Raw genomic sequence first — 72,089 nt, 5'->3', positions numbered from 1 at the left:
AGATATTGGTCATAATATAGACATGGAAGCATGGGAACGATTGTGGAATATGGATACAAAATTTACAGCATGTTATGGCTCAAGAGAAATTATATCGGTGGTATCTAACACAGAGTAAATTGGCAAAAATGTATAAATCTAAATCAAATAAGTGTTGGAAATGTAAAGAGAAAGAAGGTTCTTTTTAACATATGTGGTGGTCTTGTAGTAAGGTTAAAACTTACTGGGAAATGATATATAATGAATTGAAAAGGAAGTTTAAAATAACATTTGCAAAAAAATCCAGCAGCTTTTTTGGGGGGAATTATAAGGACAGAACTACCGAAGCTTTATAGAAACTTATCCATGTACGCTATTACAGCAGCAAGAATGTTATTCGCCCCAAAATGGAAAGAAGCAGAAGTCCCAGCAAAGGAAGAATGGATCATAGCTGCCAAGTTATCCCTTTTTTTAAGGGATTTTCCATTATGCTGAATAGGCTTCCTCGCGAGAAAAGGGAAAACTTGGCAGCTATGGAATGGATACAAAAACTTATGGAATATGCAGAAATGGCAAAACTTGCCGGAAGAATAAGAAATCAAGATAACAAACTTTTTATAAATTAATGGAAATGGTATTTACAGATGAATTGTAAACAGATAAGAACATTGGCAGGATTATTGTAATAACCTGTAGTTTCATAAGAGTATACAGAAGATTTAAAGGAGATGAATAAAAGAGCAAATTAAGTTAATTTGGATATGCATAAGATATTAAAAATAACTTTAAGGAACCACAGAAAGAGGGGGAAGGGAATTGAGTTTTGAAATGTCAAAATGATTGTAAATTTAGTGAAATGTATAAACCTGAAAAGTATAAATTAAATTTTAAAACAATGAGGTCAGAGGTTGCAGGGGCGTAGCCAGGATCAAAACTAGGGGGGGGGGCAAGCCAAGGTCGTTCAGGGGCGGGGCCACAAAGTGGGAACGTGGGCGGGGCTACAGGGCCAGCTGGCCTGACAACATTGTGGCGGCAGCGGCAGCGGCCACCTTGTGCTTCTGGGGCTGGCAGCGGCGGCAGCTACCCTGCTTGGCTGGAGAGGACGGGAGGGTCGGGCAGGTGAGAGGGGGTGACAGGGTGGGCGAGGGCAAGGCAAGGCACGGCCGCAGTCAGAACGGCTCTGAGGCGTTGCTGCATATCAGCATAATATTTCAAGCATCTCGTGGGTTCAAGCCCCACCTTAGGGTTGGACTAGATGACCCTTGTGGTCCCTTCCGAATACAATTCTATGATTCTATTGATATATTGCCATAGCATATGCATCTTTCTGCTTTCTTGAATTGTCCTACTCCTAGGCATAGCAGCCAACTCCTAGAGGCCTAGGTGCCTCTCCCCCCCCCAATTACTAGTTAATACCGTATTTAAAAGAGTCATCCCCCCCCCATGTTGATGGGCTTTCTATGTGGGGCTTATCTCCCCCCCCCCGTATTTTATTAAGAATGGAAGAGGGAGGGAAGGAAGGAAGAAATAGAGAGAGGAATAACTCATATTTGTGGGTGCCTCTGGGTGACGCTGTGATGCTGGAATTCTGCAGCAAGAGGACGGGAGGGTCGGGCAGGCGAGACGGGGTGGCAGGGTGGGCGAGGGCGAAGGAAGGCACGGCCGCAGTCACGACAGCTCCGAGGTGTTGCTGCATATCAGCATAATATTTCAATCATGCCGTGGGTTCAAGCCCCACCTTGGGGGGAAATTTCTGCATTGCAGGGGGTTGGACTAGATGACCCTTGTGGTCCCTTCCGACTACAATTCTATGATTCCATTGATATATTACCATAGCATATGCATCATTCTGCTTTCTTGAATTGTCCTAGGCATAGCAGCCAACTCCTAGAGGCCTAGGTGCCTCCCCCCCATTACTGGTAAATACTGTATTTTAAAGAGTCATCCCCCCCCATGTTGATGGGCTTTCTATGTGGGGCTTATCTGCCCCCCCCCCCAGTATTTTATTGAAGATGGAAGAGGGAGGGAAGGAAGGAAGAAATAGAGAGAGGGATAACTCATATTTGTGGGTGCCACTGGGTGATGCTGTGATGCTGGAACTCTGCAGCAAGAGGAAGATACCGGTACGCCTGTACAGGAGCCTTGTAAGCAGCTTTCTCTCTGCTTGATTTACAGCAGGCATGTCCAACAGGTAGATTGTGATCTACCCGTAGATCACTGGATGTCTGTGGTAGATCACTGGTAGGTCACTGGCACCCCTAAAAAAGCTCACCCAAAATTTTCCTCCTCCCTAAAAAAAGTTGAACTATGACCTGAAGCCCTAAACAAAAATGGGCCTCCCTCCCTCCTAAAAGAAGCTCAACAAGTTTGACCTAACCCCCCCCCCAAAAAACAGGGCTTCCCTTCCTTAAAAAAACTCAACAGCTTTGACCTGAACCCCCCAAAAGGGGGTAGATCACTCCCAGTTTTTAACTCTGTGAGTAGATCAGAGTCTCTTGGGAGGTGGCCACCCCTGATTTACAGTATACAGATGCAGGAGGAGGGGCAGACTGGAACACCACTGCTTTTTATAAACATCACTGTGTCTATCAAAGCTACAGCCCCCCCTTTCTTATTCACTTCCTTTTAGCCTTGCAGGGCCACCTTAGTCAAATTGAATCCTCTGCACCCTCATTAAATCGCCAATAGAACTGTTAATGCGATCCCTGAATGCTCATTAACAGCTCCCACTGAAGAACAATAGGGTGAATAGGGTGAACCTTGCCTGAAGGGATATTCTGCTCCATTGTCTTAACTGCTTAAGTACCGATAGCCACTTTGCTTTATTTATTTGATGTGTTTTTGTTACAGCTGTGTTCCTGCCCCCCCCCCGCCCCCAGCAAGTGGAGAGCTGCTCTTGCTAAAGCAAAGCCCTTTCCACTTCAGTTTTTGGAGGGGGGAAGTGCTGGTTATGGTCTATAAAATACAATATTTTTTTGCTTCCGGGGGGGCAGCTGCCCCCCTGCCCCCCCTGTCTACGCCCATGAGAGGTTGCAGTCCTTGCCTTGCCCCAGGTGCTGGTAGCATGTGCTACAGAGTTGCCCTTCCCAACAACATACCACAGCTCTATCTTTTTCTAAGCCTATGCGCTGCCGACTGAGCACTTAAAATACTCCTGAGTGTTCCACGACATCCTAACTACTGTGGAAACAGCTAATTTCTTGAAACTGGAGCTGGAGAAAGTTGGCTGTGAGGATTCAGAAGCTGCATTCTGTTTGATTGCTTGGCAAGACCAAAAAAAAGAGAGTTACAGTATTCTTCAACACTCTGCATTCATCTGTGTCATTTGATTTCCTAGTCTATGACCATGGTAATGTAGGGAGAGCAGGCTTTGTTTGTTTGTTTGTTTGTTTGTTTGCCTGCTTGCTTGTTTCGTTTAATATTTGTTTTGTGAAGTTTGCTACGGAGCGAGCTAGCAAGCAACAGAAGAAGTCGCTTTCTACAATAAATATATATTTCTCTTTTATGAAACTGGTCTGTGACCATTTTAATAAATTTGATTTGATCTGATTTGATATTTTTCTTTTGCATTTAATTTCTGAATGAGGAAATTTCCCTCCAATCGGTCATTAAAAACTGCAGCAGCAGCTGGACGGGAAAGGGCAGATCAAGCAGATCTGGGATCATGGGCATTTCCAGAGTATATTTTCCAGGAAAAGGTGTGTGGATCTGCTTCCAGCAAGCCCCTCTGTTAGCACAAGAATGCACAACAATGGAGGAAAAGTTGTCACTGTAATATCTACATTGCTCATTGTTGGTTTGTTACATAATTTCTAAAAATAAGAGTTTGGGTTCTGTGTCTGTCTGGATATGACTCCATGTCCTTCAACAAGCTTGGAAGACATTCTCCTAAATCCTAGACATAAGAGAGGCTGATTGTGATTTGTCTGGTATAATGAACTCTACACATGAGCAGAGATTATTACTTCACATTTTCAGGACTCGAACATCAATTGCAAATACGTTCTGATGTGCTCTGACTCAAACGAAACTTTTCTTTGTGTGTCTACTGATTGGGATATTTTGTTCTTTTAATGTAGAGAAAAAATGTGGTGGGTTTTTTTGGATATTGAAGAGCTTTTTTTGGAGGGGAGGAAAACTGCATAAAACAGGGCACATGTTTCCCTCACATTTTAAAAGTTTTTGTGTGTTTAGTTTTCTGGCAACAAATGTGTAGGATTTAACAATACATGTAGTCAAAATCTAACACATTTTACTATGTTTTTACATATGCTGTAAGCCACCCAGAGTGGCTGGGGAAACTCATCCAGAAGTGTGGGGTATAAATATTAAAACTACTATTAATATTATTATTACAGCATCATTTGATATGGCTTCATTTCTAAAGAAGAGGTGTGGAGTCAATTTTTTCTGAAAACCATAATTGGACCCTCTTTCCCTGTGCATAAATGTGCAGAGGATCATTGATGGAAGGTTGTTTTGTTTTGTTTTGTTTCAGAGGCAATGGCACTCTGCACATGGGCAACGGCACGCTTTATTAAATAAGTGCTGTATAAGTCCTATTGTGATTAAAACAGCAAATTGCAGCCCTACCCAAACCAAAACGTTACCAACTGCCAAACGCCATTATGCATGCATGCATGTTTAACTCCCATCTGTGCTTCTTAATCATTGCAAAATAGATGATTGCTGCATTAATGAATACAGTAGACACAGAAGAGACTTTAGCAATGTGTAACAGTTGGTGATGCTCAAGCAGTGATTGGCCGTGCTGGAAGCTGGAGTATTTAAAGAATGCCTCTATTTTCTTATGTGAAATATTGGGAAGAGCGGTGTTACGGGCTTCTTGTGGCTAACTCCAGCATATAAATGCCATTCCGTTTGACTAACATCTTCAAATAGTCACTAGAGGGCAGCATCAATATAACAGCATTGCATGAGTTTAAATTAACAGAGCTGCAGTTTCTTGCGAGAGCTCATGATGTTACAGTTATCATCTGCAGACTGTTTAATCCTGCTGTTTTCCCAGACAGGTAGTTTTAGCTCAACTCTGTAAAGTGCTGGTTGCAAATGTGCAATTTCGGACTGAATTTTCCTGACTTGTGATCTTCTGTGTATCAAAGATTTCTCTCCATGCAGCCTGGCGAACATTGCTACGTCATCAATTCTCTGTTATTGTGAATGATTATTTTTATTTTGGCCAAAATTTGATGGGAATGTTAGTGTAGGACTGGAACTGGGGTAAATGTCTGTCCCTGAAGACCTCAAAGGAATGATAAGATGGCACAGGGACCCTGAATCCATTCATTTAAAGTCCTGCTGGGCTGTGGGGATATGAGTGAGCTACATGCAGTGAGAATGAAGATTTCTTGGGACTGAAGCAAAATGGAAAGGGGAGCAATTGTTAAAGGAAACAGAAGCCTGGAGAGGGGAAAGAAAAAACTTGAGCCACGATCTCTGAACAAAGTCATGAAGTATCAAGTGCAGGCTCGATACTCACAAGTGGTGGAGTTGTGAATCAAAATCCTGACTTGAGTATCATGTTTGTCACAGCTGAAGTCACAGCAGAAGCCCCAAAGCAACTTGAAGACTGAACAGAAAAAAGGCCTAGCAGAGAGCTGGGTGAGAAAGAGCATTTTATCAGAGCCCGAAGCCACCTCCTCATGTGATCTGTGTAACATGAGCTCAGAGCCACAATGGAAAAGTCGAGAGAGCGGCAAGCTTGGGTCAGGAAGACTTGAGTCTTAAATCACTGCTTGGCCACAATGTGATGGCTTTCTCATTCTCTCTCTCTCTCTCTCTCTCTCTCTCTCTCTCTCTCTCTCTCTCTCTCCCTCCCTCCCTCTCTCTCCCCCCCAAAAAACCCCCACATGTAGAATGAGAGAAACTGTGGGTCAGTCTCCTGACATTTTTCCTTAGGTTGATAGTGTCCTCCAGGTGTCTATCAAAAAACCCAGAGAAAATCTCAAGAAATATTTCTTAAGAATATTTTTGGTGGTTATCTTGTCCATCCTAGGTGAGGAAATAATAGTTCATTGTCTAAATTCATTTCTATGATATTATTTTCTTTTTAAAATGTATTTTTAAGGTGTTTATGTGCCACCCAGTAAGAAGGGCTTGCTATTTATCGTACCCATTCCAAAGATGTAGTTTTTGGTTCTTTTATCTAGTTTGTGAGTGTTACGTTCGGGGTAATTCTAATAAAAATTGCCACCTCTTCCCCTCCTCCTCTCCTTTCAGAACAATCTGAAAAGTCTTAGCCTCGTTTCAAAGTATCAAAGAAAACTTCTTTATAACCATTTTTCGTAGTAAGATTTCCGGAGTATGATTTTCTGGGATCTTAACACTTTAACAAAGCAAATACTATGTTTCTGGTTAGTTACAAATTGACCTTTGCGAACTGATTTCTTTGGGATTGATTATCTCACATAATTAATAAATCAGATTAAATGCTTCTGTGTAGTCATAGATGTTTATATTTACATGCATGATATTTTTTTATGAAGAACTCTTTTTGAAATAATAAATTTATATGTATCAAGTGCTCTCCTGTGGCATAGTGGCTCAGTGGGTCTGGCTGTTAACCGGAAGAAAGAAGCCCACCCAGGGACAGCTGTGGGCAGGATTCCTATTGCAGGGGGTTGGATTAGATGGCTCTTGGGGTCCCTTCCAACTCTGCAATTCTATGATTCTATGAAGACATTCATGAGATATGATGCACTGTGATAGCTGGAATTAACAATTGCATCAGTATGTTCTGTGCCGATTTATTTTTTAATTTGTTTGAGAAAGCTTCTGGCGTTTTGCTTTTCCTAAAACCTCTGCAATGGCAGAGCAGTGAGCAATTTGGATTGCAGCAGTGGAGGGAGGGGGGAAATAATTTTCCCCATTTCAGTTCCTCAGTGACAATTGCACTTCCTTTCTGAGAGCTGCTCTTACTAGTTATGAGTCCTCTCCATCCTGCACCCCACCCCAGATTAATCCAATTTATAGGATTATTGTGTGGAGTCCAAAGTGCATTGCTCCTCGGAGGGAGTGTGGGATACAAATGTAATAAATAAATGCAGAAGGAAGGGATTTGTGCAAGATTGCGGCTCCTCTTCCAGAAACAGGAAAACCACAATCCTCTTTCACGAACAGGAACAAGGCACCAGCTCACTCTCGAGAATAGCTGTCATTTAAAAAAAAGCAGGAAACTTTATAGTGCAGCAAAACTGTGCTACCTTATGATGGGAAGCTCTTTTGAGTCTACTTTTGATAGTTTCATTTATAGTTTTCCAAATACACACAAACGAAAAGAAAGAAAATACAGTACATTTAATCAACCAATTTTAGTCAACTTCCCTTCCATCCTTCCATGGTTCCCTCAGATTATCTACTACTGGTGCATATTCTAATTTTTCTAATCATTCTTCCATCCAAATCTTTCTCATAACATTTTTAACTGCTGATCTTACATCAATCCGTTTTAGTTTCTTAACATACTTACAATGACTCTTTAAATAATCTACAAATAGTTTCCAATCCTCTTTAAAATGTGTCTTCCTGTTCTCTCATTTTACTTGTTAGACCTGCTAATTCTGCATACAGTGGTACCTCAGTTTACAAACACAATTGGTTCCGGAAGTCTGTACTTAACCTGAAGCAAACTTTCCCATTGAAAGTAATGGAAAGTGGATTAATCTGTTCCAGACAGGTCCGCGGAGTACTTAAATGGAAAATACTCAAACCGAGGCGTACTTAAACCGAGGTACTGTATGACTGTATTCTATTAATTTCATCTGCCACTCCTCCTTTGTAGGTTAAGTCTACTCCTGTCTCACATTAAAGTTTTACTTCTGGACACTGACAGAGTTGTATGCAAATTAGAGTATGTGTTAGATTTTGTTATTCCTGCTTTGCATTTTTCCTGTGTAGAGATCCACCTTTCTTCTTTCTTTGGCGATCCCTCGTAGCCAAGTAAGATTGTCTTCCATAAATACGAATACAACATGCAGTAGATGAGAAATGTGTGCTTCAAGGAGATCCATAGTAGAAGATCTGAGCAATAATCCATGGTATGAGAATCTTATTCTTCTTCTTTGGCAATCACTTGTAGCCAAGTAAGATTGTCTTCCATGAACACAGTTTTAACAGTGGGTCCATAAGTGACCGTGGAGGCCAATTCTTGATCCACACATCCTTCCACAGTAAGGACAGAGGTTTCCAGATGGGAGTTAATCACAGTGAGGGTTTGCCAAGTGTGCCTTCCTCTTAGCACATTTCATCCTGAGTTCGAGCATCTTCAAAGCCCATGGAACCTTTGGTAAAGGCTGTTCTCCAATTGCAGCGCTCGCAGATCAGTGTTTCCCAGTGAGAGCCAGTGTGGTGTAGTGCTTAAGAGCGGTAGACTCTTAATCTGGTGAACCTCCTCCACATGCAGATTCAGGGTGACCTTGGGCTAGTCACACTTCTTTGAAATCTCTCAGCCCCACTCACCTCACAGAGTGTTTGTTGTGGGGGAGGAGGGGAAAGGAGAATGTTAGTTGCTTTGAGACTCCTTTAGGTAGTGATAAAGTGGGATATCAAATCCAAACTCTTCTTCTTCTTCTTCCCAGTTTTCGATGTTTATAGTACTTTTTTATTTATTTGCCTAGTGGTGTGTTACACAAGTACACACAAGTGTCTCCCTGTTTTCACCTGTGCACTGTTAGAGGGTGTGTATTGCTGTTGTTGTTAGGAATTATTTTAAAGTGGGCAACTCCACAAATGTGTCAATGTGGTCCCAAGGGTATTTGTTTGAGTCACAAAATGTGAATATTGCTTTCCTTCCAATGCTTCAGTTATAGGACTGAGGTTTAGATAGTATAATTTGCTACTGATATTTTAAAATTAACAGAACTTGGTATTTCCTGCTCACACCACCTAGGAACCACATCCACATGCAACTTTCATGCTGGAAGAAATAGGCAGAGTATATATATATATTTAATAAATAAATACATTTAGGCTAGCTAGGGGAATAATCCTTATTTGACTCAACAGGACTTGTTTCTGAATAAACACAAAGAGCAGCAGTCAATGAAAGTACTGTTCTTGCACTGACTGATGATCTTTGTTTAGTGCCAATGGATTTTCAATTTTCGTCCAAGATATCAGACTAAAACACTAAGTTCCAATAAAAAACAAAATGCTCATTTTAGAGAAGATAAATTGAAATGTATGGTGCTTACAAAATACCACTCATCTTTTTGTATCCTAAAACAAAGCTGAGTAATTTCAGCTTCTAAAACGAGATGACAAATATGTAACTGATTGCATATTTGGGGAAACTGCCTTTCCACTTCACATTTAATCACAAAAAATAACATCAGATATCCTACAGCTTCCCAAACAGCCTCAAGATGGAATGTATTGTGATAAAAGACAGAATGTATTTTTCAAAAATAGTTTTCCTTGAAATTTGTTTGAATTTTATAGTGGATTAGGTTTAAAAGCATCCTGATAAGTGGTAGGCACTTATTGGCATTTGAACTTTAGCAACAATCTGCAGTAATGATACAAAGAATATTCAGTGAATATTCAGAGTTGGAAGGTACCCTGAGAGTCATTTAGTCCAACCCCCTGCAATGCAGGAATCTCGACTAAAGCATCAATGACAGATGGCCAACTAACCTCTACTTAAAAACATCCAAGGAAGGAGAGTCAATATGTTTTTTAAAAGATCAACTAATATACAGAGTACTGCAGAATAATTTGGCAATAAGAACATACAGTGCAATGGAAATATTTGTGATTGTATTGCATATTGTCTTCAATTCAACCCATGATTTCCTCATGTTTACTCTTTTTACCGATCTTTTTCTTCCTAGTTCCAGCAGCACAGTGAAGGTCTACGTTAACAGCAATGGAAGATAGGCTTCTACCAAAATCTTTGTTCACAAGGTCTTCTCTACCTGTTTCAAGGCTGCCTTACAGAAAGGGGGAATGTGCCACGTCTACATTAGTAGTTGCTTTCAGCCACGGCAAGAATGTTACTTGACCCAAAATGGAAAGAAGCAGAAGTCCCTGTGGGGTGTGAAACACAGAGCAGTCAAATACAACATTCCTAGAGTGGACATTTTTTAGACATGAAGAGGGATGTTTGTCCAGCCAGTAGATAAACTTCCTTTTTCCTCCTGTGCTGGGACAAACTTCCTCTACATGTGACCAGAGGTGGGTGTGGCCTTGCCTGTGCAGGTAGCAAAAGCACAGGACTGGCCACCACCCCTCTCTCTCCTCTCCATCTTGCTTTTGTCGAAGAAGCATCAGCTACTTAGCCTGAGATGCTCTCTTGGCTTCTAGGCAAGAGAGGACAGAGGAACTATCTCCTTATGGGATAGATTCCACATGTATATACTTTGTAACTCAAGTCTGCCTTCAGGGATCCTTTTGTAAACTGAATGAACCTATGAGTAAACTATTTTATACCTTTTATACAAGACTCTGTTGTGTCTATCCTTTTAGGAGGGAATAAAAGGAGAATTATCATAAAACCTATTTTAGAGGCTTAAACAAGCCTGGCAAAAATGTTACCCGCTGTGTAAATTTAAAAAGGGGAATGTTACTCTGCTAAATTATAGAACTTGTTAACACAAGTTGGGAAGGATATAATTAAACAATATATCTTCGCCTGCCTCCCTGAACATTCCCACAGTCCCAGTAAAGGAAGAATGGATACAAAAACTTATGGAATATGCCGAGATGGTGAAACTTAGCAGAAGAATAAGAAATCAAGATAACAATTTTTTAAAAAATAAGAGAATGGAAATGGTTTGTTGAATATTTACAGATAAATTGTAAACAGATAAAAACATTGGCAGGATTATTGTAACAACCCTCAGTTTTATAAGAGTATAGATTTAAAGAAGATGAATAAATGAGTAAATTAATTTGGATATGCAGAAGATGTTAAAAACTAAGGAATGGCAGAAAAAATGGAAGTCAAGTTTTGAAATGTCAAAATGAATGTAAAATTAATTGAAAAAGTAGTTGCTTTCAGCTGCTATAGGACACATCATCAGTTCACAGATATTGTAAAGTAAGTGTAAATGTGCATCTTATAAATAATGATAAATAATTGTTTTTTTATATGTGCACCCAGGACTGCACATGTATTTCAAGAATACATGTGTGACTGCAATCTGACACACACTAGATCAACATCATAACAAGGAAATTAGTATCTCAGGCACAGTGTGAAAATAAGTCTTTATAGTTTGTATTATTAAATATTTTATTATACTTTTAATACTAAAAGTGATTTCAAGAGTGGTTCGATAGATAGATTGATAAATACCACTTTTTAGGTGATTTATATAGTGTACAGTTGTACACGTGTTGTAGCTTCTAAACAGAGACATCTGGATATTTACATTTTGAAAAACCTGTTTCTAACTTACTGTACACAATTGGCTTTAGTTTTAATTTCTGAGATAAGGTCCAAGTAAATTATTGTGGGATGGGGTAATAACTGCAGAAAACAAATGTTGTGTAAACCTTAAACTTTTCTAGCACATATCAGCTTGCTGAAAGAGACTGATCAGTATCAGTCTGAATTCTATTAGACAAAAACCCCAAGCCCTCAAGAATAGTCAAGACATCTTAACTCAAATATTATTTTCCAAAACTGAACACTGTTTTCCCCACCAACATCTGTGCTGGAGAGAGATTGTGTAGAGCTAGCATTGAAGGATTACATAATCTATATTGATCAATTAATTTCATATATTAAAATTCTCACTTTTCAGTTTGTGCCTGCTTTAGTGCATTAAGAGCTCACTTTTCTTTTCTTTTCTTCTCATTGGCATCTCCCCAAACTAATTATTCGGTTGTAACATCAAAGTTATGAGCTTTGAGGTGTGATCCTACGAACACTGACCCGTGAAGACAGTGAGACCTACTTCTGAGAAAGAGTTCGCTACAAGGGTTTGGAAATGGACTTTAATGCAGCTGGGGAAGAAAAGACTCCAGCCCATCTTTTGCGATTTATAAATTAATTAAGTTAATTTTTTAACTTTCTATACTGCCCTTCATCTGAGAATCACAGAGCGGTTTACAATATAAAACACCAAAATACATACCATAGTAACAAATCAAACAATACCCCTCAGAGCACAACCTTTTTTATGAACTACCATTATCCTTCAATGCTTAAACTCCTTATAACGTCACATACTTTTTGACATGACTGTAAGATGAAAAATTATAAGTAGCGCTAATGGATAACTGACGGTTTGGGGAGAGGAAGCAGTGCTATGTAGTAAAACATTTCTAATAAGCGTTCTCAAGCTCTTAAATTTGCACTGAAGCTGAGAATATGCTCACCTTAAAATGTTCTGCAATTAAGTTTAATAGTCTACTGATAATAATTTACTTTTCATTATATCACCACCGGCTCTAATTATGGCATTCAGAGTGTGCAAGTTGAGAGAATAAGCAGGTGGCATTTATTATCTAATGTGTGTCATTTGTCACTGTCTGCGCACACTGAAGTTGCCCATATCACCCAGAAATCACTCCAACATCCATCACCTTTCTGGAGACAAATGATAGCATTGTCCTCCTGCCCATATATGGGGTTCCGCCCATCATGCACCTGGCTTCCATTTCCTGCAATGCATCACCAGAAAGGAATCAAATGGCTGAGAAAGACAGAAATTATTGATTTGGGGAGAAAGAGAAAGATGCAATATCACATACCTCAATTTAAGAAGGTTGAGTAATCTGTGTTATCAGTTATAATTGACACTGGTTATACACAATTTGGTTGTGCAAATTGGGTCACGGGTGGGGAGGAGCAGAATGCGAGTCGCGTTGCAAGCTTCATTTTGTGCTCCTCTTCTTGGCATACAAACAAAATACAATTTTAAAGATGCATTTTAAGGCTGCAGTTCTGTAAGCCCTTGCACAGTACACATGCTTAACAGCCATCAATTTCAACCCCTCACCTCTTTCTCCCTCCCCCCTTTTCTTCCTAATGTAACACTAATGTCTCAACAAATGATGAAGAAGAAGAGTTTGGATTTGATATCCCGCTTTATCACTACCCGAAGGAGTCTCAAAGCGGCTAACATTCTCCTTCCCCTTCCTCCCCCACAACAAACACTCTGTGAGGTGAGCGGGGCTGAGAGACTTCAGAGAAGTGTGACTAGCCCAAGGTCACCCAGCAGCTGCATGTGGAGGAGCGGAGACGCAAACCCGGTTCCCCAGATTACGAGTCTGCCGCTCTTAACCACTACACCACGCTGGCTGATATGTAGAAAATGAAACTGATCCGTAGAAAATGTAACTTGAAAAAAGAGACATTGCACATACTTTTGCAAACCAAGAAATTTTTAATAAACAAATTATTATTATTTTTAAAAAAGTAGTGTGTTGTAGAGTAAGGAAGATTGTAGATTTTGTTCCCTCCACAACACACTTCTGTACACTGACAGCATATGAAAATATACTCTGAAGGAAAAACTAGCTTGATAGATTTTGTTCCCATGTCCCAATCGCCATGTTGCGGTTGGTCATGAAACCTTTCCCCATCCCAATCAAACTAATATAAACTCCCGTTTAATACATGACAAGCATGTGTGCTTTAACCATCAGATTTTGTTTCAAGAGAGTCATTCCACTAGTTCCATAAGCACCTGTTCTTACGTTTACATTTTGTGCTTTCAGATAAAGGTAAAGGTAAAGGGGCCCCTGACCATCAGGTCCAGTCGTGTCCGACTCTGGGGTTGCGGTGCTCATCTCGCTCTATAGGCCGAGGGAGCCGGCGTTTGTCCGCAGACAGCTTCCGGGTCATGTGGCCAGCATGACAAAGCTGCTTCTGGCGAACCAGAGCAGCACACGGAAACGCCGTTTACCTTCCCGCCGGAGCGGTCCCTATTTATCTACTTGCACTTTGATGTGCTTTCAAACTGCTAGGTGGGCAGGAGCTGGGACCGAGCAACAGGAGCTCACCCCGTTGCAGGGATTCGAACCGCCGACCTTCTGATCAGCAAGCTCTAGACTCTGTGGTTTAACCCACAGAGCCACCTGGGTCCCTGTTCTTACGTTTACATTTTGTGCTTTCAGATACCTAAATACAAAATATACCTTGGGCACATCAACAGATGAAAGTTGTCACCATGTCGAAATAGCCGCTGGTGGCAACATGATTCCCGGATCACTATATTTTAAAACGAAAAGTGGGAGATTTCTTCCTGTGCACACCTATCAAAACTGACACATTGCAAATGTATTTTGTACTTGAGTACACAGCAAGAAGCGATCTTCAGGGAAGCGGGATTGGACTGGATGGCTTCTAGAGTTGTTCAGACAAGGGAGGGGAGGGAAATTCTGTTAAGTTTCCATTTAAAAATGAAGCTGCATTACTTTGTGCTTTCTGAAGCAACGCACGAATCAAAACACAGATATCCTTTGAAGTTCGTGCATCTCTGAATTTTGTGAAGCAGCCCCTAATAAAAAGAAAAAAGAAAATGCATGGTGAAGACGAGCATAAAAATAATATACAAAAATTCCTTATATTTGGGAGCATTGGTCTTTTAAAATGTGCGTTTTGAGCAAAATGGCAATCCCCGATCCCCCTCATGAATGGGGTTCAACGGGTTACCCGTACAATAGACACACACTGAGCCAGTCAATGTAACACACATTCAGCCCCAGACATGTAAGGGCATCACAGACCTGTTATTGCTCAATCTCAGGTGGCTGAATGCCACTTGTCCCTCTAAGAAGCTGGTTGTGTTGTGTGATTTCAGCCTTTTTCTTATCCCCTGCTATAGATTGTAAAGACCTTTGACTATATACAATAAATTGATTGATTGATTGATTGATTGATTGACTGAGCAAAATTGTCTACAGAACTGTGTACATTAGCATAGTAAAATGCTGAAGAATTTTCATGCAGACTTTTAAAAATAAATACAGTGGAATCTGTATGTAATCCTTTCCGGAAGACAGTTTGGCTTCCGAAACGTTCCAAAACTGAAAGCGGAAGCACTGGCGGAGGAAGAGGAGTGCAGGGGGAGCGCACTGACCCCGGCAGCGCAATCCTGGTGGGGTTCCATCATGGCTGCCCCCCGCGCTGTGCGCCCCGCCCCCAAGATGTGCGCCAGCCCCACCTGCTCTCCAACCCCCCCCCCATGCCGGAGCATGAAGCTACGCCACTGAGTGGAAGCCTCAATACAATAAAGAAACTCAATACAGAAGCCACATGGCACCTTCGGCTTCTGAAAATTGTTTTAAAACTGAATCATTTACTTCTGGGTTTTCAACGTTCGAAGGCCGAAACATGCGTCAACGGAGATGTCCAATAACCGAGGTTCCACTGTAACTGATGTGGAAAAGTGGAGAACCAAACGGAAGACTAGAAAAATTAGAAACTGAAACGAACATTCACAGAGCTGAATCCCTAGCCCATGCCTGCTTTCTGTGGGATTTAAATGCGTAATTCAGCACTTGAAAGGAATTCACTAGGATTTATTTCTTTGTTTTGGTTTGAGGGTGTGCATGTTTTTTTAAAGTACAGATGGCTTTACTTGTGAATGCTGTAAATGGGGGATAGGAAGGAGGAGAAGCTGTTTGTTTGTTTACTTGTTTTTAAATTGAGCCCCGCTGATTTATAGCCAATGCAGATAGATTTCATTAAAACTGCAGATGCGGGAAATGCAAAAACAGCAGCGTTCAAAATTGCTTTGCATCAGACCGTTCTAGTTTCCTTAGTTGCACTGTTACATGTAGATCCTATGAGCTGCAAGGCTAGCAAAAATAGCTACAGCTGGCTCCCACTGACTGACTAGCGGCCAGTAACATGACTGTACCATTGCTTTATCCGTGCACGAAATATATTCTACCAAGTATAAAATGCAGCACGTGACTGTTGGGATATAGGATTTCATAGGGATATAGGATTTTGTAGCCCAGCTACAGCAGCTACCAGATGCAGTTTAATGAGGCAGTGTGGTGTAATGGTTAGAGTGTCAGACTAGGATCCCCACTCAGCCATGCAGCTTGGGGGTGACCTTGGGCCAGTCACTGCCTCTCAGCCTAACCTACCTCAAAGGGTTGTTGTGAGGATGAAATGGGGGGGGCGCACAAAACTTGTTATGCCTCGTTGAGTGTGTCGGAGAGAAAGGTGGGAGATAAATGCGATAAAAAAATCAAGATAGATGTGCCTCCACACATGGCAGAACTCTAGCAGAGCATTCATTACGAATAGGCGAGAAGGACACATGCACCAAAACCTATATCGTTCCATCTGTGGCCTTGCCCACTTCAATAACACAACTTTATTCAGTGTGAACGCAATGAATCTTCCGCATGGCAGATGTGGCAGGGGAGAGATTCCATACAAAGCAGTAGAATATTGACAAAAGTCACATCCTTCACTCTAAAATAGTAGAATATCTCAGCGTAAGAACTACATGTTTATACACACACACACACGGTGAATCTTTTAAAAGAGGCCCCATGGAACACGTATACTCTGTATCCACGGGGCCTCTTTTAAAGGACTCACCCTGTATATATTTATACTTTTCAGGTTTATACATTTCATTAATTTTACAATCATTGTAACATTTCAAAACCTGACTTCCTTCCCCTCTTTCTGCAGTTCCTTAAAGTTATTTTTAGCATCTTCTGCATATCCAAATTCACTTAATTTACTCATTTATTCACCTTCTTTAAATCTATACTCTTATGAAACTGCAGGTCACTACAATGATCCTGCCAATGTTTTTATTTGTTTGCCATTTATCTGTAAATATTCAATAAACCATTTCCATTCTTTTATAAAAGGTTTGTTATCTTGATTTCTAACTATTACGGTAAGTTTTGCTATTTCTGCATATTCCATAAGTTTTTGTATCCATGTACTTCTACTTCTTTCCATTTGGGGGCGAGTAGCCTTCTTGCTGCTGCAGTAGCATACGTACAGTAAATAAATTTCTATACAATTTAGGTAGTTCTGTCGCAATAATTCCAAAAAGAAAAGTTTCTGGGGTTTTTTGTTTGTTTTTTTACAAAGGTTATTTTAAACATCCTTTTCATTTCATACTATATCATTTCCCAGTAAGCTTAACATTACAACAAGACCACCACATATGACCACATGCTTACGGTAATTGCTAACCAATTCACCAACTTAAACCAATGTAGTTGTGACTACATTGCCCACTTAAGCAACCAACTTTTTGAATGCTTTGATCAGTAGTTTGGCTATGAGCTTTTTCTCTCCAGTGAATATATGCTCAGGATGGAGCATATTGACTATTGCATTAATACAGTTTTTTCTCACCGTGATTTTACATTGGTGTTTCCGGTATGACTTCACCAAGAGGCACTCTGCTGCAGATAATTTTAGATCTGATTGCAGTAATGGAGTTAAAAAAGTAGTATTTATAAGTGCAAACTATTACTTGCTTTCCAATGAGAAAGAATAGTGTTAAACTAATCATTATAGATATTTTAAATCTATACTGCCAACCTTTAATCATACAGAAGAAAATTGCTGTCAGGTCTCATAATTTCTTGCCACGATATCTTCCTGCAGGCTAGTTGCAAAAGAGGCAATTTAATTAAAGTTACATTTTTATTGAGTTTAAGTGCTATTGTACTCAATGAAGTTAACTTCTGAGCAGACACAAATTTCACTAACAATATTCTCTTTGCACAAATAAAAACCAAGGTATTCTTGAGAACTGTGCTACCCAGTTTAAAGTATTTGTATTAAAACTGATTTTTAAATTAAGTATTCTGACAGATTAGCAGGATCTTTTTTGTCAATAAAAATGTTTTTACTCAAGAAATTCAATTAAACAAAACTAGAATCCTCTTCATATCTACTCAGCAATAGTTCAATGGGTCTTATTCCCAGATAACTGTGTCTAGGATTGCAGATAACCGTTTACATAATTTCAATGGGATTACTCCTGGATAGATGTAGAATTCACAACACTGAGGCTATAAATTTATACATGGATTCCAAGCCCTTCTAAAAGGGGCAGGTTGTTTTGCAGAAACATAATACATCGTGTGATTTTATCATCCCGCTCTAAAAACGAAAGTGCTATTCCTGACCTTTTCTGCAATACAGTATTTAGTCATTACAACTATGTCACTAGATACCCGGGATTAAAATGTGACCACAGTAAGCCCCTTGATGTTTTACGCATTTTGCTGAATTGATGCAGCAAATGGCAAAACAATCTACAAGGTTAAATGTATTAATTACATTCAAAAATATTGACACTTGACTGTGGCAACAAGACTGTGAACTCATTTCCCTCTTGCATTTCTGGACAAGACACCCTGAAGAACTGCAGTGGTCTTCAGGGCATTACTCTGTTCTACAGGGACAATTCTTCTTCTAAGAGATTCTTGAATCTTTTTAAATCATTATTTCTGGGCATCTTAAACAAGCAAAATAAATAAAACAAAAAAGAATCTGGCTACATCCCTTCATTTCTCCCTTATTCCTAACATGTGAGAGGCAGCAAGGGAAAAGGTGGTTAGATTGCCAGAAGCTGTTGACTTCATTTGCCCATATTTGTCCGCCCTGTCAAAAGGCGGCGAAGATAAGAGAAGTGGGATTTTCTTCTGCAGCTCAAAGATAAAGAATGCTGTGTCATGCAACTAGCTGAAGAAGACGGTGATTTCTAAACAGCACCGTGCCCTCATTTTAAGGTAGATTTTGAACAAGAAAATGGAGGGAAACTAGCAGAGGGTCAAAGGGACAAGTGTGAGGAAGGAAGACAGGAAGGAAACTCCCTTCAATGACCGGATGAAGATGAGATGGAAAGAGGGTTTCTACAGCTTACAACTTTCCTCCTATTGCCCAAATCATTCTTCAAGTTGCTTTATAGAAGCTCATGAGATTGTATTGGAGCAGAGAGACCATTTCCATCTTGGTGGTGGTGGTCTCTGGCTTTGCAGCCTTCACTCAGCTTCCTTCTTCAGGGATGCCTCAGCCCTCCTGCATTATGGGTAGAAATTTCCCCATAGAGAACTCTTGGAACTGATTGTTTTTCCAAGCAAATGGAGAATATCACTTTTTTTTTGTAAAATATGGGATAACCTCAGACCCTCTTGGTGTCCCAGCTTTCCAGAGACAATCCCCAAATTTACAGAAGCTGTCCTGGTTTCTAATTTGAACCTTTTCCTTAGGACATCCTTATTTTCATCGGAGAAAAGTTGTGGGGTATGGAGTTATGTGACCCCTGATCCAAGGAGATACAATGTTTAGAAGACACGTGAAGAGGGTTTTTAAATGTTCAATGTTTCGTTATGTTTTTATACATGTTGAACGCCATCGTGAGTGGCTGGGGCAACCCAGTCAGATGGTTGGGGTATAAATAATAAAATTATTACTATTATTATGGAATAGGACATCCCTATTTTCACTGGTGAAATGTTGGGTGGTATGTATCCTGTGTACCACTGTTGGCCATGGTCGTTAATTTTTGAAATGGTAATAATTTTGTTTACGAATCAGAAGCACTGTGGTAAGTTTGACTAATTGTGAGTTTTCCTGCAGCAGAAGGCAACATGTGCCCCTCCAGCGTTCTTGGACTCCCATCTTCCATTGTCCTAGCCAACATGGCTTTGTGGTGAGGGATGTTGGGCGTTGTAGTTAAACAGCTTCTAGGACAGGCACCCCCAAACTGCGACCTTCCAGATGTTTTAGCATACAACTCCCATGATCCCTAGCTAACAGAACCAGTGGTCAGGAATGATGGAAATTGTAGTCCAAAACATCTGGAGGGCCAAAGTTTGGGGATGCCTGTTCTAGGATAACATCTGGAGGGACACAGATTAGCCCAGCTCAAGAGGTACACAAGAGTATGTTTATAGCTGAAAAAATTGTTGACATGGTTCCCTTATTTCTTGAAAAAGAAATAAGCTTTCATTTTTCACACAGCTCTTTGCAATGGTTCTTCTCTTTGCCTGCATGTGCTGCATAGTGGGGTTGTATTGAATTTAAAATGAGAAATATTTGGGTCAAACACTCACTCAGCAGCAAAGGTGCTTGGATGTACTAGGCAAATCACTATTTCAGTTTAAGATGTGTGAGGATCGATCCCATGCACCTCACTCTGACTTTCTTGGAGATAGGCAGGATACAAAAGCAAGCAACTCTGACACATACCTGTATACAAAATAACTGTCACCCATACAGTAGTCTTTATTGTATTCTAACATTGCCCATGGAAAATATAGAAATAAGAATGTAAGGAGCATTTAAATATATTGATGACACATCATAATGGTTCCAGCAGAACCTTACAAGCATGCGTGCTTGGATTCACAGACAAACTTACATGTATTTAATTCCAGTGTTTCAGGTACAGTACTTTGGGTAGCTTTCTTCCGGAATAAACAAGTAAACATAATTACGCTACAGTTAGAACACCCCTCAGACTTCTACAAAGAAAAGCCCACGTAAGGAACCTATTTTTGTACAAACAGCAGCTGAGGTGGCAAACATGTTTTTACTGTACAGTACTACTTCAGACTGGTTCAGATATGGATCCTCCATATCATTTTTCAAAAAATCCACTTGAAGAGAATTGGGCTGTCTAGCATACTAGGCTAGGCTAGCTACATGTAACAGGACTTGTATTTTTTGAATGGGAAAGAATTTGTGCAGTTGGATATATACTGAGCAGCAAGTGAAGAGAGCTTTGTCAAAGTCCTTTTAAAGAAGGTATTAAAGAGCCCTTTGACTGGGACCAAACACGTGTGGAAGAAAAGAGCCATTTTTACTGACCTTTTATCACTTGTTTGTCCATTGAAAATAGGTCCTCTCTTAAAATTCAGTTGCCAACAATAGGTCTACCTCCTGTGTATTTGCAGTCACCACTTACTCAACTCTGCATCCACAAGTTAAAACCTTTACAATCCAATTACAGTGGTACCTCGGTTTATGAACACAATTGGTTCCGGAAGTCTGTTCATAAACTGAAGCGTTCATAAACTGAAGCGAACTTTCCCATTGAAAGTAATGGAAAGTGGATTAATCCGTTCCAGACGGGTCCGCGGAGTACTCAACCTGAGTACTCAACTTAACCCGAAGCATGGGTCCGCGGAGTACTCAACCTGAAGCGTACTTAACTCGTAGCATGGGTGTAATTGGTTCCGGAAGTCTGTTCATAAACTGAAGCGTTCATAAACTGAAGGGAACTTTCCCATTGAAAGTAATGGAAAGTGAATTAATCCGTTCCAGATGGGTCCGCGGCATTTGTAAACCGAAAATTCGTAAACTGGTGTTCATAAACCGAGGTTCCACTGTATTCCTATGTTTACTCTGAGGTTGAGCCAAGCTGAGTTCAGTAGCACTTATAGGAGAGTATCCTGAGATAACTCTCAGATAAATGTGTATAGAATTGTATCCTTACTTGAGAGTAGGATGTGTTGAAATCAGTTGGATTTACTTATGAGTAAACATGGCTAGCTTCGGTCCATATATATACTTAGGAGCAAAAACTAACAGCTGCATCATTTCAGGTTTCAATTGGACTTACTGCCTGGAAGATCTCAGCCTTGAGTAGATATGCTTTTGGACCAATGATTATTTTGAAAGTGAGCACATATTCTAGTGGTCAACCTAATTTTTTACTAGCTCACATGTAAAAAAAAATTGTTATACAGTACTGAGACACCATGGAAAGCAGTTTTAAAGTATTCCTCAACTTTCTTTCCCACTTAGGTAGAAGAAAATGTTTCAGTCTAGTAATATTATGGTGCAGTGTAATTTGATGCATGTTGACTTGGAGGTTTGTGCCTTCCCAGGAAAGTTTATCATGGTTGCATCTTAAACACTCACTGCTTTACATATCTTTACTACCAGAAAAATTAAAAATACCATTTAAAGTTATGGAAACTATTTTTAGAAACAATATTCCTCAGGAATTTCTTTGAACTGCATGAAGTCATGTTAACATATTTAGGATATAGAAAGTAGAAATGCTCACCAAGATACAAGGCAACATTTACATTTACTTTGCACATAAGCTTTTTGTTATCTGTAAAATGGTGTAAAATAAATTAAGTCATCTTATTTATTCATCGGATTTAAGTGACATCAGCACAAAAAAGAATGTTAAGCAAAAATACCTTAGCAATGTTTGGAATGCTAACGTTTTCTCCATTTTTCTCAAATGGTCAGCCTTTGCTAGCTATCATTATTTCCTTTTGGTGTTTTTTATTATTATTTTAAAGATGTTTTCTATACAGACTCAAAGGTAATCCTGGCACTTGAGCCCAGATCAACAGTTTGCTTTAGTGTGTATAATGTTGGTGGCCATCTTCCTCCCTGCTTTAGAGTCAGTGCTAAAAGTACAATGAAAAATGCGTGGCTAGTGATTATTTTGGTAACCATTTAAAAATCAAAATCAACTACAACATCGTGTTAATTTTTAAGAATCCGCTTTAGTTTGGGCACACGTTTCTAGCAGTTTATAATATTAAAAGAGATGTAAATGCTCGGTAAATAAAACCAGAGACTTGTTGTTAAATCGTAAAACTTCGGTGGGCTTTGAAACTTGTACACGAACAATCAAAATGGACCGTTTCAAGCCAGCGGGATGTTTTAAAACTCTTTAATGGTACAAAACACGAGACCGGCGTAATTCTTTCCAGCTCTCCGGCATGACATTGGAAGTTGGAAATGCGCGTCCACAGAATGAGGATTTCCCTGGATTAAGTGTTAATGTAAGGTTAACAGTTGACTCGAGTTTCCTGCAAGCTGCAAACTATGAAACGTTTCGGGGTGTGTGTTTTAAAGTGAGGATGGGAAGCTGATGCGATCGGGAAAACAATCACTTTGTTTTGGAGAGTGGTGGGGGATGGGGAAGAGAGACCGAGCCCCCCGCGCTCGCATCTGTTTGTGCGCTCCAGCTCCTCTTTGTAACGCTCGCGCAGAGTCACTTTCTGCGTGATCTAATGAAGGCACCGAATTGCTGCAGTCAGGGGAGGTAAGCAAAGCCTTACAATGAAACGCTAACCGTGCGTGTAAGCAGCCGAGGAGAGAGAGGGAGAGAGGGTGTGAGTTCGTAGCGAGGTGGGGGGAGGGCCGAGCCCCCCCCCCAAAAAACCAGGCTCCTCCTCGTCCTGGCCAATCTAACAAAAACAACCGTGAAAGAGTGAATGGGCCACTAACGGGAGTGAGCAAACACAACAGGAAGGGGGTGGGAGCTCAATGCTAAAGAGCCACCACCGCTCAGCATCCCCTCCCCCCGCTTCCCTGCCTTCCTCTTGCAGGAGCTTAGCGAGCCCCTCCGCCCCGCCCCCCATGCACCAAATAAAGAACCACCACCCGCCTCTTCTTCCCCCACCCCACCCCAGAAAGGAGCTTACTCCGGGGTAACCTCGTTTCTCCTCCTGGCCCTGCATTGTTACGTGCTGTAGCCACCCATGCTTTTGCAAGAAACGAGGCAAATTCGATGGGTGTGTGTTTTAAAAGAAACTTCGGACACAAAGCACACTCAAAAAGGAAACCATGCTATGCAGGCTGATTCCCAGCGCCATTGGGACAAATGGATTTAGCCACCTCTACCCCTCCCTCTAACCTCGTGGACTTTCCGGGGAGTTAAAAGTAGCGTTTGGCACCTTGTAGTTAGGGTCGTGCTTGCAAGGCCATTGTGCGCCGAAGGACCTTTATACTCAAGCAACTGGACAGCAGCCTTCGCAAGTTTTGCGGGCCACTGGCAAGCCTTTCTCAAGCCATTGCGAAGTTAACCCAGGAGGGCCTGCTTCGGGGCAAGAGGTGCAGCAGCAGCTCCCCTAAGTCACTTAGTTCTTGCAAAGATGCTGCAGCAAAGCCAGGAGTTCGCCCTTTCCCACGCTTTCAAGCTCGAGCATCGCTGGCAGTTGGGAGCACGAGCATCTTTATTATTAAATAAATAAAATATAGGGCGGAAACAAAACTGGAGGGGCTTGCGATTTCCAGATTCCAACTCTTGATCGGAATGTGCCTAGGCTTTATTCTTTTCTCTCTTTTTTGCATCTGTATTCATTCATGGAACCAGCACGTTTCTTGGGGAATGTTGCACTGGAGCAAAAAAAAAGAAAAGATGCTGCTGCTATTTGAGCGCAGTCAATAGCCTTCTTCTGCCTCTCCCGCCTTAGCGTGGGAAGGGCGGGCGCAGCGGCGATAATAGTAGCAAGTAGTAACAGGAGGGAGGGAGGGGCGTGGCTTCGCCGGGCGTGGGCGGGGCAGCCTCTCCCGATTGGCCGCCGCGGCGCTCGGAAGCACTTTGTTTTCTATGCTAATGAGGGCGGAGCGGAGGCTTGTGGATATTTACGTTGAGGCGGGAGCCGCCGCCCTTCATTTCCCCACCCCGCCTCCGCTTTTATCCACATGGTTCTCTCCTCCCTCCCTCTCCCCCCCTTCCCCCGCTCGCCTGATGCCGCCGCCCTCCTCCTCCTTCCCGCCACTTCTATGAGGGGAGGGGGGTGGGGCGGGGAGACGGGAGCGGCGGTTGGTTGGTCGCGAGGTGTTCCTCCCCCCCCCCACTCCACCCACCACCTTTTACGCGAGAGCCCCCTCATGCGCCACAGCCCGCGCGGCGGCTACTCCAGCGGCCGCTTCTTCGGCTTCGTGAGGGGAGAGAGAAAGCGCGCTCTCCGCCTCCTTGGCGCGCGTCGCTCGAGGTTGGCCGTGACTGGAAAGAGGTGGGTTTCTGCCCGGAGAAGCAGCCGTGAGGGAACGAACGAGCGTGGGGGGAGGCGGCGACGACGACGACGACGATGGGAGAAGCAGCAGCGCATGGCAAGGCGGCGCGCGCGCGCCCCTCTCTGCGTGCGTAACGGCGGCGCCTCCCGCGCGACGGCTTCTCGCTCGCGCGCACGGGGGCGGGCGGGGCCGGAATGAGGGAGATTTGAAAAGGCCGCGCGGCGGCCGCTCGCAACTGCCGCCGCCGCCGCCTCTCCTTCTCGCCGCTCGCATAGGGCGTCCGGCGGGCGAGGAAAGACCTCAAGCGGGAAAGGTGCGTATGGAGGTAGTGGCGGGTGAGGGGAGGAGGAGGCGGCCCGGCCGGCCGTCTCGGGCCGAGCAACTCCTCGGAACAAAAGCGGGCACATGGGGGAGAGAGGAGGGGGAGCGGCCGAGCTCACCACGCGGCCGTTAACCGCCTCAAGCGCGGTTCAAAAGTTTGGGGTGGGGTGGGGGGCCCTTCCCCGCGTGGGCTTTTGTTCTGTGGGAGGGGCGGGGACGGCACCGTTGCCTCAGCGGGGCCTTGGCCCGGGCTGCGTGCGAGGCGGCTTAATCCCCCTCCTCGCCGCTTTCCCTCTCGCGCTATTTATCACCACTCTCCCTTCTGTTCCCGCCGAAAAAGGTGGGAGAAGGGGCGCGCGTTTGAGGTGAGGGTTGCGGCGTGGGGGGGGGAAGCAAGCGAACGGCTTTCCTCCCCCGCTGCGAAGTCGCCCTGCGGTGGTGGCGGTTCTTGCGGGGCCGCGGCGGCGGCGGCGCCATGTTGCCGAGGGGGGCGGGGCCGGGACATGGCGGCGGCTGCGCGTGCTGAGGCCGATTGTTCCCAGTTAGGCCGCGGCCATGTGGGAGCCGCCGTTGCCGCCGCCGCCACCACCCGCGAGGGGGAAGAAGGAGAGACCAAGAGGCGGGACGGGGGGGGGGAGAAGCGGGGTAAGGGGGCGTGCTGGTTTCCCCTTCGGGAACAGGGGGCGGAGGAGAGCAGCGCGAGGGCGGCCCAGGCCTGGGGCATAAAGGAAGTAAAAGGACGGCGGGCCTGGCCGGCTCGCGAGGGGAGGAGGAGGAGGGGGCGCGCGAGAAAAGGGAAAATACGCCGCTCCAGTAGCCGAGCCCTGACCCGCCGCCACAGCGCCCCCTGGCGCCCCTGCTGGGCCCAGGCACCTCGCGGGCTCAGCACGTGCAAGCTCCGGAGAAGCCGCGGGCCCGGCTCGGGGGCGCCATTGTGCTCCCCATCTGCTTCCCGCCACCTTTACCCTCGCGGACCCCGTGCGGCTGCTGCTGCTGCCGACGCGCTCCTTCGGCGGCTCCCGCGCCTTTTTACCAACAGGTAGTTCTGCGAGAAAGGACCCGGGCTCTCGTGTGCGCATTGTGGGCCGGGGGAGGGGAAACACGCGACGGGGAAAGTGAGCCTTGGTTTTGTTTTCTCTGGGTGCTCAAGGTTGCTTTGTTTGCGCTCTCTCTGCGGTAGCGGGCCTGTGGAGGAGTTTGGGGCGTAGATTTTGATTTCATTTTATTTCCCGCCCTCCCAAGAGTAAAGTTTCCCTTTGTCTAAGGGGGTAACTTTCGACTCACTGCATCTTTCTGGGTACTTTGAGAAATGGAACATGCACATGTCCAAGACAGGGAATTTGCTTCATTGTGCTATCGAAGACACAGATGTGCTGATCCTCAGAGATACACTTTATAAAAAGACCAGAGGAGAAAACTATAGCTTACAGACTTCCAACTGCTTTAAAAAAGCTTCAGCTTAATTCAAATGGTAAGGTGTAAATAATTTCATATCCTCACTTTGAGCAGGAAGTTGAAAGTGACTTTTTTAGCCTTCCACTTTACTTACATGTAATGCTGGCCATAGTTCTAATCTTGGTAACTGAATTATTCTTCATGATCGTTTAGTAATTTAGAGGGTGGTAGATGAAAAACGAACAGAAGTAGGCCTCACCTGGTGCAGATTTGTTACCACTGTTATTGAAAAACCTGCTAATACTGGATATTAATGGAACTTTTTTTCTTTTTTTGCCAGGTGAAGCTTTCGAAATGAGAACATCTTCATGCCAGAGTAATGTCAAAGTGCTTACAGTGCAGGTAGTGATATGTAGAACCTACTGCAGTGAAGGCACTTGTAGCATTATGCTGGCAACTGCAGCAAAGATTTTGGAAAGTTGCTCTGTAATGGCCGCCACATGGTGACTGCTTTTTGTTCTAAGGTGCATCTAGTGCAGATAGTGAAGTAGATTAGCATCTACTGCCCTAAGTGCTCCTTCTGGCATAAGAAGTTGTATTTTCACCTAGTCATTCACACTGAATAAAAAATCTAGTAATGTTTTGCAGTCCTCTGTTAGTTTTGCATAGTTGCACTACAAGAAGAATGTAGTTGTGCAAATCTATGCAAAACTGATTGTGGCCTGTTATTGTCTACATATCAACATTTTAATGAATTCACTTTTAAGTTAACATAGGTCTCCAGAAGAGCAGTCAAAACAGCTTCTGTAGCGCTAAAGTGCTTATAGTGCAGGTAGTGATTCATAATCTACTGCATTAGGAGCACTTGAAGTTCTACTAGCTGTAGAACCTCAGTTTCACCCAGATTTTTCCTGTGTTCTGCTTTTCTATGTGTCTGTTGAACACTGTACTCTGGTTAGTTTTGCAGGTTTGCATCCAGCTGTATGATACTCTGCTGTGCAAATCCATGCAAAACTGACTGTGGCAGTGAAAAATCAATGAATAAGCGATAGGTTGTACCCCTTTCTACACAGGTTGGGATAAGTTGCAATGCTGTGTGTGTCAGTGGTATTGCACTTGTCCCGGCCTGTTGAGGTTGGTGGGGCTAGAGCCTGGAACAACTTTCCTTCTCAGCTGATGGTCCTGGAGCAACAGAGAACAGTTAGCAATGGAATAGTTTCCCATTGCTTGCTGCGTTTGAGTGGAGTAACATGGTTGTACTGTTCCATGTTTTTGGTATACCAATTACTGTTTTCAAAATTCTTCTTGTAAAATCAGTAAAGTTTTGCCACACAAAGCAACTGCATAACCTGTAAATGATAGTGTTAAATAAATCACCAACTTTGTACTTGAAAATCAAAACAGGTGTTTTTTTATTTGTTACTGAAATTTAATTGAGGTATTATCTACCATAGATATTGTGCCACAGCAGCTGAAACAATCAGACATTTTCCAGTCCAGTTTTTCAAAGCACCCACAAAAACACATTACATGTGAGCAGTGGCACATGCTTGGCAGCCTTCCTATGTCAAGAGTGAGGAGAGAATGTCAGGATGGGGGTATGAAATATCCTCTCGTTCTTTGATATGGCTGTTAGAAGCCACTGCCTCAGCACATGGGTTCATAAGATTTAGTTAATAATTACATGCTGTGTGATATTTGCATGGATATAATTAAATTCCATAATTGATGCATTCCATAATATATGCAGAAAAGTGTTTTAACTTTTGGTTACAAGCTTCATGAAAAATTAATAACTTGCAAATACTGGTCATCCTTTATATCTTTTGTTATATCTGATGCTGTATTGTCCTAAACTGTCAGAGGCCTTTACTTTTGTGGAACTTGGTAAATTTAACTCAAAACCATAGTTACCATCAGCCAAAATTTAAATTGCTGAAGTGGCAATTTAGACTATGTAGAGTACCTCAAATAATAAAATTTACCAGGTATGTAAGCTTAATTTAATAACTACACTAAAAGATGAAGCCGTGTCCAAAGTAGTTTTAAATGCTACAATGAATTTTTAATTTTAATTAAGGCTTTCTTGATTACTAAAAGTACATTTTCCTTTGCAATTAAAAACACTGAAATAAGGTATGCTTAGATGTGTATTAGGCTACTGTGAGTGCAAACTTACGCACAAAAAACTGCCATAAAGCGAGCTTGTGTAAAGCTGCTTCTTACATCAGATCAAAACCCTGCTCGGCAGTGGGGTTCCTTGCTGCAGTTCCACCTAAACCTTGCAGAAGGAAAACAAGCTTTTAGATTTTAGCATAGTATTTAATGCTGAGTTGCAGTGTCACGTTAACAGAGTTGGAACAAACCTAGGATCCAGCCTTTCCCCTGGAATGTCCCCTTTTAGGTGCTTACATTAGCCTCTGCTGTGGCTGATCAAGCAAGTTACACCCATGTATCTTTCACTAATCCAGGGTTGGAGACTTGATGCTAGTTGAGCCAGAAGCATTCCAGCTCAACTTAAAATCCACTTCTTCCTAAAACTTCCCACCAATTCTTGGATCAGGATTGCCCCCCTGATCTTTTAATGCAACACACGATTTTTCCGTAATTATTTAGGATTGGATTGCTTCTCACAATTTTCTAGCCATGCGGAATGTTCATGTATTGACTGCAAGTTATTGGATAGGTTTGGGAGCATTACTAAAACAGTCCAACTATAATTTGACCTTGCTGCTAATATTCAAATTTATATTACGCATCCTTAACTGCATCTTGACTTCAGGTCATTTGTGGTTTGGAGCTTTGCTGCAAGATAAGCATTCAAGGCAAAATCGCAGGATGTGTGGCAAAGGTACAGAGTGTTAATTGGGATGCTGGATAAGTGTTGTGATGTGAATAAATGGCTTTGTATGAAATCATAAATCAGTTGAGTATCCTTACTAGTTTAAGGATTAATAAATGGCAGCATACTTGGAAAGTAGTTCACTAGTTATTTAGTTGGTAAACATAAGGACGAAAAAGGTGCTTTTCTTTGCTGTTCAATCTGTAGGGGCAAGTGAAGCAGATGCAGTGGTAGTTAACCTGACACTGGATTAAGGGTATTCTCTAATACAGAATACATAAAGTAATTCCTTCTCAGTATGAAAATATGAACTACTATCACCTCTTGCTGTACATAACATACGTCGGCAAAGTATCTTTGTTGAATTTAATTGAAACAACTACATTTGTTAAAGTTATAACATTCTAATAGCTATTATGCTATTTAAATTGAGGGGAAATAAACTTTCCTTTAATAGAAAATATGTGATTGCATGCTTAAGTTACAGAAGATTTAAAAGTAAACATTTTATGTTTTTTTTACCTATTGGGTTTATGTATGAGCAGTCCTAGATTTCTAGCTTAAGGCAGCACTGTACTCTGGTAACTCATTGTACTGTATTTACTTACTGTTCTGGCAAAAAACAGGAGTTGAGAAAGTGGCATTGCAACAGTATGACACTGCTTTGTCCCTTACTGTCCGCATGTCTGTTAGATTATCTTGGCAATGCTATGACCAGTGAAACTCTACAGTGGTTCCTTGGTTTATGAACTTAATCCGTTCCGGAAGACGGTTCTTAAACCAAGGCATGCATTCCCATAGCAGCGGGCTACTCAATTTACAAATGGAACACAAGAGGAAGAACATGTTCAGCTTCCAAGGCAAAGTTCACAAACCAAAACACATACTTATGGGTTTGCAGTCTTCTTAATCCAAGTTGTTCATAAACTAAGCTGTTCTTAAACCTAGGTACCAGTGTACTTTTAACTGCTAGCATGTCCCCCTGAAAAAGTCAAAGGGAAGTTGCTAGTTAGTAAGATGTTGATTCTAAATCAAAAGAAAGAAAAAAACTTCAACAAGTGGGCATTTAACTGGTTGCTACAAGTAACCAACCAGGCACTCTAGTTGCAGATAAATAGCTTTCATGCTACTTTCAGTCAGGCAAAGGAACTGGAAGTTCACTTTATTGACAGCTAAATGTCTCAATAAAAATTCAGAATTAAGGGCTATATTTACTAACAAAATAATGCTTATTCAATAGAAACTTAAAATATATATGTCTCTGCGCTGAATTCCCTCCTTATTTGTGTTGTGTAAAAAAAAAAGCATTCATAATGTCATATATGATCGTAATGGGTTCAGTTTAAGGGATTTGTAGGCAGGTATTTTTAAACTACACAGTTGTGTTACATTAAGACAATTGGTTCACCTAATCCAGTACTTTTTACTCCATTGTAGCAGCTCTCTAGTCTCAGGCAGAGAATTATACTCCAGATCTGCTAAGATGCTTCTTAAACGAGAGATACTGGGAATTAAATCTGGACCCTCATGCACGTAAAACTTGTGCTCAGGCTGTGGTCAAAGTCAGCATCTGGTATGCCAGCCATGCCATTTTGCTGTTGGACATGTTACTAAAGAAAAGACAAATTTCCAAATGGTTCTGTTGCCATCAAATCATTGCTACAATTTATTCAGTAGTTAATAAAGGTTTTTACTGAAGAAAAAACATTTAATAAAATGGTTAAATTTATACCTAGCTATAAGTGTTTTGACACCGCATCAGTATCCAGCATCCTAAGAAGATTGTGCTGTGCTTTAAACCAAACACTCAAACTATTCTTTTATAGTACACCAGTTAAGTGAGATACAGGTATAGGGTTGGGGGAAAAGCAATTTTCTGATGGTCAGTGGGAACCTGCTGGATGGGGAAAGCGGGAATCCTCTGCACAATTTTAGGGAGGCTATCTGGGATGGAATGTGAGCTTGGGGCTCCAACCATTGGGTATAAATGGCAAATACCTAGGTAAATTTAAACTAGCTGAAATCACGGCAATTGCTTTGGTTCCTTCTGTTCAAGCTACAGCTTTGCTTCAGTTGTGGCAACTTGGGTTGAATGCTTGCAAATCTTACGTTAAATATGAAAGACTTATTTAAGAAAGATTTGCCAATGTAGCTGAATATAGTGCAGGCTTAATGTACATTGAACAGCTCAGGCCTATTGTGATCGTAAAGGTAAAGGGACCCCTGACCATTAGGTCCAGTCGTGACCGACTCTGGGGTTGCGCGCTCATCTCGCATTATTGGCCGAGGGAGCCGGCGTATAGCTTCCAGGTCATGTGGCCAGCATGACAAAGCCGCTTCTGGCAAACCAGAGCAGCACATGGAAACGCCGTTTACCTTCCCGCTGTAGCGGTTCCTATTTACTTGCATTTTGACGTGCTTTCGAACTGCTAGGTTGGCAGGAGCTGGGACCAAGCAACGGGAGCTCACCCCGTCACAGGGATTCGAACCGCCGACCTTCCGATCGGCAAGCCCTAGGCTCAGTGGTTTAACCACAGCGCCACCAGATTGTAGCAAAACTAAAGCACACATCTCTTAGTAAGGAAGCTATAGGTTAAAAGTAAATCAACTAATCAAACATGTTAGAAATAAACTACTTGCATAATACATCAAAACAACAATGGTAGGTAATATATAATTGGTTGTACCCGCACTTTACAATGCAAAAATCTAGTGGCATACAGTGGAGAAAAACAAGGCAATTACTGCTGATTTGCCTCTGCAAACTTATTCCTGCATTGTTCTGGAGGGTGCCGGATCCTTCCCAGAGCAGATTTTGATGCACTGAGGAAGTGGCAAAAACTGATCCTTCGAGAAATTTAGCGTTAACTGACTTCACCTAGCAAATTATAATCCAGCCAATTATGTATGCCATGGCCTAACAGGAGGCAGGTGCCTTCTGGTGAGCAGTCAAGTGTGGTAAATGTATGCTGCTACTACTAATAAATGAATAGGGGGGAAAAACTCAATAAATGCCAAAAAAATTAAAATATTTTAAAATTACATAATGAAATGCATGCCCACTTTGTATATCTAGGTGGGTTTCAGATTTTTTTTAAAGCAGGTAGCAAAAATTCTTAATAGGCAAGGAATTCCAGACTAGGTGCTGTCAAACTCATTTCCTTACAAAAGCAATACAGAAATGTGGCACTTGAAAAACACTTAGTTCTGCAGATTCAAGTGTTCAAGTGGATCATTTGGGTAAGGAAAGGCCCTTTTAGTATCACCTACTGAAACAGTGGAATCACATTTCAGTTGCAGTCTTTAATAAAGCTTGTATCTTCCACACTGAATCTTGCCAGGTAAACTGTTCTCAAGCTGTTAAGGGCTTTATTAATACCTTGAATTTGGCCCAGTGACAAACTGGCAGGCAGTGCACATCTCTGAGCAGGGATGTTAAGATGCTTGGCAGTCTTACTCTTGTCAGCAATCATGCTGCAGCATTCTACACTTAACTAGTAGAGTGCACCTCAGTAATCCGATCTTGCAATTACCATTGCCTGGGCTACTATGATCGAGTTCTCCCAGTCCAGAAATGGCTAGAGCTGTTGTACCAGCCAAAGCTGATAAAAGGCTGTTGTACCAGCCAAAGCTGATAAAAGGCGCTCATAAAAAGGCACTAGCTGACCTAGTCTTCCAGTTGCAAAATGATACAGGAATGCCCCACCACAGTCTATAAGCCTGCTCCTTTAGGGGAATTTTAATCTCCATGGCCGGCTATTTGCCAAAATGCCAGACATGGAAACCTATAACGCCTGTCTTCCAAGGACTTTAGTTCAGCTTATTTCCCTCATCCATCTCTCCATAACATTCAAGGGTTTCTCCTGATTCAGATGTTGTGGGGAAGTAGAGCTGAGAATGCTGTTGACACCCTGCCCTAAATCTAATGAATGCTGGTAGCAGCAGCATGTAAAAAACCATTAGGGATAAAATTGTGCCTTGCAACACTCCATAGTATAACTGCCTGGAGCTGAAGGGCATATTGCAAATACTATTCTCTGAAATGGGGCACATAGATTTTGCAGATCAGTCTGTTAACACTCTCAGAGGGAATCTGTGCTCCTAAGACTTGCTATACTGTACAAGCATACAAGAGTTTACAACAAAGCATTCCAAATTCAATTATTCCTCTTAAATAAGAATTATGTGCCAATATGCCGTTGAATGTGTGGAGCTAGTGATTTTTTTTGAATAGTGCCACATTCCTAAATGGTCTAATTACATAAAGCCTAATTGTGAGAATATACATAAAAACAAGGATGATCGCTTTTAGTTTAGATTCCAACCTGTAGTTCTTAACCACAAAATCAAAACTTACCTTGTTGGGGTGTGGAGAGAGAAGAGAAAGTGCAGCTGAAAAATCATCTCGTGCAAGAGCTATAACGAAAAAAGACACTCTTAAGTCATCTTCCTTGCAAGGGAAGCTGGTTGGGAAATGTGCCCTTCTCAAAGGAATTAATCAGATATTGCTGCCCCCCCCCATTTTGCGTAATTGCTCCAAAGCCAGAAGGTCTTTAAGAGCTTCAGATAATAATTATCTGAGAATAGGGATGTACCATTAGCAAGCATTCTAGTCCTAGTCCGACCCTGCAAGCCAAATCAGTATGTTCTACCTCAGTTCAGTGACTAAGCAGAATAATCGTCAACCTTAGGCTTCTGATATAAAGCAATTTTATTAAAGTCTTTACATATGTAAACAGTAGACTATTTAAAAAGGACATGCAATATTGTCAGTCTAGTTTTGATAAAGATGCTGAAATTGGTTTCATTAACCATAAGCAAACAATGGAGGTGGTCCATGGGGCCAAATAGGGTGCTGCCCCACTATCACCAGTTTTTCCTCAGCCAGCTCCCACCTGATTGCCTCCTTAAGTTTGGGCATGGCATTGGCATTCAGTTTCCTACTCCTCGGTGTCAGTTATGTCTTCCTAGATCTCAGGAGGAAGGAGGAGGGGGCAAAAAACTACCATCACTTGGCTCTGTCCAGTCATTGGTTCTAGTGCCACCTACTGTTGGGCTCCCTGCCTTCTGCCCTACCAGTCCCAATGCACACCAGCTTCCACGAAAAGCAAAGCCTCCTTCATGCTAATGGTACGTTGTGTCCTGGCAGAGAACAAACTGAGTTTAAAGCACTTGTATAATAAGCAAAACAACTTGTAATGCGCTAGTCATTAGCGCCTAGATTTTTTTATTAGGGTCCTTTAATCTCTACCTGTAGTCACACATGCACAAAGCAGCAAGGGCAAACTGAGCTTAGAAAATTGGGTTGTGGCAGTAACATCTTCACAAACTGAACACAGCCACAGATTGGAATACCATTATGTGAATAGCTGTATTTGCAAACTGAAAACTATGAGTACAAGACATGCTATTAGATTATCTCTATTTCTGGATTCAGTGGGTGTGATTCAGAAAGCTGGTATATGTACAGTATGAAGTACAAAATCATATATATTTTCTTTTTTGCCAATAAATGCAGTAAACCAGAGAGGACAAAACCTGAAGAAAGTGGTGAAATCTGAATCCTTCCTAGCCATTGGGTGAGTGGCCTTAATGTTATAGAGTGTGGATTTTTGCTGTACCCCCTCCTTTCCTCTCTGTGTGTGTGTGTGAGAGAGAGAGAGAGAGTGTGTGTGTGACATAGTGATTGGTACCATGGAAGATTAATTCATTTGGGATTCAATGTGTGCATGAACTGTTGGCATCAAGGCATGTCTAAATCTCAAGCTAACTATATTTTCACTGTAGTGTAGAAATGCAACATACAGACAGTGATGAGAATAATTTGTGTCTTCCCAGTATTCTCTTATGTTCCTCTTCAACTGTTACTGCTAATTTAGTCTTACAGGGGGGTGGGGAACTGTTATAGCTGTGAATATACTTAGGGCCTTCCTTACTTGATAAATATTCCCCCACCTCTGCTCCTGCAGCAGGAGAAGGTGTCAGGATCCAAAGGGAAGAGTGTCTGAGCTGCAGTTCTACAGCTCCATCTCTAAAAATGAGAATCTACTGTGTGATCTCTTGTTTGTGCTGGACCAGAAGTCACCTGCAATTGTTATGTTGGAAGCTTCAGCCAAATAAATTGCAATCTGAAACATCACATGCCTCTAACAAGACAATTGTCCCTCACTGAGGGAATACACAGGCCTCCGTGACACACGTGACTGGGTCCTTTTGAATCCCCATTGATAATGCATTTCCATTTCCTTGGCCATCTGGTGGTGGCTCTTAAAGGGTTGGGGCTGTCTTAATGTAAACTCCAGGACTGGATAATAGTATACCGGTAATAGTTTAACGAATGAAAAAGGTGACAGTGGGCACATTCCCTTTTATCACCTGAGTCTACAAAACAATCCTAGATGTTTTGTAGATGCCTATCAGTCAGTGGAAAATTCAACATGGTAGTGAACAATTATTTTTCTCTTGTTTTCAGGTAGCAGTTCTAAGTCTAAAATAAGAAATTTGAACTCTCTCTAGCTACAAAAGCGAAGGCTGCTAAAGAAGTCGGAGACCATTTGGCTGTGAGTTCTGGAATACCTGTTCCCTGCTTTGCTGACTTTCTCCCACCCAACCTGAAAGGGTGGGTCCCTGAGTGACTCCGGCTGCAAAAGCTGACACTGCTGAAAAACATGTGGGCTGGGGTTTTTAGGGGTTTTTGCTGGGAATTTTTTTGTTGCTGTTATTGATATTGTATCTTTATTTTTGGATCTTATAATGATTTATGTGCAAATAGATCAATTTTAGTGGGGACTTTTTGATGTGTTTTATTTATCGCTTATGATCTTTTCAGTGTTGTAAGCCACCTTGACCATGATTTGAACTATGGAAAGGCGGCTTACAGATGAAGTGATGATGTGATTCAGTCTTACTATAGTGCCCACACAGAAGCCACCTCTGTAGTAAACTGGCATAAGGCAGGGGTGAAACTAGGCTTTATTTCACCCGGGTCAAAGACCCAGTTTGCACACACCCCATGCGTATTTGCATACATACACACACGGGTTGGGAGCCTCAATGGCACCCCTCTAGATGCTTCACCTGGGGCAAAAAGCTTGGCTAGCCCCCCATGGTAGCTTTGGCTCTGGATAAGGATAGTGAGTAATAGAAAAGGGCTCTCTTCCACTTCTTGATCTATTCTTCCAGCTACCGATGTAAGCAACAAACAAACAATCATGGGTCTAGAGGCCCAGATGTGTCAGAGACAACAGTGAACCAGGGCAATATAGGACATCCTCTCTGGACACAGACCAATCTCTCTGGATTTGGGCCTGACCTGAAAGATCAAGGAAAAGTGTGGGCACATAGTGGGTAAGTTCTAAGAAAGCAGTTTGTGACATTGTTGCTGATCGCAAAGCACCTCTGTTAAGGCATCAGCCTTAACGTCTAAATGTTTGCTGTATCTACTGCTATTGAGTGGGAAAGCAGACTAGCTGTTGCAGAATATGAACAGCTGGTGGCTCCAGAGTTTCACAGGTGTTGCTTTTCTTTGCTAAACACGATTATTATTCAGTCAGCGATACAGATTTAATATAACACTTCCACTTTGGCATTATATCTGAATTTGTCAGTCTAAGTAGTACGGAAATGAAACTTGCACAGGATTGAAAATTAATGAATTTGCTGCAAGTACAGATTTACTTAAATTGATTTGAAGGCTGCAAAAGCTGAAGGTCTAAAGATTAATTATGATGTGAAATATGACTTGGTGAAACTGCTTATTTTCATGGCAATTTTGCAAAATCTGTATTTAAATCTGGATGTTAAATTGAAATATATTGTCAAGATTTGTTTTAAGACATGAGAACTGCTGCATATTTTGGCATAAGTCTTGTGCATAGGTCATGTGTATTCATAATAATCCAATGCAAGACATACTTGGATGTAAGGCTCGTAGGATAAAAAAGATTGGGATAAAAGGTAGGTATAGGCTTTTTCAGATTAGGAATTTAAAAGCAAGTGACTGTTCTAGAAAAGCCTCATCATTGAACAGTTACTTGCTGTCCTATTACTATTTCAGGGAGTGCCATTCTAGAAAGACCCTGACTTACCTCCAATGCTTCCTGAGTAAGGTCATTCCAAAACACCCATACAAAACAATGCCTATCCACACTACTGTAGGTATTTTGGTTCATATACAGTACAAGAAAGTCTAGACTAAACCCTGGTGGTTTAGGGTCAGAGTTGCAGTTTTCTCCTATCATCCCATTTGTGTTAAATTTCCCCAAACACTGTGTAATAGAATGGCTTAGTTCTTGAACACACAGAAATATTTAGAGGCACATATCTTGAGAAAGCATGATAACATATTGATACTGTAACTGTTAGAATAGTCAAAGGGACTTCACCTTCCTAAAAGGCTGGCCTCTTGATCTGGGCATATGTACCGTGTTTCTCATATTATAAGACACGTCTTATATTTATCTTTTCCTCAAAAAAACACACTATGGCTTATTTTCAAGGGATGTCTTATTTTTTTCCTCCTTCTCCTGCCATGGCCGGTGTGACAAATTGAAGCACTTTTAAAATGTTTATTTCTGCCCGGCTGGCAAAGAGTTAACCCACCTCCAGCCTGACTGGCATAGAACTCTGATGGGGGCGGGACTGTGCCCGGTTTTAAAAAAGGAGGGAGAGTCGGTTTGGTCAGTTAGGAGGGAGAGGGAGGAAGGTGTGGTGTGATGTTATGAGGTGGCTTGTATGAAGACAGTTAAGAGGCTAGGAAAACTTTAGTTAAATGTTTGACCGAGTTTATTTTGTACAACCGGAACAAAGCTAATTAATAAATGACACGTTAAAGAAACACTTATGTTTGTAACACAATAAAACTTCATCTCTGTTTTTGCCAAAAAGAGGTCCGTCTTTATTTTTTCCAGCGAGGTACTAGGACTCACAACCGTGGTGGCTCAAGAGAGGGCAAAACTCACCTCAGGCTGGGAGGTGGCGGTTTGTGTCCTTAAGTTACACGGAGGAGGCTTAGAAGGGTAACCTGAGGTGCCAAGGAGTTGCCAGAGTGCATAGGGCAAACTTCTACAGTGGGGAATCCAACTGAGGGAGACCCTTTACTGGAGGCAAGAGGTTATTCCGTGGGACAGCCTAGAGTTCCTTAAGGTACCAGGTCACGCAGGCTGGAAGGCTCTCCTTACTTAGAAACCCATTAGTAAAAGGGGTTTATCTTTGAGGCGGCAGGACCAGAGGGTGGGTGTTTTCCCCTCTGTATTCCTGTGTCGCAGTGATAGTAAGGGAGAGTGGGACCAGGGTCGTCACATTTTTGGTGGCAGCGTCGGGATCGAAATTCAAAGCTCACGCGCTTAGTTTGGTTTGAGTCTGTCAGGATTTTCCTGTGAGGAAAATGACTCACGTAAGAAAACCCAGAGAGGCAAAAGGAGATGAAAGAACGGAAGGGGCTGAGGGAAGCCCAGATTCTCAGGTAGAACTGATGAAACTACGAATTGAGATGGCCCGAATTGAAGCTGAGAGGGAAAAGATAGCATCTGAAAGTGAGAGGGAAAAAGCTAGAATTGAAAGTGAGAGAGAAAAAGCTAGGATTGAAGCTGAAAATGAGAGGGAAAAAGTTAGAATTGAAAGTGAGAGAGAAAAAGCTAGAATTGAAGCTGAGGAGAGAATGCAGTCCGAGAGGTTAAGGGTTCAATTAGAACAGGACAGAATGAAGCTTGAGGAGATACGTTTGAGATCAGAATTAACTAGCAGTCCAGTTAATAATGATAGTATCGCAATTAATTTAAAAAGATTCCCCAAATTTGGAAAGGACGATAATGTCGAATCGTTTCTGTTTACCTTCGAACGCGTTTGTGTGGAATTTCAAATACCTGAGGAGAACTGGATGCTTTATTTAAGACCTCAAATTTGTGGGATACTAAGTGAAATTTATGCTGACCTGAGGGAAGAAGAGCTGTCAAGTTACCAAGTATTTAAGCAAAGGGTCAGGGTTCGATGTGGACTCACGGCTGAACAAAGCAGAAAGGCTTTTCGTGAGGCAAAAAAGGAACATAAAGAGACTTATGCCCAACTAGCTAGCCGCTTAGATAAATTACTTGACAGATGGATTCAAGGGAGTGGAGTGAAGGACTTTGATGAGTTAAAACATTTAATTTGTTTAGAACAATTTTTTAAGCAAATCCCTAGCAATTTACGTTGGTTCTTGAGGGATAAAAAACTGAAAACTGTGGCACAGGTTGCTGAGGTCTTAGACGAACTACAAGGAGATTTCAATGAAATAGCATTCCCAAAACACTCACAGAAGGGTAATCCATGGAGAAACAGAGAAAATAAAGACAGGCAAGAAAATTTTCCTGTCAGGGAATCAGTTTCTGACAAGACAGGGTCTAAGAAAATCACTTGTTTTTTCTGTAATCGTGAGGGCCATGTACGTGCCAGGTGCCCCCTGCTGGTTAAGTCGCAAACTACACCTACTGCAGCTAAACAAGTAAAACTGGTAATGCAGTCACAGGAAAATAGCTCGCCTCAGACAGAAGGTTCAGAGAAAGCAGACAGTCCAGCTGAGACTACTTCTAAGGTCTTGCAGGTCTGGAGGGCTGAGCAGGAGTGCAACCAAGATTACATGGAGCCAATTGAATTAAATGGTCAGTCTTTTTTAGGTTTGAGGGACACAGGAGCAGAAGTCTCACTTGTTAAATCACAATTTGTTCCAAAGGAGCAGTACCTCAAGGGTCAGTCCTATAGTTTAAAAGGCATATGGGGCCCACATTTTGAAGTACCATTAGCTGAAGTTGATATTACCTACAAAGGATTTTGTGGCAAATGGAGAGTAGGAATCCTAAATGAATTGGAGGTACCCTTTTTAATAGGGAATGACCTAGCTAGTCAGAAGCACCGTATTCAAGTGATAACTAGGTCACAGTCTCAAGTCACTGAGAGTAATCCTCCTGCAGTTATAGAGTCACCCATAGAGCCTGGTGAGGATGAAGGGCTGATTAGCGTGCCAGTGGTCCAGGAGCACGGTGCCCAATTCTTGAGGGATCAAAAAGAGGATGAAACTATAAGAGAGCTGTGGGGTAAAGCACAAAGTCCTACTGCCGAAGTAACTGTGGAGAACCCCTGCTTATTTACCACCATTGAGGGAAGACTGTATAGAATTTCTAGGAGGAGGAAAACTGCTGCTGTTTGGGAAAGGAAGAAACAGTTAGTGTTGCCAAGAACTTACCGGTTGCAAGTGCTACAAATGGCACACGACGCACCCTCAGCAGCGCATCTAGGCATTAGAAAGACTAGTGATAGAATCCAAGCAAGATTTTACTGGCCTGGGATGGGCAAAGACATCAAAGAGTATTGCAAGTCCTGTGTGATCTGCCAGAAAGCAGGCAAAAGAGCGGACAAAACGCGAGGCTTGTTACAGTCTATTCCGGTAATTACTGAGCCCTTTTCCAGAGTAGGAGTGGACATCCTCGGGCCTATCTCCAGAGTTACGAAAAGGGGGAATAAATTTATTTTATGCCTAGTGGATTATGCTACGCGCTATCCAGAAGCAATACCTCTAAAGGACATTGACTCAAAGACTGTAGCAAAAGCCCTCATGTCGGTGTTCTTAAGGCTGGGATTCCCCAAAGAAATTATAACAGATTTAGGGACATCCTTCACGTCCAAGACCATGGAAGAGCTTTTAACTCTTTGTGGGGTTAAGCATGTTAAAACTACGGCTTATCATCCGCAGTCGAATGGCTTGACGGAGAAATTTAATTCGACCCTGAGCCGGATGCTAAAAACCTATTCCATCAATCATCCTAACGACTGGGATGAGAGGCTGCAACACTTCCTATTTGGTTATCGCGAAGTGCCGCAGGAGAGCACAGGGTTCAGTCCTTTTGAACTCCTATTTGGACGACAGCCACGAGGACCCCTAGACTTGATGAAAGCAGCGTGGTCGGGGGAGGAGCAGATCGACAGCCCTGATGTTGTGACGTATCTACGGGAGCTGCAGAGCAACCTTCAAGAGCTACGGGAGCAAGCTGCTCACAACTTGCAGCAGGCACAGCATCGACAGAAGCAGTGGTATGATGCACACGCAAGAGACAGAACTTTCCAGCCCGGTGACAGTGTGCTCGTGTTAAGAACAAGACGTCGGAAGAAGTTGGAGATGTCGTGGGACGGTCCCTTCAAAGTGGTCGAGAGGATATCAGCGGTGAACTATTTGGTAGAGTTAGATGGGGAAGGGAACCGATGTAAAAACTTTCATGTAAATTTACTTAAGCCTTATTTTGACAGAAATAAGTTGGTGTTACAAGTAAAGGGGAAGATGACACAAGGAATTCATTTAACTGGGTGGGGAGAGCTGAGTAAGGGCACAACTCTAGCAGAGGTGTCATTCGATGAAAGTCTGACCCCAGAGCAAAAGGAGCAGTTAAAAATAGTCCTTGCTCAGTTTGCTCAAATCTTCTCAAACATCCCAGGGAGGACCAACCTAGCAACTCATAAAATAGACACAGGGTAAGCACATAAGTGGGAAGGAAAACATCATAGCGGACGCTTTGTCTAGGTATATTTTTGAGAGGTATAGAATGGTGCAAAGTATTATATGAAACGGTGATAACCCTAGCAAAACATTTGTGCTTAGGAGTTATAATCTAACACATGCCAAACATGGTTTATTTGTGTACAAGTTTATGAGATGTTAATTTAGTTGACTTTGTAATATGAATGTTATAGAATGCCTTGAAGTATTTTGGACCCCAAGCCCATTGCTTTGGCATTGCTCTAGTTAGTTAAGAGCAAGCCGACGCAATGTCTTTGTGGTGGGGGAGATATGTGACAAATTGAAGCACTTTTAAAATGTTTATTTCTGCCCGGCTGGCAAAGAGTTAACCCACCTCCAGCCTGACTGGCATAGAACTCTGATGGGGGCGGGACTGTGCCCGGTTTTAAAAAAGGAGGGAGAGTCGGTTTGGTCAGTTAGGAGGGAGAGGGAGGAAGGTGTGGTGTGGTGTTATGAGGTGGCTTGTATGAAGACAGTTAAGAGGCTAGGAAAACTTTAGTTAAATGTTTGACCGAGTTTATTTTGTACAACCGGAACAAAGCTAATTAATAAATGACACGTTAAAGAAACACTTATGTTTGTAACACAATAAAACTTCATCTCTGTTTTTGCCAAAAAGAGGTCCGTCTTTATTTTTTCCAGCGAGGTACTAGGACTCACAACCGTGGTGGCTCAAGAGAGGGCAAAACTCACCTCAGGCTGGGAGGTGGCGGTTTGTGTCCTTAAGTTACACGGAGGAGGCTTAGAAGGGTAACCTGAGGTGCCAAGGAGTTGCCAGAGTGCATAGGGCAAACTTCTACAGTGGGGAATCCAACTGAGGGAGACCCTTTACTGGAGGCAAGAGGTTATTCCGTGGGACAGCCTAGAGTTCCTTAAGGTACCAGGTCACGCAGGCTGGAAGGCTCTCCTTACTTAGAAACCCATTAGTAAAAGGGGTTTATCTTTGAGGCGGCAGGACCAGAGGGTGGGTGTTTTCCCCTCTGTATTCCTGTGTCGCAGTGATAGTAAGGGAGAGTGGGACCAGGGTCGTCACAGCCGGCATTGCTGCTGCGCCTATCACTATGTCTTATTTTCGGGGTATGGCTTATATTCCTTGAATACTTAAAAATCCTGCTATGGCTTATTTTATGGGTATGTCTTAAAATATGAGAAACAGGGTAGAGAGACACTGATAACATATATAGCCAGTATGGGTGATGTTCATTGTTAGTCATACTAGGTGTAGACCCACTGAAATAAATGGACTTCATTGAGTCTATTCTCACTATGACACATTGGCAACATTTGTTTTTATTATTTATTTGTTTATTAAAAAATAAAGATGCTCAATGGCAAGAAACCTATTTTGCCAGTTTTTACATTGTAGTGCTATCAGTTTATATGGGCATAGCCAGGATCCAGGGGGGGGGGTGTTTTTAGGGAAGATTGCCTCAAAAAGTTGTTGAGCTTAACTAACTGACCAATTATATTGCAGATAACTCAGTTCTGCCCTTCCTAACTTAAAGCCTCCCCCCTAAAATAAATCTTAGGCCCATGGTTCAGCCTTAGTTGAAAACCAAAGTATATTTCTCCAATCCAATTACAGTTAATGATGCATACCCAAGGGCAACCCGGCAGCTATTTCTCCAGAATTATATCTTAAGGTGTTGTTGTTTTTTTAAAGTGTGGGGTTGAGGCTGTTTAATATTTTGTGCAGAACTTCAGTTTTTACCATGAAGAGATCATCAGTTCTTTTCAAGCTCCTGTGAAAACCTTTCACTAAATTATATATATAATATATATAATTCATTTTATGCCATCTGTCTCAAGAGGACTCTCTTGTCTTGAAAGGCTACTTAAAACTTTCAGATAAATAAATGAAAGAAAGGCAGAGGCTGTGTGCAAGGCTACATTGATTTGGAAGTGGGTATAAAACTTCCATCTAAAAAGCATGGGGTTTGAGTCACTCTAAAGTTACTTTTCAATCTGTTTGGAGGGAGGAGTTTTGCAGAGGGGGGTTAGAAAGTGAAGCGTTCAGACACTACGGAGGCGGGTCTGGATGTGGTAATCAGGTAAGAATATTTCTCCCGGTTCTTGCAGCTGATGATCCTTTTGGAAAGGGTGCTGTAGGTAAGAAGGAGCATTAAGCGTAGCTTGCAGAAAACAAAACTTCCAAGAGCAGCCGCGGCTAAACTGCGTGTCTTGTTAGGATCAGCTCTGCCTTGGCAGCAAGGAACATAGAGGTGCAGAGATTCAAATGGTGAGCTAATCTTTCTCCTTGCAGACAGAGAAGAAGAGAGAAAAATCTGGAACAAGCAGTCAAGACAGTTTGAAAAATGGATGCCTGTTGGGAATAGCAATGAAAACACTTAAAGATAGGAAATCCCCTGCAAAGCTGATAAAAAGTTCAGAAAGTTTTTCAACAGCAATTCACTGGCAGTGTGGAGAGACTGCTATGGATACTTTGGTGAGCAGGCAGAAGAAAGCTTTTTTTATGGAACTCCCCTGCAGAGACACTGCTTTCAGCCCAAGAAAGCGAAGTCATTTCTGAGTCTTTTCAGAGAAGCCTTCCTCAAGGCACTGAAAAATGTAGTGCCAGCCTTCGGTTGATCTAGCTTCCTTAAGGACAAAAGGCAAAGCCACACCTCTGCTCCATCTGCATCTCACTATCTGTCTTTGTCCTGCCTGGGCTCCTTCCCGGCTATCGGAATCGGGGGTGGAGAAAGCAAAAGAAACTCTTAAGGAAAGCAAACTTCACTTTGCATTGGAGCTGTAAGGTGGCGCGTGCACTTTTTTGTTGGTATTTGCACCGCAATCCTCCACGCGTCTGCTTAGCAGTAAAGCCTGACTGGTTCAGCAGGATTCACTCCCAGAGAAAGGTGTTTATGAGGGTTGCAGCATAAAGCGCCAGGAATTCTGCCGGCTGTCGTTGGAGAAATGGAGAAGGGTAGGTCGCCACATCCCGTCCATTGTTTGTTTCCTTTAAGCTTTGTGCGCACTTGGTTTCCTTTCCTCCTGCACGAGCAGAGGCGCAGCTGTTTCCCCGGCAGCACTCGCCATGGCTTCCTCCTGCTGCCCTGTTTCATTGTTTCCTCCCCACCCTCTGCGTCGTTCCAGCGAGGAGATGGAAATATCCTTGGAGGCAACTGCAGCTCTCTCCCCAACTGCAGCTGCTGCCGGGTGATCTCTGGTTTACAGGGAGGAGGAGTTGGTGGGGGAAATGCTGCTGTGTGGCGGAGACACTGCAAAGGGAAGGGGCATTGTGAGGCTGCTGTTGAAACATGAGATGCAGAGCCCTTCCCAAACCACCCCCTTCCCACAGCTCCTTTGCCTTGAAAGCCTTGCAAGGGGCCAGGGTCATCCAGTCCAACCTCCTGCAATGCAGGAATCTTTGGCCCAACCTGTGACTTGAACCCACTTCCTGAGATTAAGAGTCATGTTTTTAATCTGTGAACTGCCCTGTGATCTTTTGATGTAGGGGAGTATATAAATTTAGTAAACAACAACAACAATACCAACCAAGCTCCACCACAGAGATGGTGCCGTCCAGGTGTTGTGTACTACAACTCCCATCAGCCTTAAGTAGCATGGCAAATAACCAGGGAAGATGAGCATTTTTGTCCAAAGCGGGGGTGTGTGGGTGTGTGAGCACTTCTTTGGCTATCCCTGATCTACTGGGTTTCTGCTTGTAACACATCTTAATGGCACAGAACAGAGGCCTGGGATAAAGGAGGGGGATTACCCCCCATCCTAAATGAATTGATTTATTTTAACGTACACAGATCCATGCATGTTCAGCTAGTCAACAAGAGGTTTAGAGCAGAGCCATAGCTACAAGGTGGTGTGGGGGCTAGCCACTTTTTTTTTTGCTCTGGGTGAAGTCTTCAGAGGGGTTCCATTCTGTGTGTGTGCACACGTAAATGCACATGGTGTGTATGTGCCAAACAAGTATTATGTAGCACTTATAACAGTGCCAGTTCCATCGATCAAAGCAGTGGAGTGGGCAGATATGGGGTAAGATGATTTTGTAGGTAAACTGGTCTCAAATTGTCATCTAGCCCTGTTCATTGGCCCATTGGATAAGCTGCCCAGGGCAGCTTCAGTTGCTGCTTTAGCATTAGCTGCCCAGAGTTGCCAGCTGACAATTCTTAGAAAAATGAAGAACTGAGAGAAACCAACACTTCAGAGATTCACCTACCCCTAAATGCCATATGTTCATGTTGCCTTGCTAGATAATGTATCCTGGAGAAGCTCCTGAAATAGATCCATCTTCACCAGCTGATCAAAGATATCAAGAAACATGCCCCCAACTGCAGCCTGGAGATCTTCCAGAAGGTATGCCCTCCTAAGGCTGACCAAGCAATGCCAAGCTCTCTTCTGCAGGGCTCAGTCTGGAGAGCAAAACTCTTGATGTTGCTTCAGCCTTTTTTAATTATTATTTTTCAGTCAGCCTTATTTAATTCTTATTTAATAGAAAATGAACAAGTAGTCTATTGCAAAGGTGCATGGAAGTTCTAGGAGCCAATCCTCCTTTGTACAGTTGGACCAGGATACTATCCTCCCCCCCTTTTTTGGAGGGATGCCCTGCTCTGAACTCTTCTCCTCCGCATTGCAGGTCATGCAGTCCATTGAGAAAAATCAACCCATGCCAGATGCCCTCCATGGACTGAACCATCCTGGCCAAGAATCTGCTCTATCTTTTCCCAGGTCACAAAAACTGAGTAAGTTCCTCTGCTTGCACTTTTCCTAACTGGATGTTGGGGGCATGGAGGGGATGTTGGGGGCATGGAGGGCATGGAGTTTTAGTAGCCAGTGTGGTGTAGTGGTTAGACCTTTGGCCTTGGGCCTGAGAGACCAGGATTAAAATATCCACTCCACCAAGATGCTCACTGGGTGACCTTGGGCCAGTTACTGTCTCTTACTTCGCCTAACCAACCTCACAGGGTTGTTGTGGGAGAAGTTTGTATGCCTTGGAGAAACATTGCTGTAGTGCAGTGAAGAGCTAAAGGCAGCAATCCTGACCCATTTATCAAGGAGCAAGTCTCATTGAATTCAAAAGGATTAACTTCTGAAAAATTACTTCACCCATATTTTCAATCCATTCTTCTTGCAAAGGGGGCATGAGTTGGACAGATGGCTTTGCATGGCTGCAGTCATACCTGAACTGATACAAAGGGCCCTCTAGGCTGCTGTGTTTTTTGCGGTTGTGTTTTGCAATATGCTCTTGACACAATCATCATTTATGAGTGGTGAATTGCTTTAGTTTGTTCTGCAAAGCTGCCCCAATGTTATGACATTACAGTACATTGCTCTCTGGAGGGATTATAGTGCAACAAAAGTGGGACAAACATAAACCAGAACATTTGTGGTGTAAAAAGATGTGGGATTCTAGCAGAAGTTTGTGGGTTATCTACTGATTGGGAACAAAGCAGTTGGAAGTTGCCATCAGCAGCATATAAAGGGTCACAGGTTCTCTGTCCCTGTGAAAGAGATTTATTTCCTCCTTCACTATAGGAAATTTGACACCTTTTACACAGAATCTGCCTTGGCTATGGTGAATGATAGACACAAGATCTGAAACCAGTCAGACACTTTTTTGCTAATGCTTGTCTATTCATAACATAAAAGGAAATACAATACAATATATTACAGTCTGGGGCCCAAGTTGGTGCCCCTGCTAGCCTACCTTTTCATAACAGCACGCAAAACCCCACTTTCTGGGAGAACAGTCTCCCCTCTGTGAGCCCCCCCCCTCGTGACCAAGTGTGCACTCACAGATTCATTCTCTCTCTCTCTCTCTCTCTCTCTCTCTCTCTCTCTCTCTCTCTCTCTCTCTCTCCTCCCTCTCCCTCTCCCTCTCCCTCTCCCTCTCCCTCTCCCTCTCCCTCTCCCTCTCCCTCTCCCTCTCCCTCCGCTCCCTAGGTGCATATCCACTGCACTGGCCAACTGTTTTGCCTCTGAAATGGGGGGCGGGAAGAGGAAACGGCGGAGGGTAGGGATGGGATCTCCTTTCCTGTGGTGATGTTCAGGGTTCGCCTGTTTCTTTTGAAAATTGGTGCTTATTGCTCACTTCCAAATCTGCTGCAGAGGTGATGCCACACACAAAAAAGCACCACCTGAAATGGCCCACCCCATACCTGAAATGGCCCACCCCTCCCTAGCTATGCTACTTGCCAGTCGCCATCTCTTAACCTAACCTCCCTCACCGTGCTGTTGCAAGGATGAATTGGGGAGGGGAGAACTGTGTCAACCACCTTGAGATCCTTGAAAGATAAAGGTGATATATACATGCAATAAATAAATAAATAAATTTGAGAGCTTCCATATTCGGTGTGTGTGGGTGGGTGGGGGGGTACCTCTGAATAACCCTTGCTCTGTGTTTGTGACAACAGGATATGGCCTACAGAGGCTTGTGCAGGAACTCGGAATAAGGTGCAGCTGCATTCAGATGCTCAAATTTCCCCCTTTGTAGTTTTGGAGCATCTGTTGCAGTTGACATCATAGAAATGTACAGTTGGAAGGGACCTCAAGTGTCTTCTAGTCCATCAGGACATGTCACTTCGCCTATATGGCTTTATTACAGAGGTATGAATTTTGCCGCTGCCTCATATCCAGGATTTTTCATATTGTCTCTTAAAAAAAGGAACTGTCAGTCTTGTGGTTAACTTGCTCGTCTTTAGCTAAATTACTTAAGGGGAATATTCATAGGAAACTGCCTTGGACAGAGTCAGACCATTGACCTATCTATCTCAGCACCATCTAAAATGACTGGCAACAGCTCTCTTTCCTTCTTTAAAAAAAATATTCATAAATTTTCACAACTAAAATACAATTGATCCAACATTTCCCAGTACATATTCATTTAAAAAGTTGATTTCCCTGTCACCATTCCATGGTTTTCTCATGATTATCTTTTACTACTTCATATTATAACTAATCTATACCTTCTTATCTCAACTTTATTCTCACAAAAACTTTTACTTCTGAACTTAGTCCAAACCTCTGAGCCTGCTTACATATTTACAATCATTTTTTAAATAGTCCAGAAACATTTTCCAATACTCCTTGAAAACTGTTTCATTTGGTTCTCTGATTTTACTAGTTAAACTTGCTAATTCTGCATGTTCCATCAATTTCAACTGCCACTCCTCCTTTGTGGGTACTGCCTCCTTACACCATACTGGGGCCCAGGTGGCGCTGTGGGTTAAACCACTGAGCCTAGGGCTTGCTGATCAGAAGGTCAGCAGTTCGAATCCCTGTGACGGGGTGAGCTCCCGTTGCTCGGTCCCAGCTCCTGCCACAACCTAGCAGTTCAAAAGTACGTCAAAAATGCAAGTAGATAAATAGGAACCGCTACAGCGGGAAGGTAAATGGTGTTTCCGTGTGCCGCTCTGGTTCGCCAGAAGTGGCTTTGTCATGCTGGCCACATGACCTGGAAGCTATACGCCGGCTCCCTCGGCCAATAATGCGAGATGAGCGCGCAACCCCAAAGTCCGTCACGACTGGACCTAATGGTCAGGGGTCCCTTTACCTTTACCTTTTACTCCTCTCGCTGAAGAAGTCACATACATAAACAGTTTTCCTTTGCATTTTCAGATGGGGGAGTGAACATCACCCTTGCCACCTGGAGTTGCTGCCCTGGGTTGAACACCTGCATGCATAGCAGATTGCTGAATCCTGTGCTATGAACACCCCTAGACCTGGGAGTCTTCTACTATATTTAAAAGGACATGGGGATGGTTTCCCTTTAGAAAAGTGGCTGAATGAAGAATGGGCTGAAATGAAGGTGTGAACCTCAAGAGAGAAGATTCAGCAAACCTGAAGATGGAACAGCAATGTGCCTCCAAGTTCTGAAGAAACATCACAACTCAGGAGGGGCAAGGGTCAAAGTGGGTGGGTTGCCACGATAGCAATGATTTGTCCTCCTTTGTGACATCTCTTGCTTCTCTCTTAAAAGCCACCAAGTGCAGGGCTCCATTGTGGGTTAGGGAGGAGAGAGGAGTGATTAGAGTTGGTGAAAGGAGGTTAGAGAAGTTTCAGCAAACCTGCAGATGGAACAGCAGGTGTCCCCAAGTTCTGAAGAAACATCACAGCTCAGGAGGGGCAAGGTAGGTCCAGGGTCAAGGTGGGTGTGTTGCCATGGTAGGAATGATTTGCCCTCCTTTGTGACATCTCTTTCTTCTCCCTTAAAAGCTACCAAGTACAGGGGTCCATTGTGGATTAGTGAGCAGAGAGGTGGTCGGAGTTGGTAAAAGGAGGTTAGATAAGATTCAGCAAACCTGTAGATGGAACAGCAAGTGCCTCCAAGTTCTCAAGAAACATCGCAGCTCAGGAGGGGCAAGGTATGCCTAAGGTCAAATTGGGTGGGTTACAATGGTAGCAAAGACTTGCCCTCCTTTGTGACATCTCTTGCTTCCCCCTTAAAAGCCACCTGCTGCAGGAGACCATTGTGGGTTAGTACGGAGAGGTCAGAGGAGAGAGGCGTGGTTAGAGTTGGTGAAAGGAGGTTAAAGAAGTTTCAGCAAACCTGCAGATGGAACAGCAGGTGCCCCCAAGTTCTGAAGAAGCATCACAGCTCAGGAGGGGCAAGGTAGGCCCAGGGTCAAGGTGGGTGTGTTGCCATGGTAGGAATGATTTGCCCTCCTTTGTGACATCTCTTGCTTCTCTCTTAAAAGCTACCAAGTACAGGGGTCCATTCTGGGTTAGGGAGCAGAGGGATGGTTGGAGTTCATGAAAGGAGGTTCAGGAGATGCTTATGATTATTTTTTGCTTTTTGATTACTTTGACTTTTATTTGATTTTTTATTCTTTTATTCTGGAAGTACCCCTTCCTATGTTTGGGTGTACTTGGGTTGAATAATTTACGCAGAATAAAGTTGGAAAGAATGACTAAATGACATAAGGGACAAAATGAATATTGTGCATATCTATATAGCTATGATACTATATATGAAAATAAAAATTTCTGGAAAATCACTGGAGTCCCTTTAGCAGAGATAAAACATGTATGAATTGTTTTGCTGCCATTTTTCAGCCAGCCTCCTTGCTGGCCTCTTTTGAAATCATATTTTTCTTCTATCATAATCTTGATTTAAACGTATTCTCTCTGGCAGAATTGGCAGCTTTCCAACATGCACTCAACTTTTAACATTGTGTAGCAGTGAGAATTTTGGTATGTGCAGTTTCTCAAACCGCTGAACCTCTGGCATGACAATCTGCACACTTGGTGAATTCCCATCTCCTACACAGATACTAAAAGCTCCCAAGGTAGAAATGCTAGCTATTCCTGTCCTGTTGGTTTTTGTGAGAGCTTCAGACCTTGATACACACTGCCCAGGCTTGTGTCTCGGGGAGGTCACTACAGAGTTTGACTTCTCCCCTGGAGGCACACTCCATCATCTCTCCAAGTGGACCAATGCCAACAACCAGAGCATAAACAACGGAAGCTAGGCTATCCCTGTCAAGTGGTAGTGCAGCATGACAAGTGAAGGATACCCACCAGATTCAGCTCTTGGGGGACCCAGAATTGAGGGAGAGGGGTCATCCATACCAGTCTGGAGCTCGCACAACTAATTTCCATTGGAACAAATTGAGGGTTTTTGGTCTTTCTGCAAAAAATAACCAAAATGGGGTGCATAGGAGCCAGCTCCTTAGGTCCCTTTGCTCCCCCAATAAAATATTTGAGGGGCCGCCGCCCACCAAAATGCTTATCATTGCCATTGAAGTGGTGTGTGTGCAACACATCATGTGATTGTCTAGGGTGGGGTTTACCTGGGCCCGCCAATATTTTAGTTGAAGTTGGCAGCCCGTTGGGTATGTGTGTGTGTGAGAGAGAGAGGGGGGGGGGCAATCTCACCTTTTGCTGTGGTGGTGGTTTGGAAGTGAGAGATCCTTCCTTTCTATAACTGCACACTTAATTCACAAAGTGTTATACTGTAGAAGTGTTAAAAACCTTGACAATAAAACATTGCATATTGATTATGCACAATCGAATGCAGGATCTTTGATACAAATTGTTCACTAGACATGGGTAGGAACGGAAGTATAATTTCATAGCTCTACTTAAAATGCTTACTTTCTCATATCTGATGATAACAATTATAGATAGACTTGAGAGAAGACTTGAGATAAAATACACTTTCAAATGCAGTCAATTCTGAGATTGTAACTGGCCCATCTCATGTGAGTTCTTACTAACATTTCTCCTTAGCTGGGCATATTGGAATCACTGCAATACTCTTACCTTCAAGTTTCTTTTTTCTCTTTCCAAAATTGGCTTGGGGTATGCAAATTCCACCTTCTTTGAGTCATAAAATGTAACATAGAGCCCATTAGAAACCTGCCCAGTGATACTGAAAACCCCATTATGACTGATTAGAGGCTCATCTGGCCAAAGTAATCAGATCATTACACAACTGATAGTTTTCTAGTTCTACCCACGCTCTAACAAGGTAATGCTTGCTTAACAAAGCTTTGTTCTAGCACAAGCCGTGGTTGCAATTAGTAGCTAGGGCTGTGCCAAAATCTTGCATCCAATATCTCAAAAGTCCTCCCTTTCCCCTATGAAAAAGGCTTCTAGTTAGGGTATCAAAAGGTGTTATAAAGAGACACATCCAGTCCCCTTCTTTTCTTATGTAAGGGAAGTAGCAAATTTCTCCCACCAATTTCATAAACTGTGGAGACTGTATTAGATTTGATTTGATGATGATGATAATAATAATAATAATAATAATAATAATAATAATAATAATAATAATACCCTGCCTGGTTGACTGTGTTGCACCAGCGACTCTGGGCGGCTTCCAGCATACATAAAAACATAATAAAACACTAAACATTAAAAACTTCCCTATACAGGACTGCCTTCAGTTGTCTTCTATAGGTTTAAAAAAATGTATATATTTAATATTATAGTATAATAAAGACAATTTTCAGTGATAGTGCTGCAGCTTAAACTGGAGTCCACAGTAGCCACATGTTCCCATTTCGGTAACTTTGTCCAAGTTCATATACACTTTAGGATGTCCCAGAGCTCTGTGGCCACCGTCCCAGGATGGTGTTGAAAATCTGGTTTGCCGAATGATCAAACCAATTGCAAAGCTTTCATTCACCTCTGATGACCAGCAAATCGAGCAAAGCGTTACTCCCTTGTGTAACAAAGCAGCTGAAAATACGCAGTTCCCTTGAAACAGTTCATTCTTTGAAGCACCACTTGAAGGCCGGAGGCTCATGTGATGTTTTTCCTGGACTGAGCAGTCGTCATTGGCTGAGTATTTGCCAAGGAACAGGTGCTATAAAAGCATATAGGAACAAACCTAAAACTGCACCCGGCTGATTTAGAGGTGCCTGAAAATGGAATTAGGCTGCCACCTAATGGACAAAATCGGCATTTGTTTATTCAGATCCTTTCAGATGTTTAAGTCAGGAGTCAGCAACCTTTTTCAGCTGTGGGCCAGTCCACCGTCCCTCAGACAATGTAGTGGGCCGGATTATATTTTGAATTTTTTTTGAATGAGTTCCTATACCCCACAAATAACCCAGAGATGCATTTTAAATAAAAGGACACATTCTACTTATGTAAAAACACGCCGATTCCAAGACTGCGGGCTGGATTGAGAAGGCGATTGGGCCACATCTAGCACCACGGGCCTTAGGTTGCCTACCCCTGGATTAAGTGGAATTTAAATGTTTCTCCATTCTACAATCCAGTTTGTAAATGTTGCCAATCCAAGCTCATGACTGACTTCTTCTCCTCCTCCTTCCCTTGCCCACCTGGCGGGGTTTCCCCAGCCAGTCCGGGCATCTTACAGCATACTGTATATAAAAACATAAAACTTTAAAAACTTTCTGAAACAGGGCTGCCTTCAGATGTCTTCTAAAAGTTGTATAGTTTTTAATCTCATTGACATCATTGAAAGGAGGGTGTTCCGTAGGGAGGGGGCCACTACCGAGAAGGCCCTCTATCTGGTTCCCTGTAACTTTTCTTCTCACAGTAAGGGAAACAGCAAAAGACCCTCTGAGGAGGACCTCAGTGTCTGGGCTGAATGATGAAGGGTGGAAAACACTCCTTCAGGTATACTGAGCCCAAGGCTGTTTAGGGCTTTAAAGGTCAGCACCAACACTTTGAAACTAGTTTCAAATTAGTTTGTCTTGTTTCACACGTATTGAGTTAATGTCATGTCGCATAGCCAGGTGTGCATTTAATGGGTTTGGCTAGAGAGCCAGCCATGTTGTGCACTGGTAACTTCTACCCTGAGTTGATTTTTGGAAGCTGCCCTGGGTTTAGCCCCATAAAATGTGGATCTATAAGGTATATTTTTAATGCCTAAATTAGCATGGTCTGTTAAGTGTTAGGAACTGGAAGCAGATCTTACAACCTTCACCACCCCTAGTAGGCATTTTCTTGTCATTGCTGTGATTCACTTCACTCTGAACTCTGCTAAGGTGGAGACAAAAATCTGTTCCCACGTGACACTGCCACCACCTCTCCAGCCTCATTATAGTACCAGCATGCTAGTCCTTCTTGTCCTATCTGTCCTGATCCCCTCTATAGATTCAACCAAATTGTTGTCAGCCCAATCTAAACATCCTCAGTTGATTTTTCTATTTCTGTCACAAACGAGTTATTTGATTACTCCTCATCTTGCTGCTAATTCCCCATGCTAGCAAGGTCTGGCTGTTTCTGCGGAGACCCTATGACTCTTGGCCCAAACATGCATTTTTCCTTCAGAGGTTTAGTTCCTGAAACACGGGAAATGTGTGAACCCAGCCCACCCAAATACTTGTCGGTGTGCTTTTAACTTGTGCATTGAAAACTAAGCTATTTTCTTTTTGTTAGTGGTAATGGGGAAACCAGATAGGTTGTTAAAAAAAAAAGGATCACTGATAACTGTAATTCTTTGTCTTTGGAATGCTGCCCCTTGAAAATGAAAAAACATAGTCATCTTGTGAAATGCAATATATTTTGAGTGGAAGGAATTGGTCTAGATTTAAGTTGGAGCACTTACATTGCATATCTGTGCGCAGGGGATTAGGATGGCAATGCAGGGCCTGGGACCAATTGCACTCACCGGCCACTCACCTGCAGAACTCTCCAGAGTGCACACTGCATAGGGCCCGCCACAGTCCTCACACTTCACCCTCTCAGCCCTCCTTGGTTTAAAATTGGTGGGGGACCTTTCTCAGAGCGAGGCATTCTGGGAAAGTTTCCGCTAGTTCAGCCCTGATTAGAGGTTTAGGCCAGGGGCGGGGCAACGTTTTCAGTCCAATGGTCACAGTCCTTTATGAGGGTCATGGGTCAGTGGGGGCAAGGCCAGAGGCAAAAGTGAGAAGAGCAATAAATATTCTAGTTTCTTTGCACTTTTGTACCTGTTCTACCTCCATTGAGGGAAAGAGTTCAAGGGCACATTCCAGTCGGACAAAAGCCCCTCAGGGAGGGTGACGAACAGGGCTGCTGGTGAGGGGTGTGACTCAGGAGGATGTGTGGCATGAGGAGAGTTTTGAGGTCCAAATTGAGACGCACACACACGCACGGTTGACTTACCCATAGGCACTAGGGGTGCGGGGCACCCGGGTGCTGGGCTCTCAGGGGCACCAGGCCGAGAGTCCGGGGCCTGGGAGTTGGGTCCAGGGAAGACCCTGTCCGTTGGAGTGCTGCGACGGGCTCTTCTGCTGTGGGTGGCTCTGCGCCGTGAGTTTGGGGGGGACTGAATCAGCGAGACGCTGAGGCGGGTGGCCGGCTCCGCCCTCCTGTGTGCTTGGGACTGGGCAACCTGGGGGGGGGGCATCGGGCAGATCTTTGCACCCCGGCGCCGCATATGCTTAAGACACACACACACACCAACCTGTTGTTCCCCATTCCTGGTTTAGACTATAAACCATTGTGAAAATATCCCGTTGTAAAACACCTGGGAAGGAACTACAAAACAAAACAATTCACTACTCAGTATAGGTAGTTGTTAAAAGAACCTAGGCAACATACTTTGGTGTACAGCACAGCATAAAAAGGCTTCTTCCTGAATGACATGCGGCAGTGCTTTACTCAATCTTTTCAGGATCTTTTGAATTCATCTTATGCCATGGATGCTCCAGTTGAGATGACCCTCGGGGGCCCCTTTCAACTCTACAGTTCTATGAGGCCTTGAGTGATATCCTTTCCAATTGTCGTGGGTAGTGGCATTTGATCTCTCTTGCTTAACAAACATTTCAAGAATGCACTTTGACAGAATGCTAGCATAGTGTGTCAATTCTACAATACCATTGATTACCGCGGGAATTTAGTTACCAGTGGTGGATGGTCCTTTGGTGAAATGGGACGCTGTCGCCCTAGCCTCCGTTGGCCCTCAGACAGACCTTGCCTGCCTGCCTGCCTCCTTTATTTATTTAATTTATAAACCACCCTTCATCAAGAGATCCCAGGGTGGTTCGCAGAATAAAATAAACAAGATAAAACACAAGCAAATAATTAAACCGAAACAATAACCACCCCTTCCCACAGATACATTTAAAAGGCTGTAGAATATTGATCAGCCCCAAGCCTGGTTGAAGAGGAACATATTTACTTGGCGACTAAAATATATATAATGAAGGTGCCAGGTGAACCTCCCTGGGGGCAGCATCCCACAAATGGGGAGCCGCTACAGAAAAGGCACATTCTCGTGTTGCCACCCTCCAGACCTCACATGGAGGTGGCATGCGGAGAAGGATCTCAGATGATGAATGCAGTTTATTCTTTAGTTATCAGTGTTGCCCTTGTAGAACTCAGCAGGGAGGAGGGTAGAGAAAAAAGTAGAATTAGTTGGCTCTCCCTGTCATTGCCCCTGATTCCACCTACTGTTTGGACTCCCTGCCTCCCACCCTACCTGTCAGAATGGGGACCAGCCGCCACCGTTGCTTACACATGCTTTCTGTGAACTATGCAGAGAAATGGATGGTATTACTGAAATCACAAAGCCTTCCCTTTCGTGCCCTGATTTCTGGACTGGCACTCGAGTTGATTGCATAGTAAACAGAGATCCTCTTTGGCAGGACACTAACAAAGCAGGATTTTTAAGTGATTTGTCTCTTAATAGAACAGGATGTTTGTGGTTTGGATTTTTTATATATATAAAAAGAAATCAGCTTTAATTGTCTTGTCAATAGTGCAGTTAATTGTGTGGATTTAATTGCACTGTCAGTTGTAATATAAGTGTGAAGTGTCTCCAGATTATTTGTTGTTTCAACCCTTGGTTGATTTCTGCTTATTGGGAAAGGACAGCAGGAGAAACAAGCTCTCTTGTTGATATGATTGCTCCTGTCTAGATTCCCAGCACTGCCGTTTTTTCTCACGGGAACATCGCAACTTATTTTTGTGACCCGCTATAGTTGAAGCGATCATTTCTGCTGGGACATTGCTGTATTTAAATTTGGCATGCCACTCGCTACCCCACCCCATTGCAAGTGTTATGTTTTGTTGTTACTTTTAGCAAACAGTGTCAAAGGCTCCTTGGCGAGATTCCAAAACACAAAGTATTATTATTGACCTTCTAGGTCTAATTTTGTCACGCTAGCAGGTGAATTATATTTGCAGATATTCAAGGGTTATGTGTGCTGGGCACCTTTTTTTCCCCTGTCCTGGATTTAAACTATTGCTTCATATATTCATTGCATTCTTGACTCTACAGGTTGCTAGAGGTCTCTTGTGCTACACATTACATATGCAATGAGAACTGATTTAATGTCCCCATCAGTTCACTAGGTGGCCGCATGCAAACCATTTTCTCTTACCGTCAGCTAGAGATGAGCACATCCTCCCAAATGGTTTGGATGGGACTGAAGGGAAAGCTTTACTCTGTCCCATTTTCTGTGTGGATTTTTGTCGTCGTTGGGAAATCCACACAGGAACAAATGGGGTGGAATGGATTGTTGTTATTTAACTATTCATGAGGTGGTGCTAAGGCTGCTTCCCCCCCCCCCCAAAGTAATTACAGTCACCTTAGGTGAGTGGCTAGCTAGTGGTGCATGTTGAAAAGCAACACAGCAATGTTCACCAAGAGCAAATGGACGTGATGTACTGCTGCTCCAGAGAGACATGCAAATAAAAACATGTCTGCCTCCATGTTAATGAATAAACTAATGCTAATACAGTGGTGCCTCGCTTAACGAATGCCCTGCTGAACGAAATTTCCGCTTAACGAAATGATTTTTTGAGCGGAGGTTGCCTCGCTAGATGAATTCGTTTTATGAAAAATTTGTCTAGCGAATCACAGTTTCCCATAGGAATGCATTGAAATTCAATTAATGCGTTCCTATGGGCAAAAAAAAATTCAAAAAAATTTCAATGCATTCCTATGGGATTCGCTAGACGAATTTTTCGTTATAAGAAAAGACCCGTGGAACGAATTAAATTAGTCTAGCGAGGCACCACTGTAACAGTACTGGTTCCATTGAAGCAACAGGCTTATACTGTAAATAGGTTTGCAGATGTATGAAAAGAACAGGAACTCGGTATAAAATACATGGTGTAAGTGAAGATGGGTGACTGTCAATTTCAGCTTCCCAGTTTTCCAATCTTAAATTCAGTTCTCCACGTTTCCAAGCCGGCAAGAAAATTTATAGTCCTTTCAGTGTGAATTTCTCCTGAGACACATATCTGTGGATGAAATTTTGCCTTACACATTTTTAAAAGCATATTTCCCTCAGTGTTTATACTTTCCTCAACGTAATACAATTCTGTATCTCGTTTTCTCAAAAATATGCATTTTAATGCACGCTCTACCTTGCACATATATTTTAGTACACATAGATATGCTGGAGCACTGCCCCCCCCCAAGATACGTCTTAGAAAGAGAGAGGCAAATAGAAATGGTAACTTAGATACAAAGGATTTACAGAGTTCTATTACTTTCAATAGACAAAGTTCTAATACTTTCCATAGAAATTTCAGGTAGAAGGACCTTCCAAAATCCTTTTTTTAAAAAAATTCAACTGCTAAAGATACAGGAAGAGGCCTAGCAGTCTTTGCATCTGATCATTCTAGACAGCAATGGAGAAAGTGAAATAGTGGAAATTTTACAGAGTAAAATAGTGAAAATGTGCCTTAGATTGGGGTTGATGTTAAAAGCTGGGTCTGAAAACATGATTACAGGCTGTTGGATCATACCTTATTTATTATATTTTCTGAAGCATTTCCTCACATAGGCCACACAGTGGGGCTGTTGCTAAATAAGACACATTTTCTCAGCATCTTTCAGCTCAGTTTTTGAGCGTTATTTCTGCAAAGTGGACTATCTATAGCAGGCATGTCCAACCATAAGTAGCCTGAGATCTACCATCCAATACCAAAAACTGGCAGTGATCTCCCACACTCTCCCATTGTCAATCTTCAATTTAAACATATTATATTTGGCTTAAAGGTAAAGGGACCCCTGACCATTAGGTCTAGTTGCGGACGACTCTGGGCTTCTGGTGAACCAGAGCAGCACACGGAAAACGCCGTTTACCTTCCCGTTGGAGCGGTACCTATTTATCTAATTGCATTTTGTGCTTTCGAACTGCTAGGTTGGCAGGAGCTGGGACTGAGCAACAGGAGCTCAGCTCGTCACAGGGATTCGAACCGCCAACCTTCTGATCAGCAAGCCCTAGGCTCAGTGGTTTAACCCACAGCGCCACCCGCACCCTATATCGCATATTTATGATAAAAATAATAACAAATGATAGTCGCTTCCATAAAACCTGCAAAGTTTGTTATAAATCAATATTTTTCAAAAAAAATTACATACTTTGTATACTTGTACAGTAATAACATAAGAAAATAACATTGACGTTAGGGTCCTACATAATCAGAACATGATGCACAGATGGTTGTTCACAAATGTGTCAAGTCTCTGAAGTACCCCAGGACTCTTGCTATTTTTCAGGTGAGTCAGGGTTTCTTCCATAGTTCGAAACAGAAATTGGGTAAACTGAACTGCAGAGTTGACAGCCTTCAAGCACTACGTACCTTAAGAACCTGTAGAAGCGCTTTCCCCTGGATCCAACCCACCCCTTCCTTTCGAGTAAACCTAAACCAGCCCTTTCTCTCTCTGAGGAGCTAGCGTGCAGGGCTACACACAAACACACACACACACACACACACACACACACCACACACACACTCTCTCACACACACACTCACACACTCCCGGCGTGGGTACGATGGCAGCAGCCAGGAGGGGGGCAAGGCAGTCCTCTCCTCGAGGGCTGGATCCTGGAATGTCCAGCACCCTCTCTCTCTCTCCCTCTCCCTCTCCCTCTCCAAAACAAAACACCAGCCCTTTCTCTCGAGGAGCCAGTGCGCAAGGCTTCTCTGCCCTGCGCGCTGGCTCCTCGACAGAAAGGGCTGTTTGGGAAGAGAGGGATCAAGAAAGAGAGACGAGAAACAATCACATGATCTACAAGTCGATCCAGATCGACCTGTTGGACAATGCTGATCTATAGCCATATATCTACATCTGCATTACTTTTAAACTATTTTGTGTTTACCCTTTTGAATTCCCAAGTTAAGAGTCTTCTCAGGACATGGGCAAGATTAAAATACCAAAGAAAGTACACACAGAAATCTTGGATGAGCTTTAGGCTTGCTAGGTTAATGTCCATACACACTTATGAAGATGACTCAACCAGCCATTATCTGTCAACCCAGCCTACCTTGCGGGGTTCATTGTAAGATAAAATGATGTGCAGAGGGAATCTGTATGGTGTCTCAAGCTCTTTGGAAAGAAGAATCCAATAAAAGAGAATGAGGAATGATTACTAGTTCATGAAGACTAATACAAAATGTATATTAGAGCATTCTGGTTACAAGGGATCCGATTTATTTAACCAGGTAGAGGGCCGCCTCAGTAGTGGCGTCCACCCTGTGAAACACCCTCCCATCAGATGTCAAGGAAATAATCAACTATCTGACTTTTAGAAGACATTTGAAGGCAACCCTGTTTAGGGAAGTTTTTAATATTTGATGTTTTATCGTGCTTTTAATATTCTGTTGGGAGCCTCCCAGAGTGACTGGGGAAACCCAGCCAGATGGGCGAGGTATAAATAATAAATTGTTGTTGTTGTTGGACGGGGTATAAATAATAATAAGCTGTTGTTGTTGTTGTTGGCTGTGCAGAATAGAGAAAAGATATAGTAAGCATCCCATGGTGGAAGACTGCTTTTTTTCTTGTCTTTGAACTGGTGATTGCCACTGATGAGCAAACAACAAAGAAGGTTGGAAGGGGGGGGGATCTTGTTCTTAAACTATCAGCCTATTAAATTGCCTGTATTTTCATGGGCCAGTGACTCTGAAGTTAATCATCTTTGATAAATGACCAAAGGGCAACATTTACTTAAAATCACATTTGAAGACAACAGTGTTTCTAGTTTCACCTAATCCCAGATTTCTGTCGTTTAGCCTCTCTCCTTAATTTGGCGTGGCTATGCTAATCCATATTTTGTGACACACAGCTTTTATTTATGGAAAGCGCCAGCGTTTAAGTGATGAAGCACTTCAATTGCATATGTTCACAAACAGTCAATAATCAATTACAATCAAGGCTAGATGGGGATGGCATACCCACCTGCCTGCCTGGATGGAAGGAAAGAAGCCGAAAGAGCTTTGGGCTTGATCTGAATGGAGGTGGAGGTGAATGTTCTGCACAACAACATAAACCATATTATTTTTTGCAGCCGGCTAGCAAGAAATTTGTCTTTAGGAGGGACTGGGGTATGTTGTTACTTTTGGGAATCCCTGCGGCAAAAGCATAAATTCTTCATGTGCCGGTTTGCTCTCCAAATTTGTCAAATTGTATACTTCTAAAGATGCTAGAATTCGAAGATGTTGGGAGTTGATTCATATTGCAAGTGGTATATCAAATCCATAGATACATATTTTTCAAGTTTGTTTCAGTGAGAAGTAATTTGAAGTATGATACTGAGTGGACATTCTAGATATATTTTGGAAAACCCTTTTAAATTGTGTACTTTTTTTCTTCTTCGGTGAACATTTCCAATTTTAAATAAACATTTATAAATAAATGTCACCTTCCTATTGCATATGATGCCACATGAAGTTGGGAAACAACTTATCCTCTGTTCTAATCTCTTAAGGAGACAAGAGAAGCAAACCCCTTCACTTCCTTTGGCTGGTATTAGCACAACTGTTGTATCTTTATTGTACATCCAGAATATGCAGAGTAATGTTTTGTAGTGCAATAATCCATGATTTAATTCGTGCAGTGATAAACCTTCCTTGCTCTGGGCATGACTCTCTGATGGACACATAAGTAACAGTTCTAAAAATATGAGGATGTATAACTTCTGTGAGCTATTCCCTGCTGAAAACCGCAACTGTCCTGTACCATATAACACAGTGATTGTTTTTCTTTTTCTCAAGCAAAACCAAGACTAGGCCTTTGAGTGTAATATATTAAAGGCATGAGCCCCAATAGTTGAAATCAATTACTGGAGCTACCGGAGTCCCTGGCATTTTGTGTGTGTGTGATAATATTTCAAAGCCCTGCTTTAGGGATTCAAATTCCTAACTCTTCTTGTTAATGTGGATTTCAGATTTAAACCCTTTCATATCACCAGAATGAAAATTAAACCCTTCTCCTTCCTTATACCTCTGGTTTCTTTTTCCCTTTCTTTTTGAGGCCAATTGGTATAATAACTAAATGTCTCCGGTTTGGAGGCATTTATGCTGCATGACACAGAATGCCATCTATATTTGTATGTTTTCTCTTCAAGCCTGACAGACTTTTAAATCTTTAATGTGAAAGGCTTTCCTTCCGACCTTCAGAAAGTTTTTCACTTTGCTGCCGTTTGCCGTTTCTTTCACAGGGAAGACATGTTCTGAGTGCAGGAGAAGATGGCTTCATTTTAAATAAACAGAGGTTTTCTTTTGTTTTCTAAAGCTTGGCTTTTAAGCTAGTTTATTTCAGCTGCGGAGGGAGCATCTTTCATTTCCCCTCTCGGGGTTTACTTAGCTACACCTGTTTATGATCCTGTTTCTGACAGGCCCATCACTTTCCACAAGGCCTAAAGAAGAGCTTTGCAGCTTGAAATTTTCATTAGCTTTCGTCAGGGACTCTGCCACTGTAGCCATAAAGAAGTGACATCGCTGCATATTGCCCTATGGTTGAAGACTGAAAGCAGAATATCTCCTGGCGCTAATAATCAAACATGTTATCTGTGCAGTTTTGGTCTCGCCTGTACTATACATTTGAAGCCGAATCATAGTACTTTAAACAGTCTTGGTTTCCTCCGAAGAATCCAGGGAACTGGGTAGAGGAGATTGACTGCTAAAACACTCTGAGAACTGAAGCTCTGTGAGGAGAATAGGGTCTCCCATACCTGCCAACATTTCTCCGATGAAAATAGGGACTAAGAAAACATGGGACATTCCGGGATCAAATCAGAAACCAGGATGGCATCTGTAAATCCAGGACTGTCCCTGGAAAATAGGGACACTTGGAAGGTCTGGTGTCCCTATAACTCTCAGGACCCTTAACAAACTACAGTTATCTTGCACTCTCCTCAGATCTGTTCTGTATGGTTGGGGGGAACCCCCAGAACTGATTTAAGGGGTGCACATGGGGAGGAGAGGGGAAAATTCCATGGTACAAAGAGAAAACATGCCGATGAGTTAGTTGAATATCATCTGGAATGTATACATTTTTTTCTACCCAATTTTCCCTACACAATTCCTAGCTTTTTGATCGTATACTATAAAGTACGTTTTAAAAGCTTCTCATTAATCCTTGCAGGGAGCCATTCAGCTGAAATCTGTATAAATTGTAGCCCATGTACTTGAATCATTTCTTTATCTACTCTGACTTCAATGGGATCACAAGATCCATCTCAAGTGTAGGACCAATGGAAGATTGAAGCTGCGATTTTATGTATACTTGCCTGCATGTAAGTTCTATTGAATTCAGTGTTATTTACAACTGAACAAACATCCTTAATATTTCTCTCTGGGAAGTTTATTTTTTTTGGGGGGGGGGAGAATTGTCAAATTAAAATACAGTTATAAGAGGATAAAAAGGCTACAAGTCATCTGTTATGTCCTTGAAGCTTCCATTATCTTCACTGAACACCTGAAAAGGGCTAGTACTTAAAATGGGGACCAATATCTCATATTTTCAGAGCAGTATTCTGCCTTTCCCAACAATCCGACATGCAGAAATTAAAATCTGAAGCTTTTCCTACTAATGAGAAAGTGATGAGAAAAGCTCAAAGTGCTCAATTTCTGTGTTTTAACCTCTTGTTAGGGACACAGTGGCACAAGCTGAAAAGCACTATAGCTCTAGCCCAAAGCCGTGCTCATCTTGTATTAGGAAAGTTAGTATTTTAAGGGGAATAAGATGGCATTCAAAGAGTCTCAAGACTCCCTCTTTTCCAAACTTAAATATCATTTGCTAAGAAGAAGGAAACCGGATCTTGTCTAATCTTGTTACTCAGCTTCCGGAAGGCCTTAAACCTGCAGCATCCTGATTGTAAACCTTCATATCACTTGTTGTGTGGGCAACACAGATGCATCCTAAGTTCCCACCTGGAAGAACCATAAGGCTGCAGAGAAATGGTGTGTCTGTTTCAGTGCATTCTTCTTCTGTCAAATGTTCATTAATCAGGTTTGCAAGATTATCCTTGCAGTCGTGAAGGCTGCATATGGGACCTGCAGTCTGTATGTTGTCACCCATGCTAAATAGGTAAAGGTAAAGGGGCCCTGACCATCAGGTCCAGTCGTGTCCGACTCTGGGGTTGTGGGGCTTATCTCACTCTATAGGCCGAGGGAGCCGGCGTTTGTCCGCAGACAGCTTCCGAGTCATGTGGCCAGCATGACAAAGCTACTTCTGGCGAACCAGAGCAGCGCACGGAAACACCGTTTACCTTCCCGCCGGAGCGGTCCCTATTTATCTACTTGCACTTTGATGTGCTTTCAAACTGCTAGGTGGGCAGGAGCTGGGACCGAGCAACGGGAGCTCACCCCGTGGCAGGGATTTGAACCGTCAACCTTCTGATCAGCAAGCCCTAGACTCTGTGGTTTAACCCACAGCGCTTAACAAATGTCCTTGGAGCAAAGTGTGTTGTTAAGTACAAAGCTGATTCAAAATGAGTGTACTTCCCTGGATGAATATATATATATAAAATCTCAAATCAACTGCTAAATTATGGTCATTTGCAGCATCTCAGTGGAGGAAAGAATGTAAATTACAGATGAGTTTTGAAAATAATATTGCATAATAAATGTAGCTGGAATACAACTCCCATCATTCCTGACCATTGGCCATGCTGGCCTTATTAAGTATAGTAATTTAATTCACTGAAATTGTAATTGCTTATATGCATTACTATGTGTTTAAATATGATAGGTTGGGAACTGAATTCCAAAGAGTTTTCTAGTTGTTCTCATGTAATCGGCTACCACTGGTCACATGGGAGGTCAGGGCCGTCTTAAGCATTCCTGGTGCCCTGGCATGACAGATCCCTCCGGCGCCCCCCCGCCCCGTTTCCCAGCATGGGCTGGCCCTGGGTTAGGGGGTGCTGCCCACCCCCCTATTGCAACGCCCCTGCGCGCGGCGGAGGTGGCCCCAGGCCCGCGTGCCTCCAGAGAGCGGCCTGAAGCCGCTGAAACAGCTGAGAGGCACGCCTAGGGCTGCATCCGGCACGCCTCTCAGCGGACGCAGCGGCGCCCCTGGTGGCCTGGTGCCCTGGTGCACCGTGCCACCGGACCCGGGCCTAGAGATGGCCCTGTGGGAGGTATCTAGTGAAGGAGAGATTCCATTTTATGTGAAGCAAGATGACTGTGTTTTAGAATCCGCTGTGAACACAGTGAATAGTGTTGGAGTGCTTCTTCTCTGCTTGAAATACAGCAAGGATGCACGAGAAGGTAAAAGTGGAAATCTCCCACAGGAGCTGCAAGGCATAGCCTAACTGAGATACAGAAGGCTGAGTGCCGAGGTCTGGAACAAAAGGAAAATACAGTTGTTTGGAAGTTAGAAGCAGAGACTGCAAACCCATGCTTGGAGAAGAAAGTGACTGCAAATATTATGTTTTAATTCATCTATAAGTTTCTGCAAGTACAGTGGTACCCCAGGTTAAGTACTTAATTGGTTCCGGAAGTCCATTCTTAACCTGAAGCGTTCTTAACCTGAAGCAAACTTTCCCATTGAAAGTAATGGAAAAGTGGATTGATCCATTCCAGACGATGAAAAACACCCCTTAGAACAGCAATTTAACATGAATTTTACTGTCTAACGAGACCATTGATCCACAAAATGAAGGCAATAATCAATGTACTGTACTATTAAATAAGACAGCATTGTAGATGAAAAAATTAACATTTATTTTTTCTCTTACATGTACTGATGATAGTCACTGTTTGGATGGGGTGCTTTTATCCATTTCTGCAGTCACACAATCAACCAGTAGCTGAACTGTGCTCCACACTATCCCCAAAGCAATGACAGAAGGCAGAGTCCCCCAGAAGTCCCCCAAACGAAGGAGCAAAGCAGAAACAAAGGCACAGGGCAGACTCACATAAAAATATATCCACAAATCCCTTGCAGAATCCCAAAACCTTCCACTTCCCCCCTCCCACAGGGTAGGTGGGCTTACCTGGCTAGGTGCCACCCATCTTTCTACAGCTGGGGATTGGGACAAGGGTTGGTAAAGGGCTTTTTGGTCCAAGTCATCTTTGATTTCTTAACAGCTTCACTGCTCTTGGTCTTCTTTAGGGAAATGTTCCTTACCTAACTTTGGGGCTGGGATGCGACCTGCTGGGCATCCTGAGGATGTCGGGGCCTGGCTCCGGGCAGTTGTGAAGGCCTCGAAAAGCTCGGAACACTCACTTCCGGGTTAAAAATATTTCTAACCCGGAAAAACATAACCTGAAGCGTTCGTAACCATCGTAAATGTCTGGACATGGGTTTAATTTCCAAAGAAGGTTGTCAGTCATATATAGGATTTGAGGTTCTTAGAGGGGCTCTGCAATTATGATATGGAATCGAAAGTGAGAGAAATCAACATTTACTGGACCCAGAAATTTAGGGGAGTCTGGTACCCACAAGCTCATAACAATGTGTTAGGGAGAGTTCAAAATGTATCTCTGCAGTGTGCCTTAGAGCTAAACAATGCATAATAACAATAAATCTTTGATCACATAGCCCACATTATTTTTTTGTAAATAAACATGAGCTAGAATAGTAGAATATTAGGCTTTTTTCTCAGTAAATGCATTGTCAAGCTACTGAAAGCTAAACAAAAACTGATTCTGCAAGGACCTCAGACTTCTTCTTTTTGTCCAAGGATAGCTGAAAATCTAGGCCAGCTAATGTCTCAACCCAGGGCTGGGTGGCATGTCTGAAATTTGGGCACAGTCTTGAAAAAAAGGGTATATGGAAACCTTGCTATTATGTTCAGTTTATTGATCAACCAAAAGATTTTAACCACTACTATGTTACCTATTACTTCGGTTACAAAAGCATTTCTCATAAGCTGCATGCATTTGATTCCTTGTTTGTTGAAATCTCACGGGAAGATGAAGCTTTTTGCTATATTGGATATGGCTGTTTGTATTGCAAATGTTCAATATGTATTTTAGTCATCCGCTAATCTATTAGTAAAGCTTAATCCAAAAGCACATAATCAACTAAGTGGACTACAAGATTTGCATAAATACACCCAGCATTAATCCCTGTCTACTAATTTCACTAAGGATCGGATCAGCTCCTCAGTATACATACAAAATGGGACATTTGCAAGTACTGTAAAATGTTATTTGCATCCAATTCTTTCCTTTTAAAGCACAAACACAGTTGGTGGGACCACATGGTAAGAATACATAACATTTAATCTATGCTTGTATGCTATCTGTAGATGGCACCAGTGTTCCGTACATGAGGAGAGGGCGATTAGTTATGCTGCTAAGATTTACTTCCTTTAATAATCAATCCTGTGTATTAAGAATCTGCTTCCCCATCTTTGGTATCAGTTTTCTGAAACAGGACAGCAGGTCATCGCAAGAAAGGAAATACTGCTTGTATATCTTTTCTCTCTCTCTTTCAAAATAAACGGCAACCTATTCCTTATCAGTCATATCAGCAGTTTTCATCCAGCAGTATGCGTAGAGAGGGGAGTTTTAACAACCTATTGATTATGCATATTTGTTTACTATGGTATATTCCTCTATGCACTTTGATTTCCTAAATGCTGGATTAAAGATTTGCAGCTACAGCTATGGAAACTGCCTATGAAGAGCAGAGAGAGGTTTGAGAACACGTGTGTGTGTGTGTGTGTGTGTGTGTGTGTGTGTGTGTGTGTGTGTTGTCTGGGGTCATGAGTGTGCATCTAAAGATAAGGGTTTAAAAGCTCTTAGCTCCACTTACTAAATTGGGGTGAACCACCCCTGAATCGGTACCCCATACCTTCCAACATCTTGACTCCCAAAACTGGGATGTGTGTGTTCCGGGTCATGCTCCTGTGTGAATCATGTGACCAGTGTGATGTCACGTAGCTCAATAGATGTATTTTTCGGGGGGGGGGCATGCTCTTGCACAATAAAGGTGCATTTGGGGCACTGAAAAGGTGCTTTTGGTGGGTAAGATCTTGGCACGAAATCGTGGCACCCACAATGGCCACTGTGCTCTTGAGTAAAAAAAACAGGATGTCTTCCCCCCCTGCATACTTGTCGGATTTGAGATCCGGGGTCCACAAATCAGGTCCATGGAGGGTGGGCCTGTGTACAGCCCTAATTCCTATACACGCTTTACATAATTTGGAGACTCCAAATTGGCTTGTTTCATTTTTAAATGCAAACTGAATGCGAATTTCTTCCTCTTCCCTATTCCCAAGGATCCCGCACCCTCCAAAAGCAGATTTTCAGTGGGTGTTGGGGGGGTTGTACAGGGAAGCAAGGAGATAGCAGAAGCAACATTATGTTTTAAGTGCAGCTTTCACAAAAGAAAAGCTAGGACTCAAGCCTCAGTCTATCTGCATGTGATGTGTTTCTGTGAAACTGTTGCAGAGCAGAAAGAATCAAAATATTTGTGTGTCTATGTGTGTGTGTGTGTGACAGCACAGTTCTAAACCATGTTTGCATAGGGGTCTCAATGAGTTCTGAGGGGCTTACTTGCAAGAAACTGTGCCTTGGAGGATTGCAGCCTAACTGGGGGGGGGGGGGGGACACACGCTCAACAACTGTCAGAGAAACAAACAAACAAACAGATTTCCAGCTAACCCGAGACAACAATGGGACAGCTCAAAGGCCAAGAAATATCTTTAATAATAGCATTTAAGGGAATAGTTCAGTTGCTCAGTTTCATATTTCAGCAAAACCTTTCCACCTTGTGAGCTTCTATTTACAAACCTTGGTTTCTCAGCACATTAATTATTCACAAGCAACCTTTAGGTTGGCAAACAATAGCCTTATTTACTTGAAGCAAACTGCTGTTCAAAGAGCCCTCCTTTCCGCTGCTAGGCTCTGGCTTGCTTCAAGTTAAACATTCCCAGCATTTAACCCTGCTTATTGCACTTTGCAAATCAGGAATGGCCAGTGGATAGGATCTGACCACAAAAAGTGTCAGCAAGTAAAGCAAATCACACATCTTGAATTGTTGTTGTTGTTTAGTGGTTTAGTCATGTCCGACTCTTCGTGACCCCATGGACCAGAGCACGCCAGGCACTCCTGTCTTCCACTGCCTCCCACAGTTTGGTCACTCATGTTCGTAGCTTCAAGAACACTGTCCAACCATCTCATCCTCTGTCGTCCCCTTCTCCTTGTGCCCTCCATCTTTCCCAACATCAGGGTCTTTTCCAGGGAGTCTTCTCTTCTCATGAGGTAGCCAAAGTATTGGAGCCTCAGCTTCACGATCTGTCCTTCCAGTGAGCACTCAGGGCTGATTTCCTGAAGAATGGATAGGTTTGATCTTCTTGCAGTCCATGGGACTCTCAAGAGTCTCCTCCAGCACCATAATTCAAAAGCGATCAGCCTTCTTTATGGTCCAGCTCTCACTTCCATACATCACTACTGGGAAAATCTTGAATTGCACCATTGCAATTATTATTATTATTATTATTATTATTATTATTATTATTATTATTATTATTATACTGCACCCATCTGACTGGATTTCCCCAGCCACTCTGGGCGGCTTCCAACATATACAAGGTAATAGAACATTAAGCATTAAAACTTCTCTACACAGAGCTGCCTTCAGATGTCTTCGAAAGGTTGCATAGTTATTTATTTCCTTGACATCTGACGGGAGGGCGTTCCACAGGGCAGCGCCACTACTGAGAAGGCCCTCTGCCTGGTTCCCTGTAACCTTACTACTTGCAGTGAGGGAACCACCAGAGAGCCCTCGGAGCTGGACCTCAGTGTCTAGGCTGAACAATGGGGTGGAGACGCTCCTTCAAGTATACTGAGCCGAAGCCGCTTAGGGCTTTAAAGGTCAGCACCAACACTTTGAACTCTGCTCCGAAATGTACTGGGAACCAATGTAGATCTTTCAGGACCAGTGTTATATGGTTCCACAGCTACTACCAGTCACCAGTTTCCAAGTCACATGTAGTTTCCAAGTCACCTTCAAAGGTAGCCCCACGTAGAAAGTATTGCAGTAGTCCAAGAGGGAGATAACTCCAGCTTGTAGCACCCTGATGAGACAATGAGCAGGCAGGTAGGGTCTTAGCCAGAGGGCATTTTGTGCTCTGCCCCAGGTAGCAAAATGTCTCAGGCCAGTTCTGGAAAAGAAAGGGGAGGTTGCAACCCATTGCGGACGCACGGCTGAGACACCACAAGTGAACTTAATAATGCTGGGTCTACATGAGTTCTGAAATCAACAAAAATAAGACCAGTCAACTTGTACTCCAGTTTATATCAGGCACTGTGTGTGATTCACAGAAGCTGTTTTAGGCTAGCACGAGACAGATGTTAGCTGTTATTAGTCCAGTTCTGTGCTGGAAGCAGCTCTCATCTCTCCCTGAATTTGGGGTGCCTCTTTTTAAATAGAACAGGAGGCACTTTGTGGATGAGACCTGAAAGCCTTGGTCACTGAAGTCACCAGAAACCCTTGCATCGAAATGAATGGTTTGGAATAATGTAATGATCACATAATTAATTGTGCCATTATTTATGTAAAATTCACCCAAGTGGACAGTGAGATGAATAATGTAAATTTTGTCTGAAGCCGAACTGCAGCAGAACCGAAACAGCCCTGTATGTGACAAATATGGGGATGGACGGAAATTTATACCGTCTTACATTCTTAGTGGCAAAAGCAAATGTGGAAGCTCGCCATTGGAACAGGGCCTGTAATATTAAATTGTCCCATTTTTAAGTAGATAGTATAGACTGATTTTAATAGTGGTCATTTATGGTAAATGATTCAGCTATAAAAGCTTTTAACTGCATGCATGAACCAATGTTTTGAGCATTCCTACATTCATACTAATTGTTACACAGTAAATTGCTGCGTTATGTAATCCTCATCATGCAGGCTTTTAGCAATCAAATAAAAAGATACTAATGATGATCTGTGAAATCTTTTCCTTTGAAAGAAACCTGGTTGTTGGAATCCATGCATATGTAAGTACAGTCATCCTACAACTTTGGACCATCCAACCTGATTCTAAGAATTGCTTTCCTCTCGGTTTATGGAAATTCCCACTTCTCTCATTTTGCCCAACCACCACTTTGATGTATCAAATCATTAAACAGCTGCCTCTGCAAAAATGGAATGGAGTACATTTTCCCAATATTAAATGTGAACTGATATGTGCTCATATTAGCGGCTCGATAGAGATAAAATTTAATTAGTTGCTATTCTGGGCAGCTATTGTCAGCTCTCTCACATTGGTCCTGTGACTTTTTACACATCATGATTTTAAAGACCAGGGCTGTGTCTTTGCCATAAACCCACATTAATTCCATTGCTTCCCAAATAAATACTAGCTGTGCTGCAATTTTATAATTTGCTTCATGCCATTATCCATTTCTTGTTGACTTAGACTTCCACTTCCTTGCACTCCCAAATGCAACTCTACTTAACTTCCCGTCCCCCAAGTTCAGTTCATATGAAACAAGAAGAAGTACTTTTCCAGATCTATATAGTGGTTAAGGTTAGTCAATCAATGACTGCTAGCTTGAATGGTGAAAACCCAGGTAGGATAATACAGTTTAAGGAAGCTTTTAATGTTTAATAAATTATTGTATTTTAATACTTCTGTTGGAAGCCATCCAGGGTGGCTGGGGAGGCCCAGCCAGATGGGCGGGGTATAAATAATAAATTGTTGTTGTTGTTGTTGTTGTTGTTGTTGTTGTTGTTGTTGTTTTATCTTTGC

At 42.7% G+C, this 72,089-nt stretch overlaps 1 protein-coding gene across 4 annotated transcripts; it reads left to right on the top strand.

Moving 5' to 3' along the window:
- The first annotated feature begins 25,652 nt into the window (after positions 1–25,652).
- Positions 25,653–50,763, top strand: LOC118085668 (uncharacterized). Of its 4 annotated transcripts, XR_009557427.1 has the most exons (6): positions 25,653–34,807; positions 35,701–35,788; positions 44,036–44,698; positions 45,984–46,086; positions 46,367–46,472; positions 49,348–50,763. XR_009557427.1 is itself a non-coding variant. In XM_060273349.1 (3 exons), exon 3 carries the CDS (start codon positions 38,614–38,616, stop codon positions 41,728–41,730), a length of 3,117 nt encoding a protein of 1,038 aa, XP_060129332.1. In that variant the 5' UTR covers positions 25,653–29,237; positions 34,747–34,807; positions 35,701–38,613; the 3' UTR covers positions 41,731–42,734. The 4 variants fall into 4 exon arrangements, 2 of the variants coding, with proteins under 2 accessions (XP_060129332.1, XP_060129331.1); XR_009557428.1 differs by lacking the exons at positions 45,984–46,086; positions 46,367–46,472; XM_060273349.1 differs by lacking the exons at positions 44,036–44,698; positions 45,984–46,086; positions 46,367–46,472; positions 49,348–50,763 and having other exon boundaries at positions 25,653–29,237; positions 34,747–34,807; positions 35,701–42,734.
- The last annotated feature ends 21,326 nt before the right edge of the window (positions 50,764–72,089 follow it).

Source organism: Zootoca vivipara, chromosome 4 (genome assembly GCF_963506605.1).
Source record: "Zootoca vivipara chromosome 4, rZooViv1.1, whole genome shotgun sequence".
In the NCBI taxonomy this organism is placed as follows: Eukaryota; Metazoa; Chordata; class Lepidosauria; order Squamata; family Lacertidae; genus Zootoca; species Zootoca vivipara.
This window is presented reverse-complemented; position numbering and strand designations above follow the sequence as displayed.

Bases quoted from the DNA above. Each gene is read 5' to 3' on its own strand.
- LOC118085668 (XM_060273349.1), top strand. From the start codon at position 38,614: ATGACTCACGTAAGAAAACCCAGAGAGGCAAAAGGAGATGAAAGAACG.